At 34.3% G+C, this 72,089-nt stretch overlaps 3 protein-coding genes across 8 annotated transcripts; 1 reads left to right on the forward strand and 2 right to left on the reverse strand.

The window, feature by feature from the left end:
* Positions 1–4,479: 4,479 nt before the first annotated feature.
* On the reverse strand, positions 4,480–11,929 carry LOC109155325 (kinesin-like protein KIN-14I). Its single transcript, XM_019303012.1, has 21 exons — positions 11,661–11,929; positions 11,141–11,307; positions 10,905–11,045; positions 10,563–10,829; positions 10,405–10,476; positions 10,162–10,230; positions 9,893–9,964; positions 9,621–9,692; positions 8,630–8,773; positions 8,420–8,551; positions 8,226–8,307; positions 8,052–8,147; positions 7,779–7,955; positions 7,567–7,673; positions 7,287–7,465; positions 7,039–7,200; positions 6,676–6,929; positions 6,413–6,576; positions 5,951–6,121; positions 5,058–5,554; positions 4,480–4,886 (listed from the first exon to the last, which is right to left on the reverse strand). Exons 1-21 carry the CDS (start codon positions 11,776–11,778, stop codon positions 4,763–4,765), a joined length of 3,267 nt encoding a protein of 1,088 aa, XP_019158557.1. The 5' UTR covers positions 11,779–11,929; the 3' UTR covers positions 4,480–4,762.
* Positions 11,930–54,632: 42,703 nt separating this feature from the next.
* Positions 54,633–60,382, forward strand: LOC109155376 (ABC transporter F family member 4-like). Of its 5 annotated transcripts, none has more exons than XM_019303055.1 (5): positions 54,633–54,790; positions 56,006–56,771; positions 56,901–58,435; positions 58,524–59,390; positions 59,988–60,382. In XM_019303055.1, the coding sequence occupies exons 2-5, from the start codon at positions 56,147–56,149 to the stop codon at positions 60,039–60,041; spliced, it is 3,081 nt and encodes a 1,026-aa protein (XP_019158600.1). In that variant the 5' UTR covers positions 54,633–54,790; positions 56,006–56,146; the 3' UTR covers positions 60,042–60,382. The 5 variants fall into 5 exon arrangements, with proteins under 5 accessions (XP_019158600.1, XP_019158602.1, XP_019158601.1 ...); XM_019303057.1 differs by having other exon boundaries at positions 54,636–54,790; positions 56,006–57,202; positions 57,341–58,435; XM_019303056.1 differs by having other exon boundaries at positions 54,636–54,790; positions 56,006–57,158; positions 57,291–58,435.
* A 420-nt stretch (positions 60,383–60,802) lies between these two features.
* Positions 60,803–64,856, reverse strand: LOC109155378 (protein DEHYDRATION-INDUCED 19 homolog 3-like). 2 transcript variants are annotated; one of them, XM_019303059.1, is made up of 5 exons: positions 64,565–64,854; positions 64,260–64,432; positions 63,722–63,799; positions 63,305–63,561; positions 60,803–61,315 (listed from the first exon to the last, which is right to left on the reverse strand). In XM_019303059.1, exons 1-5 carry the CDS (start codon positions 64,638–64,640, stop codon positions 61,204–61,206), a joined length of 696 nt encoding a protein of 231 aa, XP_019158604.1. In that variant the 5' UTR covers positions 64,641–64,854; the 3' UTR covers positions 60,803–61,203. The 2 variants fall into 2 exon arrangements, with proteins under 2 accessions (XP_019158604.1, XP_019158605.1); XM_019303060.1 differs by lacking the exon at positions 63,722–63,799 and having other exon boundaries at positions 63,305–63,555; positions 64,565–64,856.
* Between the last annotated feature and the right edge of the window lie 7,233 nt (positions 64,857–72,089).

Below are 72,089 nucleotides of genomic sequence, written 5' to 3' on the forward strand. Positions count from 1 at the left end.
ACCAGCTTGCTGACATTTTCACCAAACCGCTCCCGGGAACGCGGTTCGCGGCTCTACGAGACAAGCTCAACGTGGTTCCTCACCAACCTTGTGCTTGAGGGGGTGTGTGAGTGATAGTATTATTATTATTATTATTATTTTGTAACCTATAGCTTGTAATGTGTGGTATTAGAATAAGTCTTTGGTTAGTATAATAGTATCCTATTAGTTATGAGAGTTTAGAGTATACTGAGATATACACTCGTATAATCTTTTACAGTTGTAACTGAATTGAAACTTTGAACTCTCATCGACATCAATATGATTTTTAAAGAAGCTCAACAACCTCGCAGTATTATTAGTCCTCTAGAACAGAGCCAAGCCACCACTAAGCCCCACATTATCAACATAGAAAAGCCCTGCAAAACCCAAACGCACCTTATGTTGTTCAGCATGTATTCTCCCCACCTTCGTCTCCATAAGAAAAATTTGGTAGAGTTTAGATAGGAAGAAAATATAGGATAATCAAGAAAAAAAATAATTTATTGAATTTATGTATAAGGTTTATAAAGTTTAAATAGGGATAAAAACATAATAAAGTTTAAATAGAGAGAAAATATTCAGAGTTGGTAGAAAGAAAATTTTGAAAGCTTGGGGTTGATGGTTGGATTTCAACCATTTATATTTGAGAAGGAAAAGTCTACAAAAGCCTTAAAATTAAAAAGTCTACAAAAGTTCATAACTTTTTGAATACCACATGACTATTAAAGACTTTTTAAAAGTCTTCATCGAATACCACCCGACTTTTAAAAACTCTTTAAAAATCTTGATTGAATATCGCATGTATGACTTTTAAAGTCTCCCTAAAAGTTTGAATTGAATATCTCCAAACTTTTAAAGTTCATAAAAGTATTTAAAAGTCTATAAAAGTTAGGATTGAATATACCTTATTTTGAGTTATAAGACACTTTTACATTGAATTACAAGTAGTTTGGATAAGCATGGGTAGTGATGCATGCTTTCAAAGTGTAATTTCAAGTCTACCTTTTGACCATTGTGATATAATTTATAAGGTTCTATAATAAGCATTGAAATTGAAGAGACGTTGTAACAAAAGTGATTGCAAAATTGACATTAGCAATGGAAAAAAACAAAGGTGGTTGCAGAGAGCCTTTTGAGGATAGAGGAGAGGACAACATAAAAGAAGAAGTAGAGGAAGAGGAATCTGGATATGCTGACATGGCCATGTGTTTTTTGGGACCCACACGGGATTTGCCTACCCGATTGATATGGGTCTGGACCAAGCTGGGAAATTGATACCCCTCTCTTCCAACTTGGTGTTTTGTGGTCCTCGTGGACCCCCTAAATTTGAGGCTGCAAATAATAAAGCTTCATCAAAAAAAAAAAAAAAAAAGTTAAGTCTTTCACATACAAATATATTGTATATTTTATTCCTGAATTGTTATTGTCATTCTTATTTTTATCTTAAAAATGTGTTTAGATTCAAGAAGGTATTAGATTATAATTTTTTTTAAAAAATATATATATTTCTTTGATATTTAGAGAGGAAAACGTTTTTCATTTTTCAATAAAACTTTGTTCTTTGATATGATGAAGTTGTAATTCTATTTCTACCAAACTCCATGAAATTATAATTCATAATTTAGTTAGAGGGAATTGCAATTCCTTTGAACTATGGAATTACAATTCTTAGTGTCCTCCCTAGAAATTGCAATTCCACACTTAGAATTGTAATTTCATATTGAATTACTATAATAATAATAATAATAATAATAATAATAATAATAATAATAATAATAATAATAATAATTACTTCTTGGGAGTGTTGTCTCTATTTTGTATGTAGTGTCTCTTTCATTCATTTGAAGTTGTTAATTTGTTGTAGACAAATAAACATAAAATTTACTACTACCACTAGCTTAGTTATATTTATTTATAAGAATATTTATTAATAAGAGTGAGGATAGGATGCTTGGGGAGGACTCAAGCCTGCACTTAACCACATAATCACAAATTGATTGGATGGGCATACAACAACTTCCCCATCCATTATTTGTCTCTCTTTTTTTCTTTTCTCTTTCCAATTCTCTAGCTGTCTGCTCTCATAAAATTTCAATTATTTTAAGATATTTCCCTACATACCTATGTTTCTTATGAGTAGATACAATCTTAGATTTACTAGTGTTTTTTTTTAGATCTTGTGTCTCCATTATACTCAACCACAATGCAAATTAGCTCAAATGTTGAGTACTAGTTCAACCCATTTGCCTATGAATAAATTGGTACATAATATATCAAAAGTAAAAGGTTGAATTCAAATAATTAGCTAATTGAACTCAATAATAAACTTTTTTTTTCTCCTTTCTAACGCCTTGTTTGGTAATAAACGTACTTAACCTATCAGTCAATTTTAGCTTATTTTACCACTATTAGCTGTTGACTTGGTTAAACAATCAATGACGGTTTGATTAATTAGTTTTTGTAACAGCTTATTGCTCCAAAATGTTATAATTCAAAAAATTGCTCAAAGCAGCTTTTTCAGTCAAGGGATTATTGGATTAGGTGAAGAAATGACACCAAAGGGCAAAGGCTAGTTAAAGGATACTTGGACTCACACTCCAAATTAATTTATTTTAAAATGTACTTTAATATATACTTAGAAGATTAGAAGCACTATTTCAGTGTCGAAACTAAAGTAAAGGTATCAATACCAAATATATATATATATATATATATATATATATATATATATATATATATATATATATATATATATATATATTTCCCAGAAATTCATTTCTTTTTTAGTCCATTAAAAATTGAAATAGTAAGTGTAAGAAATTAAATAAACTGGTATGATATATTCAATCTATGCTGCAGCCATGCAGGTAGAAAAATTCATTAGGGGAGGGGGAAATTATAATATAGCATACAATATATAGGTTGAAGAGGTTGTTCTTCATAAATTATTAAATTATAAGTTATTCATAACATTTTATTTTGCATATTTCTTTTTTAAATCAACATAATTGATTAAGCCCATTGCCTATATGGAAATTATACGATGGACTAGGGTTTACATTGCATTATGGACTTGGGTACAAAATAACTTTAATATGTGTTTGCATTTGACATATTTTGTGTCTACAGTTAACATTATATGTCTGTAGTTAACATGTTATTTGCTTTCAATTTATTTACAAGTACATAAATGGTTAACTGCAGGTACATAATATATCAACTGCAGACACATAATTTTTGGATCAGGATCCACAATGCAAGATAGATCCTGGTCTATGATATAACAATTGAACGGCAAATTATATCATGGACTAGAGTCTACCTTGCATTGTGGACCCTATTCCAAAAATAACTTTCAGATTCTATACCTGCAATTAATACATTTTGTACTTGCAGTTAATAGTTTCTGTACCTGTAAATAAATTAAAGGCACATAACATGATAATTACAAACACATAAAATGATAATTACAGATACAAATTGTTAATTGCATGTACATAATAAGTTAACTGTAGACACATAACATGTTAACTAACATCTTATGTGTCTACAGTTAACATATTCTGTATATGCAGTTAACAATTTATATATCTATAATTATGTGTCTATAATTACCATGTTATGTGTCTTCAATTTGTTTACATGTACAAAAACTATTAACGACAAGTACAAAATTTTTATAACAGGTTCAAAATGCAATATGAACCTTGGTCCATGGTATAATAATTGCGATTGAGCCTATAGGGCCTATGCCCAAGACTATTGAATTTGAAAGGAACAAGGTAGGCCACAAGGAGAGCAAATTTTTCTGTAGACCATGGTCCATACAAACAACACAGCTATGTGAACTATGAATACAAAGTACATTTTTAATATACTAAAAGTATATTATTTGTGTATTGAATATACATTATTTGATAATATACAAAATAATATATACTTTCAATACTTAAATAATGTATTTTCCTTATATACAATGTACATTTTTAATATATTAAAGGTATATTATTTGTGTACTGAATATACATTATTTGATAGTATACAAAATAATGTACTTTCAATACTCAAATAATATACTTTATATACATAAATAATGCATTTTTTATTTATTATCCACCTGTGTAGACCATAATCTATAAAATAATCGCTCAGGAGGGAATGATGTTGAATTCCACACTGAAAAAAAGAACTTTTAGAAACAAAAAATCGCACACTAAATTCCAAACCCCACAAATCCACAAAGAAAAATGAAAATTTTTATAATTCCAAAATATTAAAAATGTTGACTAGGGAAACTTGTAAACACTATTCAAGGGTGTATCTTGAATAAATCTTGCTCCTAGTAGTAGTGACACTTTTTGGTCATTGTAAACATTTACTCAAGTAATTTTGGAGCAATTGTTTTTTGCTCCAAAAATGTTCAAAACCATAGGCAAATAAATAGCTCACCAGTGTACAAATAATCAATGCCAAATCAAATCTCTAGCAAATTGCACGCAATATACAACAGAATTATATGTGCTTCTATTCCATACATTTGCCTTGTTTAGGCCTCAATTCAATATCTTTTTTCCAGCCAAAAACTTGTGTCTGGAAACTGGAAGGTACTGGCACACACTAAAAATGGCTAAAGAATTCACAGTAAACAAGTAAATAACACAAAAAAGTTGACAGAAATTCCCTGTCAAGATCCTTGTCACTCTTTGATGTGTTCATCAGTGATGATAAACGCCCATATTGCTCACTTGCCACTTGGTGTTCTTCTCTTCCCATCTGCACTGGGTGGTGCTTGTCTTCCAGGTTTTAGTGCAGATGAATACACCATCCCAGTAGAGAGTCTCCTCGATGGTTGTGGGATTGAGCTCCTAGATTCAGATAGAATTAGGTATTAGGTAACTGCCATTCGTTTATGAACTGATGTTGTAGTAGAGATTTGTTGAGTATGAATATATCACTTTCACAATTCACAAAATAAAAAAAAATAATAATAAAAAAATAAAAAAAAAAAAGGGAATGGAAGCAATGAAGCATGATACCTAAGTTCTGGACTCTTGATTTGCCTTGGACTGGGTCTTTTTAACTTTGATGCCACTCCATTGGGAATACTAGAGAGTTTTGGAATACTCAATTGGCAAAGGGAATCATGCTCCGAAGAACAGTCACTGGTAGCAGCATCCAAGTCAGAATCATCCACAGGGACAGTATCGTAGTCTTGGCTTTCCTTCTTGAATGGTAAATGTTTTCCAATGTTTTGTTCGGTATATACCTTTGAACTATCAGGAGAATGTTTCTCATATAACATCTCAGGTGACTGTCTAATACGTTCGTCCAATCTGCTAAAAGAATAACCCCTACTGAAACCATTTTTCTTACTAACCATAGCATTGTCACCCCATTCACCTGAAACTGCATCTTTCTCATATCCATTTGATCCAGGACTACTACAATCAGGTTGCCAAGTAGGTGAGTTCATCTGAAAGACATTAGGATCTAAGCTTCGCCTTCTATCATATACTGCAGAGCTTTTCCTAACCTGCATATAACAATTCCAAATCCCAGTTGTTAATTGCAATTTCTGTTTGAAACTATTTTGAAAATATAAGAAATGAACTGATTTTCCTTGTCGAAGGTAATTTAGACACTCCTGAAAGAAAAAATAAAATAAAAATGTACAGAAACGGGAATGGGATTTGAGAGAGAGAGAGAGGGAGAGACATAATAAACATTTTTTTTCAAGAGGGAATAACTAGGAGGCCTGCTGATGAAAAACTCGCACTAGAGTAAAATGAACCATAATCATATTGATGTCCAGTTGCAGGCTAAAAGTTTATATATAGCAAGGAGTGTGTAATTCCCATCTAAGCAAACCAATTGAGAATACTATGAATACATTGGAAAAACCCCAGTGTCTCAAGAAAAGAATATTTACCTCCCTGTTATTACCAACATCCACTGTAAGTTGCCCTTGATCGTAGATTTGCGTGTCCCCTAAACTGGAATGTGAAGGTGAAGACCCATAGGATGGAATTCCCCTTTCTGGACTACTTGATATGGAATTTGCCCCCTCCTTCTTTGCCAAAGCAGCCTTTAGACTAGCAATCTGTGCAGGGAAAGGAAAATATTGCAACTTTCATTCAATGAAAAAAGAGTAAAACTATCCTACTAAAACTCCACTTATGTTCATACATGACTGCGCATGCATTTTTTTTTAATCTTAATTAAGGAAAAATAAATAGAAAAGGCATATGAAGGTCCAAAAGACTCATAATATCTGGATATAAGAACTAGAAGAAAAAGCAGTCCAGTACTTGCAGATTGACAGTAAAATTTAAATTTTAAAACCCCACGCAAATGGATTCTCATTAAAACGATTAAATGACAAGTGTAGAACCTGTTCTTTGAGTTCTTTGACATCTGAGCCATCTTTGTTTGCACGGGCTGCACCAAGCTCAACAGCAGACACACGTTCAGCAAATTTAAGAGTGCTAAGTGTCTCTCCAATAGCATCCGCCTCAGGACTAATGTGAACAAACATTAATGTCTTGGCTTGTCCTCCTAATAACATAAATTCCAAGTTTCAACATCACAAATAGAGGAAATAAGAAAAAAAATTTGAAGTGTTTCCTTTAATCATCATGGATGACCAGATCTTACCAAGAGAATCTTGCAGGAGCTGTGTAAGCTTACTATTCCTGTAGGGAACGTGTGAACTCTTATTTCCAAGGGCAGATATCACGTCTCCTAAAGCAGAGAGAGACTTGTTGATATGCTGAGCCTCCTTTAATCTATCACCAACTGCTTCGGTTTTGTCAGCTCTTTCACTTCCTGCCAGGTCAACCAGATGCAAACAACCACGAAGTATTGTTCCAGATGTCAGATCTCTTCCCTGAACGTGAACTGTGAGGCAACTGGAGAAAATAATCAACCCATATGAAATGACTAAAGAGTAGAAGGGCATAACTCATCAATAAATTGAACAGCCCTTACGAAGAGTGGAAAAGAAGAAAATATAAGCACCTGTGGGAACGGCTACTGCGAGTATTCATGGCTGTTGCACCCACTGCACGGTTCTTCTGCCCAAGATTCATCAAATTAATGACATCAGGTGTTGACGAGACTGGTACAATATTTGCATCGGGTACATTTAAACCCTTCTGGGAATTGTTACGGATTTCTAATGTGTTTAGAAGTTAAGCAAACTTATATGGGCTTGACAAGAAAAAGATTATGATAAGGAAGAGATTTGAAGTAGGTAGAAAGGATATTTTCTGTTGAGACCATCCGTTGCAAGGAGATCTCTGACTTGTTCATTATAAATTTCAATCATCTGAACAGAGACCTCATAAGCCATCATGTTCTTTCTTTGCTCTGAGATAAGAAATAGATCACCTAATGCCCTGTAATTGACACCTTCGGTTTCCTTTGTGAGCTCATCAGGTCCAGACTATACATAAAAAGAATAAAAATTACAAATCTTAACTCAACCATCAAAACAATGTTTGTCATAAAGCAGCACTAGCATCATGTGTGTATAAATATCTTTACCATTGTGTAGGTCTTTCCTGATCCAGTTTGACCATAAGCAAATATACAGACATTGTATCCATCAAGGACAGATCGAATCAGAGGCTGTGTGTCTACAAATACTTCTTCTGCAGGATGTAATAACAAACATGGGGAGAAAAAGGTAGTTTAAGAACAAATTCTGACAAGTTGAGTATCTATGAGGGAAAAATGCAAATAGGGACCTTAGCAACCTTGGGCTGCAGATGAACCAAAACAGCGATTGAAAGTGAATGTTTTCTTTCCCTCTTTTCCATTTTTTGAAGGAGAGATTATTGTAATGCTTCCCTCTTCTACATGATCAACAGTGCTAAAACGACTTGGTTGCCCAGGCAAGAATGGTCGAACCCGGCAATACACCCTGATACTTCCTATTCAAGTTAAATGTTGTAAACATTCCACATCATAGGTATTGTCACCATCTGTGGAGAAAATCAAATTATAACATCTTCACTAAAGGAATTTACCTTTAAGATCTTGCACTAGATTGTACAACTTGCGATTTTCCTCCAAAACTTTCTGGTATCCTGAAGCTGCATGAGCTAAGCTTCGCAGGTGTTTACCTAATATGAAAAAACAAGAACAAAGTTGCTAAGTCCTGGTCATGATCTCAATACACTTGCAATAATGTGTGTATTTACCTAGATTGTCGACTTCCTCATGATATTCAATCTGTAGATTTTGTAACTCTTTTTTTGTAGCATGAAGGTTACATTTCAGATCCTGGACATTTTGAAAATTAGTATATGATTCTGGAATTCTTTTAAAATAAAAATAAAAATAAAAACAAACTGCATGTGTGTGTGCATATAAATTCCATAGTCGAGCAAAATGCCTGTATATTTTGTTGCTGTTGCTTGACCAGTATCTGCTGCTTCTCAGCTTGTCTATCTGATCCACTGTCATTAATTTCTCCATGGTGAAAAGTTTCTTCATCAATTGGTGTGGAGGTTGCTTCATCTTCAATCTTAAAATAACAACAACAACGATGAAATACAATAAACTTTCTAAGATTCATATAAGAAATCATAACAAAATGGTCTACCTTTGTCTCCCTGGGAGGAAGCTCAAGGGGACAAAAAGTTGGAACAGACATATCTTGAGAAGCTGGAACAGACATTTCTTGGGATGCTGGAAGTGATATATCTTGAGAAGCTGGAGCTGACATATCTTGAGAAGCTGTGTCCATCTGTTGTATCATGAAAATTGAAAGCCATTAAGCCTGAAGTTCTTTAGCACTTCTGTACAAGTGTTACTGAGTTGCAAGAGAGGTTAAGAATTTTTTTCTTCTTTGTAAATACCAGATAGATTACAAACATATGTTGGATAGATTAAATAAAATAGTTGAAGAATTTGTGGGAACTCTACTGGCAATAAAAATGGGAACAAAAATAAAGAATTTAACTGAAGGGATTTATTCCTAATTTTGTCCTTTTTGTGTGACATCATGATCCCCTTCCCCCTTTCCCTCCATGTATCCTGTAACCACATTGAGCTCTAACTAATCCAAAGTCAAGCTACTATTGGACCCCCTTTTGGGGGAGGGGGACACTCTCCTAATACTTGTTACTCCATGTATGAGGCTTTAACCCAAGACCTTGCTTAAAGGGATCCAAGTTCTCCCCTTGGATATAGGTCAGTCCTTTTTGGTCCCTGTTTGTTATAATCTTTCACACTTAAACTAGCCACTCATAGTCCCTCAGCTGTTCAAATTCATCCATCCCTTAATTATTAATGCTGCTAATTCCTTAATGGAAGGATTAATAGTCACTAACTTTGCATAGTTGAGGAACTAACATTGGAAGATAAAGTTAATGATAGTTATTCATTCAGTTATACAAAGTTATCCACTATTCCATCCAAATTTAACGGAATCAATAATAAACTAACTCTGACTAACTTGAATAACTAAAGGACCGCAGGTGGCCACTTTTATAGTGAAGGGGTTAATTAATTGAAGAGGATAAAAAGATGGGAACCAAAAAGGGTATATACAATAACTGAAAAGTACTACCAGAGATTAGAAAATGATCTACCTTTATCACTGAGGGAGGAATCTCAACTGGAGAAGAAACGGCAACAGACATATCTTGAGAAGCTGTTTTAATCTGTCATATCATGAAAATGTTGAAAGACATTACACTAGATGACTTTAACATATCCTTCTAAACATTATTGAGTTAAGACTAATTATTTTTTATGTCAGAAATATCTCATAAATAATTGAAGAATTTCAAAGAACTTTACAGACAAAAAAGCTGAATGCAACTTAATGAAAAGTTCTACCAGAGATTACAAAATGATCTACCTTTATATCTATAGGTGAACACCCGACCACAGAAGAAGCTGGAACAGAAATATCTTGAGTAGCTGTATTCATCTGTCATATCACAAAGTGTAGAAAGACACCATTCTAAAAGAACTTTAATGTTTCCTTATAAACATTATTATTGGGAATCGCAAGATTAACTAAGTAGATTGTATGCAGAAAAATCTCATTAAAAAGCTGAAGAATCGATGAGAAACTTTACAGGCAGAAATATTGAAAATGTTGTTTAAATGTCATTTAAACTCTACCTCCTCATTCTGGCTAGATAATCGTTGCTCAAATTCTTCCATAACTTTACTTAACAAATTCCCCACAACCTGTCCAAAAAGCATAGTAAATTGCTTATCAAAGAGTATCTATTATTCATTTGCACTTATTAAAGTATGTTCTATCCAAAAAAGTTATGAGCTGGAAAGAAGCAATCTATAGTCCACAATGTTTCAACTCTCCCTTCCCCATAAGGGAATAGGGATAAGCTTAAGATCACTTACAAGTGGTATATCTTCAGGTTTCTTATCAGAAAGAAGTTTGCTGACAAGCATGTGCAAGGAACCCAATTCCTCCTGCATGTTGGAGTGTTAGATGACTTTGTGGGCAATACTATAATGTATAGTAGAAAATTTATCTTAAAAGAATAAGCCCAACTAACCGTCTCGGTATTATCACACCCAAGGTCACCACTGGCAAGAGCTTTTTCAACTATTGATGCACTACGTGAAAATGAATTCATGAATGGCTCAGAATTCCTCAGAACAAATTGCTTTCCACAGGATGTAGGCTTCACATTCCCACTAAATTTCCAGGAGCCACTTCCACTTGCTTGTAATTTCCAGGAGCCATTTCCACCTGCTTGTTTCCACTCACAATATGATTTTAATGCTAGTACGCAATTCACAACTCTAGATGCTTTCCCTCCCTGATTCAAATTGAAGATTCTTATTACAGATTAAGAATAGTGAAACGTGATAAATAAATTCCAAAAACTACCTACCTGTGCCAAATCAGAAGCTTCAAAAGTTGGGAGCCCCATTTCCTCCACAACCACAAGGAAGTTGCGTATATTTTCAAAGTATTGGTATGCAGAAAGAGCTGCCCCATCAGGGGTAGCAGAATCCGGAGGTGCTTCAACGATCTAAAGAGCAATAGGAATGAACATTAACAATCTCCAAATTGAGATTGCCATGGATATAAAATTTAATTAAACCAAGAAGCACGACAAAACCTTACTTTCTGCACAGAGCCAGGCCGAACTTTATTAAGAACAGTGCAGAGTATAATCCCACTACGCAACCCCAGTCTGAAATATTCTTCTGAAGGCTCAGATGGCAAATCCCTACCCACAACCACTCCAACTGTCTTTCTTAACCACCTAGCCGCTTCATTTCTTCTCAATGCTGCATTATAGCATTCAAATTCATACATCTTATCAAGCAGAATAAACATTGAAGTCATTGAGGTTTGCAATAATCCCACCAAAATAGCAAAACCAGGCACCCCAACACCATCAAACAATGTATATGAAATGATAATACTAACAATTACTACAAAACCTTGGGAATTAATGTCCCTAACCTACAAACTAAACAACTTACTAACATCACTTTATCAGATTCCTTTTATCCCAATAGAATTCAATGTCATAAAAACCTCAAATGAAATGAAACCAGGAGAAATTGAAATGGGGGCGACTATCATTCTATCAACAACGTTGGACAAAATAGAAGTTGATCAAAAGAAGTGATCATACAAGCTTCTTCAGCCTTCCTGGCAGCGTACAAATCAACATTGCTCAAATTCTCCCCGTGATGTTGAATCACCTCCTCCACCACGGAAGCCGCCGATGACTGATTAACCGCCGCCGACATTGCGCGGGAAAATTCACCCAAAAAAAAACCCCGCCAAGAAAAAATTCGAGAAATTCCTTCGAAAACAACAACAACAACAACAAGAACAAAACGGATTTAAATTCGACAATTCATGCGTCAACCTCAAATTTTCCGACTTATAACAACACAAAATGCCTGCATCGGGAAAAAACAACAAAAACGTAAAGCGTTTGTATATGCAGATATGAATGTTTATACAGAGGAAAGTTAGGCTTTCCGAGGAGAACTGAAGGAGGAGAGGGAAAATGGAAGGGGAGAATTATAGGAGGAAGAAGGTGGGGGGGGGGGGGGGGGGGGCGGCCTTGGGGTGGCGGGTTTATTTTTATTTTTTATTTTTTATTTTTCAGTTTTATTAATTTATCGAAAAAATTTCTTTATTTAGGCTTTCTCTTCCGCCATGGCCATGCCCTCCTTTTGCTTCCCTGTCTGAAAAACTGCTTGCCGAAGCTCTTTCCTAGCCGAAAGGTTCGGGTATCTGTTCGTTTTTCATTTCATTTTATTTTTATTTTTTCATTTTTTGGTAAGGAATAAAAAATACTAATAAAGGAAATTTGACAACTCTTATCTGTAAATTATATCGTGAATCAGAGTTTACTTGTATTATTAGTTGTATAATAATAAACTTAATACATAAAAATAATATTGTAGATACATAAAAATTGCCCTAACTGTAATGAATTTATATGTATATATAGCAGTAATTTTTATAAATCAAATTTATGTACTTAAAATAATCACTTTATGTATTTGTAAATTTATTTAAAAATTGAAAAGAAAATATTAATATGAATGTCATTTAAAATATTTCAATTAAAGTTTTTTAGTGATGTATTTTTTATACATTAATTTTAATTGTATAAAAAATGAATAAAAAGAAAAAATTAATGAGGTAAAATTCTTGAACAATGCAAGTCCTAGTCCATGATATAATTAATGACTTTGGTCACTTTATTTTTGACAATATAGTTATTCCGCTCTCTGTTTTTGAGTTTGACCTATTTAAGGTGACAATTTTAATCCACCGACTAATAGAGAAGGTTTATTTCATTATTAGTTTTATTGCATAAAAAGAAAGATTTTTAAGTTCTATTACACATAAAAAGAAAGATTTTTAAGTTCTATTGCACATTAAGAAATATCTTTAAGTGGGTGTAAGCCATTTCTTTAACGTTGAGGACTTACCATCCATTTGGCAAATTTAAGGTTCTATTCATTGAAAAATTAATATCACCATTTTGTAAAAATAAATAAAGATAAAAATATGATAATACCCACAGAGAAAGATTAAAGTAACTATTTTGGGGCTTGTTTAGAAACTCCAAATTATAAATTTTAAAGCTCAAACTATTTTAGGTTGAAAATGAAAATTAGTATTTTTTTTCTCAAATGTGTAATCTTTATACTAGTAAAAATCTTGCTACGTATCTTTATTTTATTGGTAAAATAAAAAATGAATAAAAATTGTGTCTCACATTTTGTATTTACTTAATTAGTTTTTATCATCATTTGATGGAGATACAATAAATATCAAAATAAGACTCTAATTAAAAGAGTTAATTTCAGAATTGGTCCCCTGACTATTGTTATTTATCAATTTTTATCCTTTGATTTTTAATTGGATCATAAGTGGTCCATTAACTATTGATCTGTATCAATTTTTGTCCTCGACTTTCAACAATCGTTATGCTGTGCATCCGTATGTACCATGCATGATGCATACGGATGCCAAAACGACGTCGTTTTATTAAAAAATGCGCGTCTCCCCTTTAAAAAAAATTCAGGTTCGATTTCCAGCAACAATATTATATTGTTCATTCATTCTGGAATTTTAGTTCATAGATTATGGAATTATAGTTCATTGATTATGGAATTATAGTTCATCGATTATGGAATTGTAGTTCATCGATTCTGAAATTTTAGTTTATAGATTATGGAATTTTAGTTCATTCATTCTGGAATTTTTAGTTCATAGATTAGATTATGGAATTATAGTTCATCGATTATAGAATTATAGTTCATCGATTATGGAATTTTAGTTCATATGTTGTTGTTGGGAATCGAACCTGATTTTTTTTTTTTAAGGGGAGACGCGCGTTTTATTAAAACGACGTCGTTTTTGCATCCGTATGCACCATGCATGGTGCATACGGATGCACAGCATAATTTGCCGACTTTCAATTTAAACATAAGTGGTCCCTTGACTATTGATTTTTTTTCCCAAATTTGGTCCTCTAGTTAAATATCATTTTAATAAACATTAAATTTAAGAGTAATAATGTAACGATTTTAGTTCTTCACAATGATAAACTCAATGTATTAAAGTTATGAGCTCAATTTGTGCATCTCAATGTATTAATTTTTACATTATTATTCTTAAATTCAATGTTTATTAAATGGACATTTAACTGAAAGATTAAATTTGAAACAAAATCAATAATCAATAGACCATATATGGTCATATTGAAAGTCCAGGACGAAAGTTGGTAAAGATCAATAGTCAGAACCATTTATGGTCCAACTAAAAGTCAAATGATAAAAATTGATAATTATCAATAGTCAAGTGGTCATTCCTGAAATTAACTCTAATTAAAACTTCTTATTAATTTTCAATTAATTCCAATTAACTATGTAAATGTAATTATATATTTTCTTATGTTATTAATTATAAGGAAAATGCTTATTTTTTCCTCCCTTATTTTCCCTTCCGAGGGATATGTAGCATTCCCCTAAACATAATCATAATATTTTGTCCACAAAAAACAAAATTCATTGCTCCAAAATGTTCTTATATCCAGACGGCCAGACTCAATAAGATGGTGGAGAGGTAAATCACGGTGACTCAATAATATCTTTACAGGGCGTTTGATTGGAGGGATGGAATTATGTGGGAAAAGAACTGTAATTCCATGGGAGTTGAATTATTAGGAATAAAGTGAGAATTTAAATTCCAGTGTTTGGTTGACAGGAATAAAATTACTGGGAATTTCAATTCCAATGTTTGGTATACATGGGAATTGAAAGGGAATAAGTAATATAAAGTCAAAAATGTCCATTATTGTTGTTAGACATTAATTTTAGGTTAAAAAAGGAAGGGGTAATTTTGACTCATCACTATCTTTTTTTTTCCCAGGAATTAAAATACCAGGGGGGACCTGGGATTTTAATTCCATGAAAATGGGGGAATTGCAATTCCCTCCAACCAAACTACGGAATTTAATGGTCTTTGAAATTATGTGGGAATTAAGTGGGAAGAGAATTTAAAATCCCTCCAACCAAACACCCTTTAAGTGAAACTAATGACTAGTGCCTAAAAGATAACAATTGTTTAATAATAACCAAGTAAGCCATCTAATCATAATATCTTATTAATTACGCACAGAATCACTCGAATATACTCTTATTTAGGTGTCCTAATTAGTTCAAATCATAAATCAATTTATCTAATATGCAAGAAAAATGCTATTTTTTCATTGCTATAATTAGTATCTAAATGGTATTGTAACTTGTGTCCTAAAAAAAAAATCTTTATTTTCGTTAGCTACCCATAAATTATATTAGTCAACTTCTTCAAGATTTTTATTTTTATTTTGAAAGGAACTTCTTCAAGAGTTAATAAATAATCTATGTAGCCCCGAGATGAATAATCAAGTGGGTGGAGTATAATTCTTATATCACCATCTCAGTTGAACATGTCGCATAAGGCCTTCCTAGCGCAATTTACTTCTACTATGCAGACCCTCACAAAGTGACAGTGCGCGATTTTCTTCATTATCCAAAAAATGATAATAAAGATGTTGGGCGTTGGCCGAGTTCAGTCCTTACTCGATTTGCGACGTGGCTCTTAAATGATTAATGTTTACCTATTTATCACCAATTGATTTTAAGTAGGATGTGGCAACAGATACCTAAAGAACTTTGTAGTTAAGCGTGCTTGACTTACAACAGTCACATATGATTAATGTCTACCTATTTATCACCAATTGATTTTAAGTAGAATGTGACAACATATAGCTAAAGAACTTTGTAGTTAAGCGTGCTTGACTTACAACAGTCACATGATGGGTGACCCATTGGACCCATTGGGATACAAGGAAGTAAGTAAACATATAGTGCAGAATTCTGTTACATTGTAGTATCTGTTCAAACATATTTTCTTAACCTGTTGAAGCACAAAGAGTCAACAAGGCCTACATTGAGGCTCGGTCTCATGACTCCCATATGGGAGAGTCACTACATGTCATCTGAGCATAAAGTGCTTGCAGTCTATGTAATAATTAAATACAAAAAAAAAAATTGATAAAAATGGGTTGACTAAGTCAAACTACTAAAGTAAGATAAATCCATAAAAAAAATTAGCAAATCCATTATTTTCCAAACCCCCCTTATTTTTTAAAGAATTATGACATAATAATGATTATATGACATATGTAGTTCACATAATATGGATGATGTTCCAAGTGTATGATATGTTGATAATGGTGTGGCGAAGTGTATATATGATATGGTGCTGGCAACTTAGAACAATATGTGATGAGGTGGTTGTAACACTTTTATTTAGAATTTTGGTGTAAGATTAATTAAGCCATTAAGTGTAGTCATTTGTAATGGAAGTAACACTTCCAATTATAATGTATATATAGATGAATGATGGCATATAAGCTTTTAAGTCTTTGAATTGTCCACAAAAAGGCAAAATTTCTCATTCCAACGGTCTCATATCTCGCATGACAAGATGGTAGTCGGAGAGTTAAATCACGGTGACTCAACTCCTATTTAAGTGCGAGGGTCAGTACTTGGTGCCCACGAAGAGTCCACTACATTAAGTGTAACTCTCACACTATGACTGTCAAGTTTCAACCCCGCGTCCTTAGCTTGCCCATAATTTATACTATCACCTGAGTACCAACTGAAATACATGTAGCGCACTACTGGAAATTATGGAATTTCCGACCACATGAAAGTGATCTTAAATCAAGTCAAAAGTCTTGTTCCGACCACTTTTGGTATCCGGAAAAACCTTTGTTGCTATTTCTAACCACTTTTTGCTTTCGACTTGATTTAAGATCACTTTCAGATGGTCGGAAATTCAATAATTTCCAGCAGTGACGGTTAAGTTGAAGTCTGGGTTTCCTCATTGCTTAGGTTATTGAATTTTTTAAACACTATCTATTTGTTTGAGTCAAGTGAAGTTGTGGGAGACAAGCTTATATTCTACTACTCTTTCACAGCATTATTATAGTTCTACATACAACCATTCAATACCCAAGCTAATCATCTATGGTAACAGCTGGTTAGTCTAATGTGTGTTTAACATGTATTATACTACATGTGCTATATATGTTGTATTTGTCTAATAGTGGTGGCATGACAATAAATATCTTACTCTGAGAAATAAGTATAAAATTATTCCTTTTTTTATACATAGGTTTTCAGTTTGAGTCAGATCAATCTTAGCTTCCCACTCCTCGTCCCTATAGACTAGAGTTATTGGAGGATATAAATTGCAAATCGCACAAACAACTTTTTAGTCAGTGCTTCGCCTTATTGTACACACCAGGAGTCAAATTCACACTCTACTTCAAACGTTGAATGTGGAAAAAAATTGGCAAAGTATGAAAATATAAAAGACATGCATATTTGGGTTAAATTGACACTTCAGATTGATTGCATTAAATATGAAGTGATTGATGATAAAATATTTTTTTGCATATTCTCGATAAAATATTAATTTTTGTAAATAACAATTAGGTTAGTTTCTTATATACTTTTTTTTTATTTATTTAAATCAAGACTTATAAAGAGAACAACTTGAAAGTCAACAGTTAAAACAAGTCATCAAAACTTGAGCTAGAACTTGATCCCAGGTAAGAAGTTGCTTCCTTTTGTTGGCAATTTTTGCATCTAAAAAAAGTAAGGGTTGATGACAAAATTAATCAAGTTTAGCATCCCATGCCAAAAAAGCTTAAGCAAAGTTTAGCTTGTAAAGGATGGGTAGCCTAAGTGACAACCCAACCGAGTATTCAAATAATGAACCTTCAAGTATACTAAAAATGAACATTTGTTCATGATCCATATTGTAATGTGAACTATGGTCCGCAGTATAATTTGCAATAATATATAGGACAACAATATGAAATTTATATTTAAAAATATAAATACTTTAAAAATAATTAGATAAATAAACAATACATTTATGTCGTTATACATTTATATAAGTCATTTCATGTGTTATCAACTAATTTATCAAACATTTTTCTATAAATAATTAATAATGCCTACAAGTCAAAACAATTAACATAATTCATTATTAGCTATTAGATATATATATATATATATATATGTGTGTGTGTGTGTGTGTGTGTGTGTGTGTGTGTGTATGTATGTATATGTTAAACTACGAGATGTCTTGAGTATGCCCTAACTAGCTATAAGATATTAAGAGGTACCTTTAAACTCATACTATACTCTTGACTAATCATCCATTCGCCCTGAGTCAGCCCAATTAAGAAGTAAAGTATTGATCATATTTATTTTTACATATGAGAGGAGATTCATTATATTTAAGAATGTTATTTATCGGCTTTAAAAACTTAATTAGAGGGTAAAGAAAAATAAATAAGGATAGAATTGAAAAGAATTTGTAGATGTATATTTATAAGAAAACATACACAATATGTAAATTATCAATGTAATTAATTACACCAACATATTTTTATTCATGTTAAAACCTATACATGTGTGTAGAAAAACTCTACAACACCTTTTACTACAAAATCTCTCTTTCCAAAAAGAGAGAGAGAATTGTGAATGTATTTGGGTCATATAAACAACATAAAGATGTTACAAAAATTTCTTTTATTGTCTTTTTACAATATATAATATATGAGGTCGAGATAAGGTGAGGATATGTTTCCTTGTATGAAATGAGAATAAATTTTGTTTAATTTGTCCATTTCAAAATAGTGACAACTGACGAATGATATCTACACTTAAATAAATAGAAATAAGGTGAAAATTTTGTAAATATGTAAAACTTTCATCGCATCATCTAGGAGAAAAACAACGTAACTTTGGTGAACAACATCATTTAAAAAAAGTTGATCTATAGAAATTTAAATAAATAAAAAAAGAAATGCATCATCAAGGATAAAAAAACATCACTTTGGTGAAAAACAACATCGCTTTGGTAAGAAACAATATCGTTTTGAAAAAATTTGGTGAATTTAAACGAAAAATGGCAGTCACAATTTTGTAGAAATGATTTTTTTTTTTTTTTATGCATCAGTTTGGGCAAAACATGCATTATTTTAAGGAAAACTCATATTATTTCATTCAAGCATGCATTGTTTTGGTCTAAATACACGTAGATACTTCGTGGAGGATATATACATATCTTTTTTTAGATCAGGAGTCTAGTACACATTATTTTGGGCAAATATACAAAATTTATTGAGTTAATACTCAAAATCGTCCTCGACTATAATGGTTTTTTTCAATTTCGTCCTAAACGACTTTGGTGATATAATATCGTCCCAGACTTTTGTGTTTCGCTCAATTTAGTCTCCATTTGTTATTCCGTCAAATTGGTGTTAAATAAAGGGACAATTCAGTAATGTCAATATTGATCTCTCTTTACTTTCAACTTGTGAAGTGCAAACTTCCTCTTTCTTGTACGAATTACACCCATAATTACTCCCCGACCTGCAAATCAAATTTTATATTCGCAGTTTTAAGAATAATTCTGGGAGTAATTCGTAAAAAACAAAAAATTTCGCAGTTCACATGTCTATGAGTAAAGAGATGCCAATATTGAAATTACTGAATTGTCTATTTACTTAACACCAAATAGACAGAATAACAAATGAGGGACTAAATTGAGCAAAAACATAAAAATCTGGGACTAAATTGAGCGAAACACAAAAGTGTGGGACGATATTAGGTCACCAAAGTCGTTTAGGACGAAATTGAGAAAAGCCATTATAGTCGAAGACAATTTTGGGTATTAACTCAAAATTTATTCATAGAAACTTTTGCTTATTTACATAAATATAATGTCACCATCTTTTTCTTTCTTTTTTTTTTTTTTTTTGTTTTTGTTTTTGTTTTTGTTTTTTTGTTTTTGTTTGTTTAATAAATAACTTTGATCTCTGTTAGTTCACTTTTAAAAATAAAAATAGATGAATAAGATTTATTCACATTTGTATAGGAAAAGGATCATGTGATGTGGTTATAGTTGTTATTGTGAGAAATGAGAATAGATCTTGTTCATCAATTAAAAATAAATAAATAAATAAAAGGATCGGAGATCCGAGCATAAAAAAAAATACTAACATTTATGTAATAAGTAAAAGTTTGAATTACTAAATCATGGCATTCAAAAAAAAAGAATTACTAAATCATGTTTATTTAACCGAAACAATGTGTGTAAGTGTGTTAGCCTTCCCAAGTTAAAAATAGATGCATGATAGCCTTCATATAATATCCTTGCATATTTAGGCCAAAAATGATGCATGTTTGAACTAAAATAAGTGTTAGCCTTCCCAAGTTAAAAATAGATGCATGATAGCCTTCATATAATATCCTTGCATATTTAGGCCAAAAATGATGCATGTTTGAACTAAAATAATGCAAATTAACAAATCATGCTTATTTACCCCCCCCCCCCCCCCCCCCCCCCCCAAAAAAAAAAAAGTTTAACAATGTTTATTTCACTAAAGCGATGTTTTTCATCCAAGTGATGTTCTTTTTCTCTAATATAAAATTATATTGTTTTTCTCCCATATCAATGGCAGAGCTAGAATTTTTCTTGAGGAGAGTCAACAAGTATTTTAACAATGAACATATCTATTAATCAAATAGTTTAATTACAAGTCCGCACATACAACTCAGTTGGTTCTTGGGTGATAAATTGTGATCAATGACACAAGATTGAGCCTTGATAGCCCCACATATTTAACTCATAAGAGCATCTACATCAGAGGAGAAATAGGGGAGAATTCACTACTTTTGAGGTTAAAATGCCATGGTGGCAGAGAGAGAATCAAGAGAGGGAAGGGGTGGGGAGCATCTGCAAATGTTGGGATATTACTCTGCCCAAGAAAAATAATTAATGATGAAGGATAAAGAACCAATAGAGAAATGACATGCTTATTTTTTATATATATTTTTTATAAAATCAGTTTTGATTTTTTTTTTCCCTCTCCTCCCACATTATTCTCTTTCCTACTCACTCTTACATTCTCCCCCTAATAACCCCAACTGATAAGGATGCTCTAATACCCATTTATGATCTTTCATATTATATTATATATTCTCCACCTACCAATTTAATATCAATACAATCATAGTACATATCCTTTATATAATAAAGCTATATGGTTTGGGAAATAATTAATGTTACAATTAATGCCACAACATCTTTTATTATATAAAAAAAAAAAGCACAACATTTAAAAAATAAAATAGCTATATATTATATAATCATATAAAAATATACTTTTGAAAAATAAAATAGCTATATATTATATAATCATATAAAAAATGTGTTTAATTATAGTTTAAATTTACACATACAAAATTTGAAATTTGCTTTCCAAATGTAATTATCTTAGTTATTATTCGTATTGTGAAAATTATAACATAGATTAAATACAATTAAGAATAAATCAATGTAATTATGTAAATTCTCTCTATAAGTTTATTTGAATATGCACATAATTAGAGATTATATTAATCATACAAAATTATAATTTTAATTTTAATTTTAATTGTAATTTTGTATTCTATAAAAATAATAAATACTTGACCAATGGAAGCTCAAAAATATTATTATATTAAATAATTTAAAATATTTTAGTTTTTCTACTTTTTATTTATATTTATAATAACATAATTTTTTTCCGTGCATCGCACGGGTGAATTACTAGTTGTTTTTTAACTCCTAACATCACATTTTCTAACACTTAACAATCTAACATCATGTTTTTAATTTTCAAATAACTTAAGTTTGCATTACAATAATGCAATTGAAATTCACATTTTTGAAGCAAGTTAATAGCAAAATTAAAATTCACTATATATTTTGACAAGTAAGCCATAAGAAAAATAAAAATTCATTTCTACAATTTAAGAATCTAATATAAAATATTCTAATATCAAATATAAAAGGAAAAATGGTCAAATAAACTCTTAAACTTTATCTGAAAAGTCAATTAGCTCCTTAAACATTTAAAAAGTGCACTTACACGCTTTAACATGGTATATTGAGACAATGAAGTCCAAAAATCGATAAATAACATGCTATTACATGTCATTAGGATTTCAACATCAATTTTATCCATCTGCAACGACAATCTGGCGACCGGCGACGGCCGAACCATCGCCGATCGCCGTCTACCAGAGAAGGGGCGACCACTTCTCAGATGGAAGGCAACCAATTAGTTGCTTTCCGCCGGGGAAGTCGGCCAACTAGTCGCCTTCCATGATAAAACTTGGCCAACATTCTTATTTAATGTGTCAAATCGACCTCATTTTGCTTGGTAATGTGATGGAGATAAATGCTTTGTTGTTAGCCTGTCACTTCTCTTCTGGCAAATTTTACTGTAGAACATGATCCAAAATGGTGTTGTTTTTTTTTAATGAAAACAAATGGCATCCGTTCCGTCTAATTAATTATGTTTGTATGACGTATTCAGTTTCATTTTATATACACTGTAATTTCATTTCAGCACAACTAAAATATCATTTTGTTTCAACTACAGTTTCATTTGACATTATACACTCAATATAATATGTGAGACCATGTTATTTAATTTCATTTTATACACACTACAATCTTATTACAACACCACTAAAATGTAATTCTAATTCAACTACGGTTTCATTGGAGAATATACACTCAAATATGTGAAATTGTTATTCAGTTTCATTTTATATAAATTGTAATTTCATTACAACACAATTAAAGTATCATTTTGATAAACATACAGTTTCATTTGACAATATACACTCAATATGTAAGACATGTTATTCAGTTTCACTTTATAAATGCATACTGTAGTTTCATTTCAGCACAACTAAAACATCATTTCAATTCAACTATAGTTTCATTTGACAATATAGACTCAATATGTGAGACATGTTATTTAGTTTCATTTTATACATACTGTAGCTTCATTTCAGGCTTTTTTTTTTTTTTTTTTTTTTATAAGGAAAGGGGACACCCTACATATACACACTATTGCCTCAATTGAGGTTCGAACCTTACACCTCCCACTTAGGGGAGCAACTCGATACCAGTGGACTACAAGCCACTTGGTAGCTTCATTTCAGGCTTTCAGCACAACTAAATTAGTATCATTTCAATTCAACTACAGGTTCATTTGATAATATACACTCAATATATGAGATTTATTTTTCAATTTCATTTTAAATACAATGTAGTTTCATTTTATTTTGAGCACATCATTAATACAGAATTTGTTAAAAATAACATCTGATATTTCTTTACTTAAAAAAATAATACCGTTTTTAAACCATGGTTCACCGTATAACAATTGTTGTCTTCCCAAACAGCTTTCAACGGTCAAAATATTCAAAAGTTGGTTGGGTACCGAAGCTGGATATTGAGAGGTTCGGATAATAATTTGTTTCCACATGGGGCGTAATATGGTAGGGGCCCACAAGCGCTCCCGGCGCCGGCTGCCGGCGGGAGATTATTCCCACCACCTTAGTGACCCCACGGCTCCGCTAAAGTCCCGCCAAATACTCCATATATGAAAAAGAGTAAATACCTAAAATGGTCCATCGACTATAGCTAAATTCACAAATTAGTCCTTAATTTTTAATTTCAACCAATTAAGTCCTTAACTTTGCAATTTTAACACGATTTGATCCTCCGTCTATTTGACCGTTTGTTGACTGTGATTTTTGAGGATATATATGTAAAATATCATGGTTCATCGTCGGTTTTTTAAGGTTTCGATTGCATTTTCAGACCGCACTATTACATTTGAATCCACTGCTGAAAGCAATCTACCAAATTCGGTCGCCTTTCTTCATCTTCCCTTTGGATTCAATATAGTTGAGTTCGTACCAGAGCGAAGAAGACGACGTGTTTCCGAAACGGTGCAACGTCATCTTGGAGGCCTCCATGTGCTCCGACGAGAGCTGCAGGTTCTTCTGGAGATCGTCGGTGACGGCGCAGCCGCCGGCGATGATACAGAATCGCGGCGAATGATGCAGAATCGTGAAATTACATATATATCCTCAAAGATCACGGTCAACAAACGATCAAATAGACGGAGGACCAAATTGTGTTAAAATTGCAAAGTTAAGGACTTAATTGGTTAAAATTGAAAGTTGAGGATCAATTTGTGAATTTAGCTATAGTCGATGGACCATTTTCGGTATTTACTCTATGAAAAATTAAATAAATAAAAAAGAAAACTAAAAATAACAGAATTTTGTGAAAATTAAATATATTTTACAGCCTCTTTTAAGTCGAAAGTCAAAACCAGATCCTTTTCTTTAATTTTCAATTTTTTTTTATGGTTTATAAAATGCATATAACTTCTCTAATTGATTTTAAATTAATTTTTAAAAAGGCATTTTATTTCAATACATCTAATATAATACAAGAATAAAGTGTTGATCCATACTTTATCAATAACAAGTTAAAAAGATACTTTTCATACTAAAATCATTACCTAACAATCCCCCTACCATGACAAACATAATATAATACAATAATAAAATTTCTAATCGAGCTTCGTCAATAAAAATAAAAAATAAAAATTCCTTATTACTAAAATTATTGCTTTATTTTATTTTATTTTTAACATGACACTATTATGACAAGAACCGCTATTTGGGATTGCAAGCACAAATGTCATCCACTAAATCTATCACCATCCAATTATCTACCATCATCCAAGTATCATCCATTAGATTTACAAAGGCCACTTCGAAATAACTGAAAGAGTAAGGACATAAGAACATAAAAACCCAAAGAAAAGAATAATAAAAGAGGAACAAAGAAGACGAGGAAGGAACTTCGAGAATATGGTTGAGTGGAATGGACTCATCCATCCTTAATCAACAAAGGTTAAGGGTTCGATCCTTGGCTTTGGGAATGGAGCAACCTTAAATTTTAAGGCTAGCTGTAAGAAAAATGTAATATTTAGGAGTTAAATAGTTTTTTTTTTTTTTCCTTGACTATTGACTCTATTACAAGGTAGTATCTGTTCTATACTTTCTCTAACTAATGTAGTTCAAAGAGTCAATACCCCACCACCGGGGTTTGATCCTGTGACCTTCCCTCAAGGAGAGCCACAGAAATGCCATTTGAGCACAAGGTGCTTAACAAGGTTGAATAGTTAGTTATGAGAAAAAGTGTAATATTAATAAAGGATAAATTGATTTGGTAACTAATGAGAGAAAATATAATACTTATGAGGAAAGTTGATATACTAGTCTTAGATAAATTGATTATATTGTTACTTATAAGTGAAAATGTAATACGTACTTATGATGAAAAATGTGATATTTAGAGATTGTACATTTACTTGGTAAAAGTCAAAATAGGCCCTTGAACTTTGTAGGATATAACAATTGAGCCACTGAACATTTAAACATTGCAATTAAACCATCAAGCTCATTAAAATCGGTCAAATATATCCAATTTATCAGTAACCAACAGCTTACCGGTAAATCTACATTGCTGACCACTTATTGCCATTGATTGCCGCCAAAATCCACTACTGATGACCGGATTGGTTGCCCTCCGAAGAGACGACCAAATCTGGTCGCCATCTTCGGAGAAAGCAACTAGAATCTGGTTGCCTCCTCTCCCGGAGATGGCAACCTGGTCGCCATCTCTAGAGAGACGACCAAATCTGGTTGCCATCTCCAGGAGGAAGGCGACCAGAACCTGGTCGCCATCTCTGGAGTCTGGAGAGGCGACCAAATCTACTCGCCATATCCAGGAGAGAAGGCGACCATATTTGGTTGCATGTCCGGAGATGCATGACCAGAACCTGTTTGCCTTCTCCAGAGATGGCGACTAGATTTGGTCGCCTCTCCGGAGATGGCAATCAATCCGGTCATCGACGGTGGATTTTGAAGGCGATCAACGACAATACAGTGGTCAACGATGTAGATCTATTGGTAACCTGCTGGTTATCGGTAAATCGGATCTATTTGATTGATTTTAATGAGTTTGATGATTTAATTGCACCGTTTAAATGTTCAAGTGTCTAATTGCTTTATCCTATAAAGTTCAAGGACTTATTTGACTTTTTTTTCCCATTTTCTTATAAGAGAAAATATAATACTTATGAGAGAAAAAAATACTTATGAAGAACGCCCATCGTTATATCGTGGACCATGGTTCAATACACAGAATTCATGTGCATAATGCACATAATTCATATTCATAATGCACATAATTTATGTTCATAATACACATACATATAAACACGATATAATGAACATGAATTCTGTGTATTATGAACATGAATTATGTGCATTATATAGCTGAGGACACATAAACACTTAACATAATACACAGAATTCATGTTCATAATGCACAGAATTTGTGTTCATAATGCACATAATTCATATTCATTATATCGTGTTATGTGTATGTGTATTATGAACATGAATTTTGTGCATTATAAACATGAATTATGTATATTATAAAGTCAAATTACGTGTATTGGATCAGGGTCCACAGTGTACTGTGAACTGCTGATTCACGATATAAATTATCGAAGAATACAGCATGTCTCACAAATAAGAATTCATGAGACGGTCTCATAGGAGTTTTTGCTATTATGATATACATTTTGATTTGTTCCTCTTAATTTTTCTTATTAAAGTCAGTACAAACAAAAATATTTTATTGTTATTTTACTTCAAACAGTAAAGTATACAATATATTTTATTATACAATTACATAATGTATGAATATCTTTATTACAATGAATGAGTATGTTCATTGCAACAAATTATAATACGAAATTTACTAGCAAAAAAATTTTAAAAGTTGTGTGTGCATACGCACACTACCTAATTAGATGCATGATTACAACACAACTTTTTAACTAAATATTCTTATCAATTCCTCAATTCAAATTTTATATTAATTGCTAGTTGCTACCAAACATTATCAAATGCCGCCCACATCAAGTTCAGTAATTGCAAGCTAAGTGGTTGCATAAGTTAATCTAGCAATCGTTATGCTATGGACTCGTGTCCAGCATACATTGTGGACACGAAACGGTGCCGTAAGTGGCACCGTTATCTTCTACCATTTTTATTTTATTTTAAATTTTAGACCGCTTTGTTATAAGAGCATGTGTTCATAATTTTATCACTATATGTTATAATAGTAAGTTCATAATGTTAAAGCTCTGTGTTCATAATTTCATAATTGTACATTCATAATTTCATAACTGTATATTCATAATTCCGTAACTGTACATTCATAATTCAATAACTGTAAATTCATAATTTTCGAAACTCTATGTTCACAATTTTAGAGCTCTATGTTCATAATTTTATCACTATATGTTCATAATTGTAAGTTCATAATGTCAGAGCTCTGTGTTCATTATTCCATAACTGTACATTCATAATTCCATAACTGTACATTCATAATTCAATAACTGTACATTCATAATTTTCGAAACTCTATGTTCACAATTTTAGAGTTCTATGTTCATAATTTTATCACTATATGTTCATAATTGTAAGTTCATAATGTCAGAGCTCTGTGTTCATAACTTCATAACTGTACATTCATAATTTCATAACTGTACATTCATAATTTCACAAACGAATAACGCTGTTAACGCCTTAACAGCGAGACAAAATCAAATTATATATAGTTCAGGTGCGGGTATAGCTTCCCGTGTGGTTGTGCGGTTAACTAAAAAAGACGCACCTTAAGAACACAAATCACTCACCTAAAGTTTTAAAATGGCGCACCTTAAGTTTCAACAATTGATGCACCTTAAGCATACAAATCACGCATCTTAAGAAGGAAAACAGCGCACATTAAGAAGGAAAACTACGCATCTAAAGCTTTAGGCCGACGCACCTTAAGTACACAAACCACGCACCTTAATAAGCACACAAACAAAGCACATTAAGAATACAAACTACGCGCACCTAAAGCTTTAGGCCGACGCACCTTAAGTACACAAATCACGCACCTTAAGCATACAAACAAAGCACCTTAAGAACACAAACCACGCACCTAAAGTTTTAAAATGGCGCACCTTAAGTTTCAACCAGTGACGCACCTTAAGCATGCAAATCACGCACCTTAAGAAGGAAAGCAACACACCTTAAGAAGGAAAACCCCGCACCTTTAAGTTTCAATACTGACGTACCTTAACCACATAAATCATGCACCTTAAAAAGGAAAATTACACACCTTAAGAAGAAAAATCACGCACCTAAAGCCACCGCACGCGAACACAAGTGGCCTAATGAGCTTTCTTTTATTAGTCAAATATAGCTACAAAATCATAGACTTGAGTTAAATTAAAGCAAAAATATTACAAATTTCCCGCTGTTCTTTAATGCAACAAGTGGCCTCATTTCGTATTGCCTCAGCCGGTCCCAAACTCCAAATGTCATAGTTTAATTCGATTTAGTTCCCCCTTCCCCCCTTTTATTTAATAATAATAATAATAATAATAATAATAATAATAATAATAATAATAATTAGCAGATGTTTACACTACTTGAAACTATATAGACCTAGGAATCTAGTATTTACTTTAGACACATTAAAGTTAGTACTTTTAGATTTCAAACTCTTTGGAGAATAATAGGTAATCATATTAAAGTGTGTTTAAAAAATAATAAGATAAAGGCGATTAAAATAGTGTAAAAAAAAGTGTCGAAAAAATGTTCAAAAATTCATTACTTTCACCCGACTATTATGCAATCTAAATTACTGAAATGTTAATGCGCATTTAATATTTAATGATGTTTAGGAATTTGTTGGTACCGTATGATACTTGACACACGCTTTGCGTTACGGTTCTCATTTTAGGAGCGTCGTCAAAAGATTAGATGTTCATAGGTCGTGTATGTAAAGAGATGGAAAGAGTTAAAACGGGGGGAGTGAGAACTACCCCGAGTGTCGTACTCAAGGAGTGATAAATTGGAAGTGTTGAGAGAGTGATATGGTGAGGATTATTGGGCTAAGAGATTCTTGGGTCAAGAGGTTGCATTAACAAGTTGAGGTAGTCAAGGAAATAGAGTAAGAAAGAACTAGTAAAAGTAAATCAAAAGAAAGAAAAGAGAATGGGTTAGAATCGTGTGTGCTAATTGCATTATGAGATTAGCTACTCCAAAGGTTGGGTGGTGATTGTGTGTTGTGACTTGTGACTCTAGTCAAGAGAAATGGCGTTGCTAGTGCGTAGCCAATTCGGTCCATACGCCTCCCGTAGGAATTCTCATTTTCTATGGGGCATTTTAACAAACATCTTGCCTACATTTCTTTCCGGACTTGGCCCTCTCGAATCGCAAGGCGGGAAATGCAAGTGGTAATAAGGCTAGAGTGCATCACAATCTCCAGCCAATGCACTCATCCTAGACCTCATGGATAAGGTGCGCATCCTCACACGCAAGTCTATACAAAACTCACTCCCAACAAGACATTCAAGCCACAATATTCAACCACCACAACAATCACAAGTCAAATCAAGCTAAGCATCACAAATACAATCTACACAACAATCCTAATCCCTAGAAATTTAGCCAAGCATTATAAAGACCAAGATCTAGCAAGAATAAAATTGATGATCAAGATATAAACAATAAAGAGCAAAGAGTATATTTCACGCAAAATTCAAGCTAGATCCCTTCAAATGTTGGTAGAAGATGAAGATCCAAGCTACAAGCACTCCAAATCTTCAATCATTCTTGCAAAACATCTAGATTTTGAGTAAAATCCTAGAAAGAGAGAAAATTAAAGCTAACCCTAATCTAACACTACCTAAGAAAACTTCTCTTAGAAAGAGAGAAAATGAAAGCTAACCCTCGACTATTAGATAATAATAGTTAATACCTATTTTGGTCCCTCGACAATTATAAAATGACGTTTTTGACCCTCTCTATAACAGTATATGGATAGAAATTGTAACGGAGGACCAAATTGAGTATGATTTTACAAGTTAGAGGACTAAATTGGGTACTTTTAATAATTTGGGGCTAAATTACGCATTACCTAATAGTCGAGGGATCAAAATAGGTATTAACTCAATAATATAATCTAAAAATATAATAGGTGTGAATGAAAGTTATACCCCTGATTTATGTCCGTTTTTTTCGTTAAGTTTTTTTGTACATTATGCTATCAAGGTTGTACATTAAAATATTTTAGAAAAACATACCCCTACTGTTATAACTTCCGTTATCTTTTCCACTATTGTTACCATGCACATGCATCCACCATATATTTTCTTATCTTCTTCATTAATAATAATATATACACATTAAATATTTGAGTTATATGTTAATTATTACATAAATATAAATATCAAATTTATAAAAATGATTTACATTATTATTATTATTATTATTATTATTATTATTATTATTATTATTATTATTAAGAATCATTTAAATATCTAAAATCTAAATAAATTTAAAAATTTTAATATAATGTATTAATATTGGGCATCTATTTTTTGCGCACCGCGCATAAGTAATACTAGTATAATAAAAAGAGTTAATACCCATTTTGGTCCCTCAACTATTAGGTAATGCGCAATTTAGTTCCAAATATTAAAATTTAAAAGTACCCAATTTAGTCCTCTAACTTGTAAAATATCCCCAATTTGATCCTCTGTTACAATTGCCATCCATCCACTGTTATAGAGAGGGGCAAAAACGTATTTTACCTAAATCGAGGGACCAAAATGAGTATTAACTATTATTATCTAATAGTCGAGGGACCAAAATGGGTATTAACTTTTATTATTATTATTATTATTATTATTGTTATTATTATTGTTATTGTTATTATTATTATTATTATTATTATTATTATTATTATTATTATTATTATTATTATTATTATTATTATTATTACTATTATTACTATTATTACTATTATTATTGGGATAATGTCTCCCGCCACCATATTACTTCCTACAGTATTATTTTAAAAAATAAAATGTAAACTAGTAAAGTCTATCTGTCTGTCATTAAATGTGGTGTGCGTTAATTGACTAAAAAACTAATGAAATCTCAATTTTTTTTCTTTTAATTAAATAAACATATATGATTAGAGTGTACTAATTATTATCCTCTTGAATCTAACTTTAAGCGGAGTAATTATTATTTGCTGCCCAGAGTTGACATAGCCATTACGGCATCATATGATGTATTCTAAGATTTTCCCCATTTTTAATTTGTTTAATGTGGTCTTTGTTCTTGGAAAACGATTGCACAAAACATTCTTTAGGTTGATCTCGATCGATCCACTATTAAGATGTCATCTCTTTTTTTTTCTTTTTTTCTTTTGGCGAGAAAAATTCGCAATCATTATTTTATATGTGCACAAAAATCGAGAGAGTGCTGACAAAAATCGAACTCTATAATGATCTTCAAATAATGCTCCACTCACTTGACCACTCTTTAGTCATTTCGAAACATAATGATATCTTTTGATGATTTGATTTGCAATGAAATTATTGTGCTTTTGGACGGACTTGGATTGTTTGAAAGAAATCTTGTGAAAGTACGTAAGATCCACATGCTTGTCTTGATTAGAGGTGTGCAAACTTCGATAAATATTTGGTTAACCGACCGAACCAACAAAGTTCAGTTAATCGTTTTTAACCAAATTTTTTCGACCCGGTTAATGGTTAAAGGTTTTTTAAAATTTTGGTTAACGGTTAATTCGGTTCGAAATTATCGCTTAACCGAAATTTTATATATATATATATATATATATATATATATATATATATATATATATATATATATATATATAATTCCTATAAATTTGTAATATTATTATGGTATTGTTTTTGTATATTTTCTTATTGATTTATTATTATATGTATTATTTTAATTAGATTTATTATTATATGTATTATTTTTAGGATTTAATCGACCGATTAATCGAAAAAAATTTCTATTTGGTTAATTTAGTAATACAAAGTTTGGCTCGGTTAACGGTTAAAGTTTTAAAAATTTCGGTTAAAACGGTTCGGTTAACCGATTGCACACCCCTAGTTTTGATATACAAAACTAAACTAAGAGCAACCCCATCTATGATTTTTTGTGGGGTCCAATAATATGAGTTGAAGGATAGAGAATATGGAGAGATAGATCATAGTGAATTTTGAACTCCTGAGAGATAGTGATTTTTTGTGGGGCTCATGAGACAAAAAACAAATGAAAGAAAGACCGCATATGCTTTTTTTGTCGTATATTTTAGTTTTTAAAATAATAGGAAGTAATATCGTGGCAGGAGACATTGTATCAATATCAAATATAACAACAACAACAACAACAACAACAACAACAACAACAATAATAATAATAATAATAATAATAATAATAATAATAATAATAATAATAATAATAATAATAATAATAATAAAGTTAATACTCATTTTGGTCCCTCGATTATTAGATAATAATAGTTAATACCCATTTTGGTCCCTCGACTTTAGATAAAAAGACGTTTTTACCCCTCTCTATAACGGTAGATAGATGGTAATTGTAACGGAGGACCAAATTGAGTATGATTTTACAACTTAGAGGACTAAATTGGATACTTTTAATAGTTTGGGACTAAATTGCGCATTATCTAATAGTCGAGGGACCAAAATGGGTATTTAACTCTAATAAAAATGGATCATTGTGGTACTATTTATATTATATTCTAATTAACACTGAATTTCACAGTGGTAGAATAACACTAGGGGTGTGCAAACTTTGGATAATTTTTGGTTAACCGACCGAATCGACAAAGTTTGGTTAACCGTTTTCGAACTTTTTTTTTTTGGTTCGGTTAATGGTTAAAGAATTTTAAAACTTCGGTTAACGGTTAATTCGGTTCGAAAAGTCGGTTAACCGAACGGTTAATCGAAGTTTTTAATATATATATATATATATATATATATATATATATATATATATATATATATATATATATATATATATATATATATATATATATATATATATATAATATAAATATAAATACTAATTTGAAGTTATGGATGTTTGGAGTTTATAATTCATGTTTTTGTATATTTTGTTATGAATTTATTATGATATGTATTTTATTTTAATTGAATTTATTATTTTAGATGTTATTTTTAGAATTTTCAATTTTAGTTTTAAAAAGTTCGGTTAATCGGTTAACCGAAAAAATTTTCGATTCGGTTAACGGTTAAAGAAAAAAAAAACTTCAATTAATTCAATTCGGTTAACCGATTGAACACCCCTAAATAACACTGCTCTGCACACATTCTTTATATACTATGTACAAAAAAATTTAGGGAAAATGGTCAAATAGGCCCTCGAACTTTAGCTTAAAAGTCAATTAGGCCCCTAAACTTTTTAAAGGTGCAGTTACACCCATCAACAATTCATTTAAGTGCAATGAAGCCCAAAAACAAATTAATGACCTGCTATCACAAGTCAGTAGGGTTCAGGCCACCTTCTGGCGAATTTTTTGGCAAAAAAAAAAAAAAGTGACCGGCGAAATTTTCGACAAAAGAAGTGACTGGCGAAATTTTCGAAAAATCTGGGTCGGTTGCTGGTCACATTTTTTTTGTCGGAAAATTTGCCGGAAGGTGGCCTGAACCCTAATGACATGTGATAGCAGGTCATTAACTTGTTTTTGGGCTTCATTGCAATTAAATGAATTGTTGATGGGTGTAATTGCATCTTTAAAAAGTTTAGGGGCCTAATTGACTTTTAAGCTAAAGTTCGAGGACCTATTTGACCCTTTTCCCAAAAATTTATAATTTGATTGAATAATTTATTACTTAAAGGAATACGAGTCAAATAGGCCACTCAACTGCACACAAAAATGCAATTAGGCCATTGAACTAAAAAATAATGCAATTGAACCATTGAACAACACAAAAACATGCAATTTAACCCAAAATGACTTGTTTACTTGTTGTAGCAAGTTACCCATTTTTTAATTAAATTTTAAAAATAATTTTTGATAATTAAAATTAAAATTAAAAAAAAAAAACAGAAACAGTCGGCCGGAGACGAACCTCCGTCTCCAGCCATGGAGACAAAGACCTTCGTCTCCATAGCCGGAGACGACGTCCTTCGTCTCCATGGCCAGGAGACGAAGGTTTCGTCTCTTAGCCATGGAGACGAAGGGGCTATGGAGACGAAGATCTCTTCGTCTCCATAGCCGGAGACGAAGGTCTTTGTCTCCATGGCTGGAGACGGAGGTTCGTCTCCGGCCATGGAGACGAAGCCGGCCGGAGACGATTCGTCTTCGGCCGGTTGTTTCTGTTTTTTTTTTTGTTTTTTAAATTAATTATTTATTAAATATTAAAAATTATTTTTAAAAATTAATTAAAAATGGGTAACTTGCTACAACAGGTAAACAGGTCATTTTGGGCTAAATTGCATGTTTTTGTGTTGTTCAATGGCTCAATTGCATTCTTTTTTAGTTCAATGACCTAATTGCATTTTTGTGTGAAGTTGAGTGGCTTATTTGACCCTTATTCCAAAACTTAAATATGATAACTTTCTTACAAATTATTGACTCAAACCAACAAAAGAACATGATCATCTAAAATCTTTCCTAACCATATTTGTTACATTACAAATTTTTTTTTTTTTTCGGAATACTCCATAATATATAAACTTTACCAAATGGACACATACATCATATGAAATACTGATTTAAATAAACTAAAAGGTTTCATACAAGCTATATTCATAATTTTCCCTAACATATTATTTAACACACTTATATGCCAATTTAATAATCAATCTAACAAGGGTGATGGTAATCTAAATCAGATCAGTCCGCCTTGTGACTCTAGCAGGTAAAGAAGGTCAATAGACAACTTAAATAGAGAGTTAAACTTAAATTTTTTGATTACCAAGTCAATTGTTTGACCAAATAAAAAACTTAAACCTTATGGTTACCAGTGAAACATATAGGCCCTGTTTGGTAACATAATTAGCCTATCATCCAATTTTGGCGTATTTGACCACTATTAGTTGTTTAACTTGGTTAAACAATCAATACAAGTGTTTGATTAATTAGCTTTGTGTAACAGATTATTACTCCAAAACGCTAAAATTCAAAAAGCTTATCAAAGTAGATTTTTCGATTAGCTTTGTGAGAGTCATTTTGCATGTAATCAACTATCAAGTTGTAATTTATCAAACAACTTTCTACAATCAGCTAATATTATCAACTAGTCAAACCCACTAACCCAATCAGCTAACAACTATTTATCAAACACTCCGTATTCTCTAATCTGAACTAATGAGGAAGTTTTTTTTTTTTTTTTTTTTTCTCTCACATGAATTTTAGTGTACCAAATTATGGTACACATTATATTGATTAGATCTGTTGAAACGAACATTATGATGAAAGAAGATTTGGTGTCATGTACTGCCTCCAAATGTCTACATAAGCTAAAGTCTTGCCTGCCCTCCATGGCCAATATCATTCCATTCCTACCCCAACCAGGCCGACAAAGATTTTCCACAAGTACAGTACATATATGGATTTAGTCAAGAACACATTAGTTAATCAAGTACTATATACTTAATTTTAAAGGACAAAGTATGTTTCTGAGTTAGATGTGAGAAAAGACATCTTGAAAAACAACAACAGCTGCATGCCCTATTGCCTTTCTAATCTTGAATTAATAAAGCTTCTTGTAAGAAACCCCCCGGCCTGGCCCCCTTTTCTTCTCTTCCCTTCCAAATGACTTGTCAAATTATTGTGTTCCAAATCTCTTTTAATATATGGTGCACCAAATTTAGCAGTTGATCTTGTCGTCAAAAGAGAGTAAATACGCAATATAAAAGCTTCCTACAAGCTAAGGCTTCTCAATTAAAATGGGTACACTTTGATGGAGAATCAATTTCTTATTCACTGTATTCATTGTTCGATCCATTTTGAGTGAATAATATATTGATTTAAACCTCTTACTTAAAAGAACCCGAAATAACTTTGACACAACCAAAATTAGAAGTAGAACCACTCAAAACTTTACCTTAAAATAACCATTTTACATGCAGATTTGAGCTAATTTTTCAACCATATATATATAATATTATTATGATGAGACGTGACAATTATTATCTTTTTTTAATTTCTTCCAAAGAATGAACCTAACATGTGTTAGGAAAACCTAAGAAGCCTATGGATTATATTCCAACCAAAGAATGCTTAGGCTTCCTAATGGGGTGTTTTTCTTTTCGGGACAAAGGTCCCAATTCAATGAGAGGATAATGAGCATCATTATCCCATGCTTCGCTTTGAACAGTGCCTTTTTCTTCCATTATTTTGAAGGAAAAAAAAAAAATATTAAGAGAGAAAGGAAAAGGCCCATGCATTAACATGGTCCCTAATTGTGTGGGGATAGACAGGAAAAAAAAATGTTGCCAAAAAGTGTAAGATAATACTATTCCAAATGGTGGTCATGAGAACACCCTAACCTCAAATCACTGAACTGGAACAACTCAACACTGGATTATATTTTCAAAGCCTTTTGATCCGGAAAAAAGGAGTGGCTGGTGGTGCCTAGTGATGAGTTGGTTTTCAAAGGAAAGTCTTAGATATATATACACAATTATTTTGTCTTTGATGTCTTTTTTCCAAAGATGAAAAGAGCGAGAGTGATAATAAATTTTTACATTTTTTTGTTGTTGTATTGGTTGATATTTCAAAAATGTCTATGTTCTTTTCATTTTTAGAAAAATAAAATAAAAATAAGACTCACTAAAATCAAAGATAGCGTAAATGCTCACGAAAGTTATAATTTATATTTTCTTTGCTTGGAATATGTAAGTATTGAAGAAATAATAATAGTTAGTCAAAAGAGGAACAAGGAGTCAAGGATGGCTTATAAGATAGAAAGAAGACTCATAGGATTGAACTAATCAAGCTAGTTGTTTGAAAATACTTCATGCTAGTCAAATTAACAGTTGAAAGACACTAATTGTTAATTAAAGTAAATGTTAGAGTATAATAAAGATTGTTCGGAAGCCATTGAGGAGGCGTATGAAGCTAGTTCTAAGGGATGGAGCGTGGTCCTAGGTGAATTTCAAGTATGAGAGATTGCACAAGTTTTGTTTTTGTTTTTTTTTTTCTACGGAGTTTTGGGCCATGTTAATCGTTTTTGTGCGGAGGCTAGGGGGCTGGGGTGTCACTACTGGATAACTTTCTATATGGGGGTGGCTTCAAGCGGGATTCGGGAGAGGTATCCAGGCTGTTAGAGCTCTGTGGATTGTGAGTGCGCCGCCATGGAGGGGGAGGGACAGTGTCCGGAGATGCTACAAGAGGTGTGGGCAGTGGGCATGGTTTGCTAGAAGGTCAGACAGGGGTGGTAGCGATGTCGGGTAGCGGACTGGAGGCAGTGGTTGAGGGAGTCTCGCTAGGTCCAAAGAGGAGGAGGGGTAGGGAGGGGGTTAGCATTAATGGAGACGTGACTATGGGAGAGCTTTCAATGGGTTTGCTTTTGGCAGGTGCTGGAGTCCAAGCTCGCCTGTCCCAATGAGCGTTCTAAGCTAGAACTATCGTGACTTGGGTGATCCATGCACATTTCAAGAGGTGTTGGGCCTAGCGTCTAGCAAGAAACACGACTTTATTTTTCTGTTGGAGACAAAAGTAGGCAGGGGACATGTGGAGAGGTTTTAGGTGAAGTTGGGGTTTGAGGAATTGTTCTATGTGGATAACGTGGCTCTGAGTGGGGGTTTGGCGCTATTTTGGAGGGTTAACAACTTAGAAGTTTGTTGAGTTATAGCCAAAATCACATTGGTCTAATCTTAATGGTGCAAAATGAATAGTCGTGGAGGCTGATGTGTTATTATGGTTTTTCGGAGAGGGGAGGAGGGGAGAGGTTTGGTAGTTGTTGTGGGGCCTGAGAGACCAGTCAACGTTGCTATGAGTGGTGATTGGGGATTTTAATGATCTTGCCTTTAAGGAGGAGAAGAGGGGGCCGCCTACTCCTGGCAAGTCTATTGCAAGGCTTCTCAGATATGCTAGAGTTTTGTGGGCTATCCCACTTGCTGATGTTGTGTTATCTGTTCACGTGGGAAAGGGGGAGGGGTATAGCAGGTTGGGTGAGGAGGTTGGATAGGGTGGTGACGAATAGGGGCTGGTGTGTTACATGAAGGGGCGAGGGACTTTAATTTGGATATGATTCGAACCTCAGACGATCACTCAGCTTGGTTCCTTGACATTTACAAATCAAGCGCTTAGAGTGGGAAGATGAAGTTTAGGTTTGAGAATGGTTAGCTCTTGGATGAGGGTTGTGGTAGGGTGGTGAGGGAAGCGTGGGAAGGACGGGGGGATGAGCTTGCAAGAGAAACTTAGTTGGTGTGGCGCGAGCCTGTAAGGTGTGGGTGATAAATGTCATAAATTTGGGAAGCGCATAACGTAGCTACATATGAAAATGAGGTCGTTGAGGGTTGTAGGAGGGGGGATTTGTTGGGTGATTTTAGCCTCCTGGAGGGTGAGTTGCAACTTCTATAGAGACAGGAAGACATGTACCGGAAACAGAGGGTCATGCAACACTAGCTTCGGGAGGGTGATTCTAATACTAAAATTTTCCATCTCTTGACCTCTAGAATGGGGTCGGGGAGTGGATCGAGGGGGAGGGTTTGAGGTCTTTGGTGGTGGGCTACTTTGAGGGGATTTTTTAGGTTGAGGGTTGTTAAGGTGAAGGTTTTTTTCAGTCTCTACAGCCACGAATTACTAAGGAATGAATGAGGAGCTGGTTAGGCCTTTCACGATTAAAGAGGAGAAGGAAACGGCGTTTGCAATGTACATGGATAAAGCCCCTAGACCGGATGAGATGAACTCGGGGTTTTTCTAGAATTGCTGGAGAGAGAGATGTCACTACGTTTGCCCTGAATTGTCTTGATGTGGGTCATTTCCCCCGTGAGATGAATGATGTTAACGTGGTTTTGGTCTCAAAAATAAAGACCTAGAGTTGGTGTTTGATCTTAGACTTATAGCCAATCGCATGAAGAAGTTGCTCAAGGAAGTGGTTTCTAAGTCATAAAGTGCCTTTATCTCGGACAGGCTTATCACAATTCACAAACAACATTTTGGTAGCAGTAGATGTGGGTTATTTTTTGCATAGGAAGTAGAGTGAGGTGGTGGGCTGGGCTGCTATGAAATTGGACATGGCAAAGGCATATGATAGGATAGAGTGAGGTTTTTTGAAGAGAATGTTGGGGGGTCTAGGGTTTGCAGGAATGTGGGTGGATTTGATAATGACTTGTATGTTTACGGTTACAACAGAATTCATACTCGTAAAGTACAGAATTTGATAACACAAAACATAAAATCACAACACAAGACACATACACATCTTATATATTTACTTATTTTTCAAATCTGATTTAAGTACATAATTTGTGTTCATAGGCACAGAATTTCACAAACAAGACACAGAAATTTCTGCAGAAGACACAATCTGATTTAAGTACATAATTTGTGTTCATAGGCACAGAATTTTACAACACAAGACACAAAAATTCATAACATAATACAATTACTAATTTGTTTCAGGTACAGAATTCGTACTCTTAAGATACAAAACTTCATGACACAAGACAAAAAAACTCACAACATATGACACATATACGTACATGCACTAGGGTCCACAATGCCCTATGAACCATGGTCCATGATATAAGGATTGCTAATGAAGAGACAAATTTGGTAATGATAATTAGATTATTCATTATGTTAATGCTAACTATATATAAAGACAGAAATTTATACAAGGTATCTTTTTAACATTTTATTTTGTGGTCAAAATAAGCCCTATTGTTATAATTTGTGTTCTTCATTCATTAATTAAGTTCATTTCTTTTCACTAAGAGTCTAAGACCTTGTGGTCTAGTGGCACTAAATTGCAATCCTATATAGGAGGTTGTGAGTTTAAATTTTAGTGGAGGCAGTTTTGAATTTTTTGACTTTTTGTGCTTCTTTATACTTTAGTAGGCAGTATTAACTCTTTGTGCTTTAGTAAAATAAAAAAATAATAATGAGTTTCGCAATTATCACATAATTGTATTTTAAAACGTTATCAACCAAACAATGTCAATAATTTTCATTCTCATTCCCTAATCCCTATGTCTAACCCCATGAATATCTTTATGTTTATGGGCACTATTAGCAAGTCTCAAGGGTATTTTTAGAAATTAAAAATTAATGGATGGATGGATATGTTATTGGGCCTTATTGTGAGATTGATTTTGGAATTAGTTAGTTTAGTTATGATAATTAGACTAACATTTGATATAATTTGGTCCATTCAACAACCCAATAAAGTTGGTCAAATTATTTAATTAATTTAATTGATTACCAAAGTCTAATTTAGTTTATTCAAGGCAAATTATTGTCCACACAATTGTGTGGACCATGAATATCAGGTACATTTTAATATATTAAAAGTACATTATTTTTGTAATGAAGGTACATTATTTTTATAGTGAAAGCATATTATATAAAATAATGTACCTTTAGTATATTAAAAATGTACTTTCAAAAAATGTACATTACGTACATAAATAATGTACCCTCAGTATATTAAAAATGAACTTTTTTATTTATGGTTCACACAATTGTATGGACCATTTTCCATGCAATAATTTAATGGGCTAATTAAGATTTCTTGATTACCAAAGTCTTGATGTAAGTAAACTTGGGCTTGGTGATTAGTGAGCTAATTAAGCTTAGAGTATTAATTAGTGATGATGATGTGGATCCAAGAAGGTAATTAGCATTAGAGCATGGCCATCAATGGTTATTTTGGGTTCTTGGAATAGTGTTCAATGACATGGAGGAAAGAAAGTGTATGAGAAAGAAAAATAGGAAGCATTTGCAAATGAAAGATAATTCAAAAAGTGGGACCTACTGAACAAAAAAACTCCCCCCTCACCTTTTTTTTTTTTTTTTTTTGAAGGTCAACCAATGAGTTGTATTCATAGATAAGCTGAAATAGCATCAGGTGGGATAGTATCCCAATACATAGCTATATCATACTGAAAAGCTGTAGAAGCTAAACTATGTGCTAAATAATTCTGCGATCTAGGAATGAAATTAACATGACTATAATTAAAAGTAGATAAATAGTTCATGCATCCATCAATAGCATATCTAATATATGATCGTGACAGCAGTTGTGGTGTGGTTAAGTAACTTTGAAGTGTCTGGCAATCCGTAAATAGCTCTATATTTTGCTCTCCACGTTCGCTTAACCAAGATAGGGCCTCCTTAAATGCATACGCCTCGGCCATTAGTGGGGAAAAATAATGTGGCAAGGGTGCACTGTACGCCGAGATAAACTGACCACCTGGTCCTATTAATACCGCTCCTACCGTTGCTGTATTGTCCGCATGATGATATCCGGCGTCGACATAGCATTTGGGTGTTACTTGTGTTGGAGCGTGGTGCAGCATAGTATGTGGACAGCATGACTCACGGCCAAACCGTGATTTTCTCCTTCGGTTGCCTGGGCAGCAGTCAGTGCTGTAGTGGCACTGGTTGATGCGGGATTTGTCTCCGCCCTCGGCACTTCTTCGTGTACATGACGCCATGCAGCGAAATCGGCCTGGGCCGTGGCTACCAACCGTCTTGGTCGGGGCAAACATGCTTCCCAAACCGCACCATTCCGAGCTCTCCATAAATGGTAAACAATTGCAGCTGTGTAGGCAATACCATCAGAATCTAGAATATTTAACATTGCACTAAACCATTCATAAAAAATATTTGTCACAATATTTGGGGATGGAAGGTTAGATAGTGCCCAAATGGTCTTTGTATAATCACACAAAACCAATGCATGCATAATATCCTCATTTGCAACTCTACACATGGCACACACCGCATCAACCTCTACTCTTTTTATACGAAAGTTGTCGGTAGTAGGAAGGATATCACTTAAAGCTCTCCATAATAAGGTTTTCCACTTTGGTGGGATTTTTTGCTTCCACAATGTGAGCCACTTTGTAAACCCCATATTCTCAACATTCTCATAATTCCCCAACATACATCTGTACCAATTTTTAACCGTGTAGTTGCCTTTGGGGTCCCCATGCCAATACCACATATCATCATAACCTGGGGAGACTGGTATTTTTAGAATCCTGATCACATCATTGGGTTCAAAGATATTAGTAAGCAAATCATGATCCCATGTGCCTGTGTCCTGGTCAATTAAATTGACTACTCTGGCATTACTCAGTTGGGGTGGCATTTCTGCCTGGATCATAGGGTCCTCTTCATCTTGCAACCAAGGATGTCCCCACACCGAGGTAGAATTTCCATTCCCAATTCGTCTTCTTACCCCCACTGCAAATTAAACCCTTCGCAGCCATAATGCTTCGCCAACAGTGGCTTGGGTTGTTCCCAAGAACCGCATCAGTAAAAGTTTGCTTAGGATAATATCTTGCCTTATAAACTTTAGAAACCAGAGAATCTGTATTGGTAAGTAATCTACAAGCTTGTTTTTCCAAAAGTGCCACATTGAAAGCTCTTAGGTCCTTAAAACCCAACCCACCATATTTCTTTGGGATACATAACTTATCCCAGGCTTTCCAATGGATTCTCTTATCAGTCCCTGAGCCCCACCAATATCTATTCATCAGACGCTCAATAGCGGTACAAACAGAAATAGGTAATAAGAAAATACTCATTGAAAAAGTAGGCATAGCCTGAGCCACACTTTTCAACAAGACCTCCTTACCCGCTTGTGACAATAGTTTCTTATTCCAAGATCCTATTCTCTGTCTGATCTTGTCCTCTATATAAGCAAATGCTGCTTTCTTATCTCTTCCAATAAAAGATGGCAATCCAAGGTATTTCCCATAGTTAGGAGCCTGGGTCACCCCCAATACTTGTGCCACATTTTCCCTCTCTTCCTCCGTCGTATTCTTACTATAACATATACTGAACTTATGATAATTAACAGTCTGTCCAGACAGATTTTCATATAGTGATAGGCAACCTTTAATCTCATTTGCCTCCTGCACAGTTGCTTTAAAAAACAATAAGTTGTCATCAGCAAAGAAAAGATGAGAGATAGGTGGGGCACCCCTTGCTACCCTGCATCCATGTATTAAACCCCTATTCTGTGTCTGCTGTAACAACAAAGAGAGGCCTTCAGCACAAATAATAAACAGGTATGGAGATAATGGATCATCCTGTCGTAAGCCCCTAGTTGGTATTAGCGAATCACTACGCGACCCATTCACCAGAAAGTTATAGGATACTATAGTGACACACATCATAATAAGATCAATCCACTTATCATTAAAGCCCAGGGCCACCATCATACCCTTTAGAAAAGGCCATTCCATTTGATCATAGGCTTTCGCCATATCCAGTTTTAAGGCACTCCAACCAACTACTCCACACTGTTTCCTGTTCAAATAATGTCCTACCTCTGAAGCAATCAAGATATTATTCGTTATCAATCTGCCAGGTATAAATGCACTTTGTGACTCAGATATAATACTATCCATTAGGGGTTTCGTCCTTTGAGTAATCATTTTGGCCATAATCCTATAAATTACATTACTCAGTGCAATCGGTCTTAAATCAGAGACCTGCTCAGGGACATCTTTTTTTGGGATCAATACGACATCGGTATTATTCAGACCAGGAGGCAACGAGCATGTATTCAGACAGTTTACAATAAAATGCGAGATATCACCCCCCACAATATCCCAGAAGTTCTGAAAAAAACTCGGGTCCATCCCATCTGGTCCTGGTGCCTTATCAGGATACATTTCAAAGAGATCATCTTTCACCTCACCAACCTCAAAGGGCCGCACTAATAACTCATTTTGTGCCTGACTGACTCGTGGAGTAACATTACTAAAAATCATATCTCCATTCATGGGATTACCAGATGTAAAAATGTGCTCAAAATAATCCAGGACCACACCCGTCATACTATCCCCTTCCACCCATTCACCACGACTATTCATAATTTTAATTAAAGTATTCTTTTTCCTTCGGTTCGAGGCATACCTGTGGTAGAATTTCGTGTTGGCATCAGCATCCTTGAGCCAGTGCTGTTTGGCCATTTGCCTCCAGTATACATCCTCCTGCATCTCCACACTGCATAGGTCCACTTCCAGGCGGTTGTACTCGGCTAGGGAGGCCAGATCGGTACATCCCCTGAGTTGGTCTTGTCTTTTCCGGAGTAGCTCAATCTTTTCCCCAAACTTATGGTAACGGTCTCCCCCCCCATCGGGTTAACCGGTTCCCACAATGTGTAATACAACTTTGCGTGCCCCCACCCCTTCCTTCCTCCCATGACTCGGCAACTATAGCCCTACACCCCTCATCATAGAGCCATGCCATCTCAAAACGAATCTTCGTCCCCCACCTCCCCTGGTCCCATAATGCCGAATTGCCATAAATATAGCGGAATGATTTGATCTCCTTGTCAACAGATTTGTAACCGTGGCCCCATTAACAATATCCCTCCACTGATTAGTAACAAGTACCTTATCGAGTTTCTCCTGAATCCATCCAGGAGTGCCTTTGCCCGTTTGCCATGTGAATTGATAACTACTCATTGGTAGCTGAGCCAAACCACATTGATCAATAGTCTCTCCAAAACCGCGCAAGAGACTATTCGGGTGTGGATTACCTCCTTTTTTCTCATACTGATACAAGAGATCATTAAAGTCGCCAATCACAATCCAGGGTAGCTCAGATTTTGTTGCCAACAATTTTAATAAGTCCCATGATTCAATTCTCCTTGTTCGCTCTGGATAACCATAGTAACAAGTCATCCTCCAATTGGGAAAACCACTTATACTCACCTCCACATCAATATACGTTTTCGAGTAACCCAGTAATCTTGCAGTATTATTCTTTCTCCAAAGTAGCGCTAAACCACCACTACGGCCCGTATTATCAACATAAAAAATGCCTTCGTAACCAATCTTGACACGAACACGTTCAGCATGTATTCGTCCCACCTTCGTTTCCATCAGAAATACAAAATCAGGCTTCTTCCTGGATACCATGTCCACAACTGCACGAACTGCCCGTGGATTGCCCAAGCCACAACAGTTCCAGCTCAGGGTACTCATTGTTGTGGGCGAGTCTGGGAACCAGAGCCCGCCTGTAGCAAGTTTTTTGAACTATCAGTTATGTTAACATCCGTACCAGTCAACGGTTCCCGCCTACTCTCATTCCCACCATCCTGCCTGCGGCGTTTAGCCAATGTCGTTACTCCATCCTCCTCCTCGGTTTGGTGGTGCACCTAATCATTCATGCCCGGACGTTCCTGCGCCCCACCCGTAGTCCCGGCACGGTGTACCGGCGGGTCATCAGACGTAAGTAACCAGGACTCCCCCCTCACCTAAGTTGCGTGAGTCTCACTATTGCGCCCAGAGGGCGCGTTAGGCGCGCCTGACAATTGTTTTTATATTATTATTATTTTTAAAAAAAAAATCAGTTTCTGCATTGTTTTTTTTTTCTCTCCCTCTCACATTCTCTTTCCTAATCACACTTATAAAAACCCCTCAAAAATTATAATGGAGATCAACTATTGTGGATGTTCTTACGTGGCATGATTATATTGTTTTTTTTTATTATTATTATTACTACAATCCAAACTTATATATTATATCTTATCAACATGATTATATTACTAATTCCATTATGTATGCTGGGGCGGAGCCACTATGGGGCTGTGGGCGCAGCTGCCCCTACCCCACCCCGCCCCACCCCACCCCACCCCACCCCACCCCTTCTCTTTATATATTCCTAAATACTTTTTAATTTAACTAGATTAACTCTAAGTATTTTATATTAATTTAAATACAATAATACACAATTGAAACTTTTAGATTATATTAACTAGATAGTTCATAAAAATGAAATTTTCTTTTAAAATATTAAATAGATAGTTCAAATTGGTCATTTCGCTTTTAATTGCACCCAAAGTAGTCTTCTGACTATAGTAAAACACTAACAGGGCGTTTGGTTGAAGGAATTTTAAATTCCCTTCCCACTTAATTCCCACATAATTCCAAAGGCCACAAAATTCCCTTGTTTGGTTGAAAGGAATTGCAATTCCATGGAATTGCAATTCCCCCATTTTCATGGAATTAAAATCCCATGTCCCCCTTGGTATTTTAATTACTGGGATTTTAGGAAGAAAAAAAGATAGTGATGAGTCAAAATTACCCCTCCCTTTTTTAACCTAAAATTAATGTTTGACAACAACAATGGACATTTTGGACTCTATACTACTTATTCACTTTCAATTTCCATGTATACCAAACATTGGAATTGAAATTCCCAGTAATTCTATTCCTATCAACCAAACATTGGAATTTAAATTCCCACTTTATTCCAGTAATTCATCTCCCATGGAATTGCAAATCCTTTCCCACGTAATTCCCCCTCTCCAACCAAACGCCCTGTAAATTGCCAGTTTTACCCCTCATTTAAACACTCATCACTTAACACCAAAGCTAACATATGATCATTTTGACTTAAAATTCAATAGTCAAATAATCACTTTGGGTGCAATTAAAAGTCAAGAAACTAATTTGAGAAAAGATCATAGTCGGATGACCATTTTGAGAATTAACTCTATGTCAAAATTTCGCCAGAACATCATTTTGAATATGTACGACATATCCTTGTTAAAGATCAAGCCATTTGAGAATCGGAAGTCCTTCCTTGAAGATTAAGTTACATATAAGCACTTCATTAAAAAACAACTTACTTGAGTTTGGAAGCCTTTCAACAAAGAATGTCCTATAACATACCTTAGTGGAGAATCAAATGACTTCTCAGCTCGTATTCATGGATTGTACTCATTTACATTTGAATATTTGATACATATAACTTGTCACCAATACTTAGAATTTTTAATATAAATCAAAGTTTTTGTTTACAACAATAATAATAATCATCATCATCATCACAATAAAATGATCATATGAAAATAGTTGCTTCAATAATTAATGAGAATGAATCACATTCGTCCATAGCAAACATACAAGGTTGGTTTTTGGATTTTTGTGGCTCCGTTCTTATAAATAAATGAGGTCCAATCAAAAGTATAAACGCAATTTTTAAAATCAAACCATAAAAATTCTACTAACCTACTATCTCCAAAGTCGAAACAAACAAAACAAAAAAAAAAAAAAATTCCACTGAATGTTTAATTTGAGAATTTGCTTACAAATAATCGATGTAGATAATAATAATAATAATAATAATAATAATAATAATAATAATAATAATAATAATAATAATAATAATAATAATAATAATAATAATAATAATAATAATAATAATAATAATAAAATAAATAAATAAATAAATAAATAAAATAAATATGTGGCAATCCAGTCACTAAAAATTAGAAGTTAATATGTTAAAAATGTTAATTGTTCTTTTTTTTTTTTTTTTTTTTTTTTTTTTTTTGGGTTCAGTGGCTTATTTTGAGGTTATTTGAGTTCAGTGGCTTAATTGTTGTTTCCCAAATAGTTCAGTGTCTTATTTGTACTTTATCCATTTTTTTTAATATAGAGGTGTTTGGGGAAATCATTCTCAAAAACGTTAAGTAAAAATATTGTAAATTGCAATGTTTTCAGTGGTTTGGAAAAAAATTTTGCTTCAAACTGTTGAATAACCAAACACTTTCTTTAGCATTTTGATCTTTGGGTTACATCATATTTACCAATCGTCCAATATCTTTGGGTTATATTATAATTAAAAAATTTAAATTTTTAATACATCTAAATTCCTTAAATTAGGATTTTCTTTATCCATAATAATTTATTCAACAATAATGGTTGAACTAAATGAACACTGAGCAAAACACATAAAGGACGGGTACCGTTGATTCATTCATTGATCTTGTATATATGTGAATTCATTAAATATATTAGAACCCTTTGCAACAAAAATACTTGGTTACTATTTTAAAAAAATTTAGCAACAATTATAATAAATCTCATATATTACATTGTATTTATATACTATGAATTACATATTTAAATAAACAAATTCGACATTAAATTAGAACTTCTCATATATAATTTTGTATTGGTATATTTTTAAATATTTATTTAATTATAAACATGGGGCATTAATTCATTCGCGCAATGCATGTGTAAAACTAGTATATATATATATATATATATATATATATATATATATATATATATATATATATATATATATATATATATATATATATATATATATAAGCGAGTTTAGATAGCAAGTATCCAAAAAATGTTATGCAAACCCGACTTGAGTAATGTATATACTATCTAGCTACCCATCTGTCTAGGATCCAATTATAGGTACCCAAACCCTATATAACTGGAGGAGGTACCCACAAATACATGAATTTTAACTACCTACTATTGCCAATGCACTAATTCATCGATCATGGGTTTTAAAAATTAAAAAAAAAAAAAAAACAAAAACAAAAACAAAAACAAAAACACAAAAAGTGTCCTTTAAAAAATTTTTTCTTCCGTTCTCCACCCGCAGTCATAGGCCCATTAAAATAAAGCTTAGTGGGCTAATGGAATCTTGTCTCTTGGATCAGCCCAGATTTACTCTTGACGGATTGCCAGACCGGCAAATTATTGTGTGGACCATGGTTTACACAGTGCTGTGTGGATCATAACAAAAAATACATTTTTAATATACTAAATATATATTATTTATGTACTGAATGCCTATTCGATGACAGAGAAGAAGCAATTCTAGGAAAGAGAAAAATTGCAGAGAAAGATGCAAATCGCAGAGTCGGCGAACGAAGCAAATTGCAGAGTCGTGCTTCATAGATTGAAATCGCAGAAGAGAAAGGGAAACAATGGTCAATGGCCAGCGAAGGAAGGAAACGCACGCTAACACCGTTAAACTAAAGTTGAGAATTTTTTTTTGAGTTAATACCCAAAATCGTCCTCGAGTATAGTGGTTTTTCTCAATTTCGTCCTAAACGACTTTGGTGACCTAATATCGTCCCTGACTTTTGTGTTTCGCTCAATTTAGTCCCAGACGTTTATGTTTTTGCTCAATTTAGTCCCTCATTTGTTATTCTGTCCATTTGGTGTTAAATAAATAGACAATTCAGTAATTTTAATATTGGCATCTCTTTACTCATAGACATGTGAACTGCGAAATCCCTTTTTTTTTTTACGAATTACTCCCAGAATTACTCCTAAAACTGCGAATATAAAATTTGATTTGCAGGTCCGGGAGTAATTCTGGGTGTAATTCGTACAAGAAAGAGGAATTTCGCACTTCACAAGTTGAAAGTAAAGAGAGATCAATATTGACATTATTGAATTGTCCCTTTATTTAACACCAATTTTACGGAATAACAAATGGAGGACTAAATTGAGCGAAACACAAAAGTTTGGGACGATATTAGGTCACCAAAGTCGTTTAGGACGAAATTGAGAAAAACCACTATACTCGAGGACGATTTTGGATATTAACTCATTTTTTTTTTAAGATCAAACGGTGTAGTTTTGGACCATGATCCATGCAACTTGTGTGGACCATTGTCCATGCAATAACAATTGGAAGCTAAGGGGGTTGGTCCAAGTCTTGTTGGGCTAAAAAGACAAGCATGCATGGTGACCCAAAAAGACACAAAGGAGGAGAGAGAATAAGTTGTCAAGGCAGAATCGACGGGCCCAAGTAAGGGTGGTGAAGGAAGGAGGTTGACCTATGTCTTGTTAGGCTAGGAAGACAAGCATGCTTGGTGGCCCAAAAAGGCACAAAGGAGGAGAGAGAATAAGTTGTCAGCGCAAAATCGACAACAACCGACCAACGGCTGCCAACAGTGATTGAACCTAGGACCTCCAACACGACACACGCGTCTCAACCCACCAGGCCACACCATCTCTTGAGGAGGGGTGTAGTATAGAAGGTATGTACGTACATGGAGGGGGTGGTGATCGACCCCTACTGGATGTCACATGGCCAGCAAGGTTAGCCCATCGGACTCCCCGTGGCGTGGCGTGGCTAGCGGGGCCCAGCATCCCCCGACGCTGCAGCATCGACGAGGGGTGGTAGTAAGGGGTAGAGAGGAGTGGTAAAGAAGGTGGATGAGAAGTTTGAGACATGGGTGAAGACACGAAGCATACATGGAGACATGGAGGATTGATAGGGAAGACTAGCCGATGTTGTACACTTGTCAATAATCCGGAAGGCCATGTATACTATATAAGGCACCCTTCCCTCTCCTTGAAGGATCATCCCTTGGTTCACTAAATCCCCCCCCTCCCCCGGTTCAATGGCTTGAGGTTCTAACCTTTAGCTCATAGATTGCAATAGCATTATTATTTCGATTTCATTATTACGGCTGCTATTTGTACCCTTTTGGGTGATGTAATTTTACATTTATTTTAATTATATAATTTTACGATTATTTTTTTGTTTATTTAGCATTTTTATCACATTCTGCATGTTCATAACTAGTTATTCCGGAAAAAAAATAGTGGTCAAAAGGATAAGTAGTTGGAAACTGAGAGAAGAAAATAAAATTAATATACATAACGATTAATATATTACGGAGTATTATTATAGGAATATTAGTAATTATAAAAACGGAAATCAATATTATACTCGTATTACGATGAAGAAATAAAAAAAAGAAGGAAAAGTAAAGCGGTTACAAAACAACAAAATCATCGCTTTTTATCAATAAAATCGTCATAATATACGTTGCTATGTAAGTTATTATGTATAATAATTGATAGAATTAATTGATCAGAGTCTAAATCAACTCAATAATTGTAGATAATAAATAAGAACAAGGCAATATAGTTAATGAAGAATTTAGGATAAAGATTTTTTTAAAATTTCTTAAATAATTGTCTGTGTATTACAAGAGTTAGTAATAAGTGAACACGATACGTGTTGTTATAAAAAAAAAAAAAAAAAAAAAAAAGACTAATTATATAAACGGAAATTCTGTTTACACCACCTATTTTGCTATTTGCACCACCTATATAATAGGCCAAATAACTTTATAGGTGGTGCAAATAGCAAAGAAAAATCCTATTCACACCACCTATTTTGCTATTTGCACCACCATTAATAAATGTGGTCAAAAAGTAATATTTATTATTATTTTTTTTTAAATCAACATATTAAAAAAAAAAAAAAAAAAAAAAGAAAAAAAAAAAAAAAAAGAAGAAGGAGATCTGTCACCTTCTCCGGTGAGAAGGCAATCTGCCTTCTCACCGGAGAAGGGGCGGCGTTTCATTGTTTTTTTTTTTTTTTAAAAAAAAATTAATGAATTAAATTTTGAATTAATTAATTATTACTTAAATCTAATAAATACAGTTTTACTAAGGTGGTGCAAATAATATTTTGACTACCCATTAGGCTATTTGCATCACCTATGTATTTATTATAAATTACCACCTTTTTATACTTTTAATGTACTTTATACCTCATTTAAGTGGTGCAAATAGCAACACCCTTATATAAACTAATTCTTTTAACCAACCCTCTAAAAATAGGGTGGGTGTCCCTTGAGAGTGGTCTTTGCCCAATTGACCATCCGCCCTATGCTTGGAGGCCGACCTCATGGGTCCTTCGTGCTCCACCTGAGCCTAAGGTCGGTTAGCTAGCTAGCGCACCCGAACCTTACTCTTTGGGTCCTTTCTATCTTGGCATTTCTTCTTGAGCCGACTTGATATATCATGTATCCATCAATACTATTTTGTATAAGTAATTCATTAAGCTACTTCATAATAATAATAATAATAATAATAATAATAATAATATTAACATTAATTTGTTCCAGATAGTATTAGAGTTATAATCATAATAATAAATTAATAATTAATATTAACATTAATTTGGTCCAGATAATCAGATAGTATTACAGTTGATTTATAAATAAAAGTTATACTTTTGGTTCAATCTCATGTTAATTTGACTTTTAGTCTTTTTTTTTTTTTGTTATTATGTTTTTTTTTTTTTTTGGTTAAACCTTTAATTCCAGCTGACTTCTAAATTGACTAAATTTAGTATTTGACTTTAACATTTTACTATTTTAATTTTAGTTAAGTACCAATTTTGGTATAAAATCTAATCCATAAAACACTACACGTCACAAATTTTCAAATATCAAATATCAATTAAATACTCCGTCTGTCCCACTTTGTCTATCATGTTTATTATTTATTGGTCAAACCAACTCTTTATTATTTGTTTATTTTATTTAATAATTTTTAATTATTATTAAATTTAATTTTTGTGTTTAATATTATTTTAATGTAGTTTTTAAATATATAAATTTTATATATTAATATTAAATTTAGTAATATAAAAAATAAATTAAAAATAACTTTAATCAAGCTTCATTAATCGAATCCAACAAACAAAATGCCGGGGAGAGAATATTAAATTTTAATTATGCCAATTGATACATACAAGGCTCAACCGCTCAAGGCTGCGTGGCTCCAGTGTACGGAATATTAGTTAGTTGTTGCCCACTTCTATTATTTATTGAGTAATATTGTTCACCTCTCCAAAATGTTTCCTTCCTAAATTTTATTTTCCATATGTTACTATTTCATTGGATAATAATAGAGTCAATAAATTTATAGACCCCAATAATTATAAGTTAGGATAAGGGAATTTATGAGAAAACAGATTAAAAAGTAAAAATATTTTCCTTATTTATTATTTTATCTCCACTTCCTTTCATAAAAACTTCACAAATCTCTCCTTTCAACATTTTCCTTAAAGCATCATGTGTTGTACAATTTTTTTTGGGTTAATATCTGATTTGGTCCCTCGACTATACACATTTACTTAATTTTATCTCTGACTTTAAAAGTTACCCACTTTGGTCCTTTGACTATAAATTTCGTACCTAATTTGATCTCTCGTTACGAAAATTGTTAAGTGACTATTAAATTCAAGGGCGAAATTGAAATTTCAATAGTTAAGGCACCATTTTACATATTACTTCAATAGTCGAGGGACTAATTTAGGAAGTAACTCTTTTGAGAATTTTTTTTTTATGTCAACATTTTTCCCTTATTAATTTTTAAACTATAGTAATAGAATCACACTATGATCAAGCACTAATTGTCTTTTAACAGTTTTCCTAACAGAGGATTAATTTGGGTACAAAATTATATTCCTAATGTGTAAACCCATTACCCATGAACCAAAATCACTCTTAGTAATATTTTTATTATTTTACTTAATAATATAAACATTAATTAGGAAAAAAAAATCCTAAAATACAAAAACTCAAAATAAAATTATTGTAGTTTTAAAACAAAATATATAACTTATAAATGTATTTTAGAATAACCCCAACAATTTTAGAAACACTTCTAAAATATAAATCTTTTAAAAGTAAAATATTTTCCAATCATTCTTAGGAAATATTTAATAATAGGGAAAATGACACTTTTTCCCCCTGAGTTATATACCTATAGCATTTTCTCCCCCTAAATTATTGAAGTGGCTGTTTTCCCCCCTGAAATGTTAAATGGACATATTTACCCTTAAACTAAATATTTAATTTATTTTTTTTCCAACAAATTATGACCATAATTTGGTTCAAACTAAACAAACACTATAGCAACCAAACCGAAATATTCCAATTACAATTTAGAATCAAAATTCGAAATTTAGAGTTTATTAAAATCGTGAACCGGAACAGACGGTTCATGTTCCGAACTGAAAAAATAAAATACATTTATTGTTGAATTTAGACTATTTTAAAATAAAAAATAAAATTTTAAAATAAAGACAGTTCAAAATCGCGAATCAGATCCGGAATCGCCGGTTCACGGTTCAAGATTCAATTTTTTTGATACATAATTTTAATAAATTGACATTTAAATATTGGGTTCTAGATCTGAATTATAACCGTAAACTATTAATTCGATTGCTTTAGTATTCGGTTCAATTCAAACCAAACCGTGGTCATCCCTACGTATACGCAATAATTTGTTGGAGTAATAAAATAAATAAAATGTTTACTTTAAGGGTATAAATGTCAATTTAATATATTAGGGGGAAAAGGCACCACTTTTAGAATAATTGAGGGGGCTAATGTGCTTACCTAAATAATTGAGGGGGAAAAAGTGCTATAAGTATATAAGTCAGGGGTAAAAAGTGTCATTTTCCCTTAATAATATTTATATATTTTGTTAAGAAATATACAAGCAAGATTATAAGCTATTAAAATAATTTTATGATAATAATTGGAGGATGATGAGACGCAGGCGACCAATTACCGGCCCGGGCCCAATTTGCAGTATTCGAGCCGGCCCATACCCGGAACGAAAAGTCAGAAGTTGCAGTTTAGCTGCCCTTTTGGACAGGACAGAAGGGCAATTTCGGAATTTCACAGTGAGCGCAGCCCACCAAGTTGCGTTCTCTATAAAACTCAACGCCCCCCCTTCACATTTAAGATGCTTCCTAAACGCGTCTATACACACACCTATACATACAACGTTTATATATATATAAAATATAAATATATTTATCATTTCAATCAATATTCAACATATTGATATATATATATATATATTATATATATATTTATTTATATATATATGTATATATACAACCGAGCATATACATACAAAAAGATTCCAAGGCCTTCTCTTTCGGATTTCACCGCATCACCATATACACATATGGATGCATATGCAGACGTATATGTATATCTATAGCTGAGCTGTTAATCTCCTTGCTTGGGGGGTTTTTGTTTCTCAGGTACCTTTCTCTTTCCGGAAGATTAATCTTTTAGATTTTTTTTTTTCCTGTATACTAATTTGCACATGTTGAATTACTGTTATATTTGTAGGATTATGAAATATGTGTTTAAATTGTGAAATTAAGATATGAAATTATGCTGTTAGTTTTTTCTTTTTTTATAATTTTAGTTGGAGTTGTGTTGAAATTATTGATTTTGTACGATGGGGAGTTTAGGGGGACAATTGAAGTTGAGCATCTGCTGAAGTATCTCGATCTAGGGTTTTGTTTGAATTGTAAAAGGTTTTTGTTCTGATATTTGATTCGTTTCCCTTGAACTGATAGTGTGGAGGATTGGATTGGAACTGAACGCCAGATGGTAGTAAAATTGTGATCTAGGGTTTTGTTTTACCCATAAAGGTTTAATTTCTTTAAGGACTTGTATTAATTGTGGTTTCCACCAGGCAAGTAGTTCTTTGAAGTGAAAATTTTAAGATATGCTCAACATTGATCCTAATTTTATGAGCTATTTATTTCAAACATAGCTCCTCAGCCTACATAATTTTGAATTTGATTAGAAATTGCAATTTTTTTAAATAAACTTTATTTGGATAAGTGATTAGAAATGGACAGTTTTGGAATTCTAAAATATATGGCTTCTTTTATTATGCTTAAACTTGAAAAATATTAAAATTTATGAATCTTGGATAAATTGAAGGTTGAACATCGGCTCAAGTTAGTTTTATACTTTTGTGATCTAGGGCTTTGTTTGAATTTTAATACTTATTAAAAGAAGTTTTTGCTCTGACATTTAATAACACTCTAAGTATCCACTCATGTTGTTTTCCTAGCAAAATGATTAATTTGTTACTACTAAACTGAAACTCTTGAGGAATAGATTTATGTCAAATGGCATACCTTAATAAATATTTTTGTATGGGGTTTTGTTTTACCTTTATAGTTATTATATAACTTGGATAAATTGTGACTTCCACTAGCTAACTCATTCAAGTGAAGTTCTTTAGTTCTATATCATATCAAACGTTGATTTATTAATGAGTTTGGTATAATATAAGGTTTTTCAAACCTGCATACTTTTGAATTATTAAGGACATTTTTACAAATGCTTTGACAAGTGACTACAGATAGGCAACTTCAGAATTTTAATATATGTGTTCATGAGAAATCCTTAAACTTGAAATATATTAACTTTCATGAATCTTGGATATGCATTAGGGAACATCTGTGAGAAGAAAAATGCTTCTTGTTGTCCAGGTTGATTGATTTTATGCCGTTCAGTGAGTCAAGATAAATGGGTTATGTTATGGTTTGATCCCAGTCGAGCCCTGGTTTCTGCTTTAGTGGGTGTATGTGCAGATGGCAAGAGAAAGCAATTTTGGGCGCAAGCCTTACGGTAGGAGGAAGGTCCGATCTGAGTGCAAGGGTTCTGATGAATCTGATGAAGATTACATGGTTGATGAAAATGAATGTGATGAGTCAGAGGATGAATACTCTTCCTTTGCTGGGGATGAATCTGAGGAGATTCTAGGTGAATGTGAATATGAGGAAGAGGATGATGAGGAAGAGCTGGAGAGGAAGAAGGTTAAGAAGGTTGCTAGACAAAGAGAACCACAGAGAAAGAAAAACAGAGCTGTAAAACCAAGAAAAAGGAAAAGAGTTTCGTACAGGGAAGATGATGATGAAGATTATGACGATGATGATAATGATGAGGACTTCAAACCAGATGAAGTTTATGGTGTAGATGATGATGACGTTGAGTTGCCCGTAACAAAAGGAAACAAGAAGTTGGGCAGGGCACGGTTGCATAAGGACATTTCCAAAGGGGAAGAAGATGATGAAGAAGATGAGCTACCCATGGCGAAAGGGAATAAGAAGTGGGGCAAGCCACAGTTGCGCAAGAGCATTGCCAAAGGGGAAGAAGAAGAAGAAGATGATGATGATGTTGAATTCACACTAGATGAAGTTTATGGTGCAGATGAAGATGAAGATGAGTTGCCCATGACAAAGAGGAACAAGAAGGTGGGGAAGTCACGGTTGCACAAGGGCATTGCCAAAGGGGAAGAAGAAGATGATGATGTTGAATTCACACTAGATGAAGTTGATGGTGCAGATGAAGATGAGTTGCCCATGACAAAGAGGAACAAGAAGGTGGGGAAGTCACGGTTGCACAAGGGCATTGCCAAAGGGGAAGAAGAAGAAGAAGATGATGTTGAATTCACACTAGATGAAGTTGATGGTGCAGATGAAGATGAGTTGCCCATGACAAAGAGGAACAAGAAGGTGGGTAAGTCACGGTTGCACAAGGGCATTGCCAAAGGGGAAGAAGAAGAAGAAGATGATGTTGAATTCACACTAGATGAAGTTGATGGTGCAGATGAAGATGAGTTGCCCATGACAAAGAGGAACAAGAAGGTGGGAAAGTCACGGTTGCACAAGGGCACTGCCAAAGGGGAAGAAGAAGAAGATGATGATGATGAATTCACACTAGATGAAGTTGATGGTGCAGATGAAGATGAAGATGAGTTTCCCAAGACAAAGAGGAATAAGAGGGTGGGAAAGTCACAGTTGCACAAGGGCATTGCCAAAGGGGAAGATGATGACGACGACGATGATGAAGAATTCACACCAGATGAAGTTGATTGTGCAGATGATGAAGAAGATGAGTTTCCCATGACAAAAAGGAACAAGAAGCTGGGAAAGACACAGTTGCACAATGGCATTTCCAAAGGGGAAGAAGATGATGATGTTGGATTCGCATCAGATGAGGTAGATGAGGTTGATGGTGTAGATGAAGAAGATGAGTTGCCTATGGAAATGGGGTATGGGAAGTTGGGCAAGTCACGGTTGAGAAAGGGCATTGCAAAAGGGGAAGAATATGATGATGATGATAATGATGATGATTATGAATTTACACCAGATGAGGTTGATGACTTGGAGGATGAAGAAGATGAGTTGCCCAAGATGAAAGGAGGTAGGAAGTTGCACAAGGGCATTGCTAAAGGTGAACAGAGTAAGACAACCTCTAAAGTCTCAAAGAAGATCAAAAGGGGGAAATCTAGAAATAAATGTGGAGTAAAGAAGAAAGAGAGAGTCGATGAAAAGGGGAAGATAAATGACATGAGCTCACTGGAAGCAAAGAATAAGATCATTGTAGAAGGGAGAAGAAACAAAAGGCTTATTGTACATTCTGATTCAGATTCTGTGAGTTCTGGGCCATTGGACTATGAATACACTATTTCTGAAGAAGAGAGAGAACAAGTCAGAGAAGCCACTGAATTTTGTGGAGGCTTGACTGGTAGCTGGAGGTGTCCAGCGATCTCAAAGAATTTAATGGAAAAAGAAACTCCACGGTTACAAAAGAAGCGTTCAAAAAGAAAAGATAAGGAGAAGGTAGAAGAATGGAAGACTGAAGCAGGAAAGCAGGTTTGTGGAATTTGTTTGTCTGAAGAAGGTAAAAGGAGAGTCCGAGGAACATTGAATTGTTGCAGCCACTACTTCTGCTTTGCTTGCATCATGGAGTGGTCGAAAGTTGAATCCCGTTGCCCCCTCTGCAAGCAAAGATTTGTTACAATCAGTAAGCCTGCAAAATCAAACGCTGGCTTTGATTTGAGGACTGTGGTTATTCAAGTCCCTGAACGCGATCAGGTAGTCTATTCAGTGTTTTAAAAAAAATAAAATTGTTGAGGTTTCTTGTTTCATTTCCTTATGTTTTTTGTCATGTGGTTATGTGTAGGTCTATCAACCATCTGAAGAGGAGCTTAGAGGGTATCTTGATCCATATGAAAATGTAATTTGTACTGAATGTCAACAAGGTGGAGATGATGCTCTTATGCTACTGTGTGATCTCTGTGATTCGCCTGCTCATACTTATTGTGTTGGTCTTGGGCATGAAGTACCAGAAGGTAATTGGTACTGTGAAGGCTGTAGGCCTACTGCTCTTGAGACCCAACAAAACTTGAATCTTACACCTGAGAATAGAACAAGCAACAACTTCTCTGTTGGATCATCCCCTGTGACCAATGTGAGGGAGACTTTTGATTTAAATGAGATGTATGTACCGGAGGCACCATTAACACAAGAAGCTTGCCATGTTCCGTCGCCCAGAATTGGTCAGGCTGCTTTATCGGCTTCTGGTTCTGTGGCATCCACTGTTTCTGACAGGAGAAGGATACAGCGTCAAATACACCAAATTCTTATTAATAATGGTAGAATGAGACAGATAGATAATAGAACTACTGGGGCAATGACTAGTGTGACAGGGAATTATCTTTTTGGCTCTCAAATTGGTCAAATTAGGGAGTTAGCACCTCAACCTGTAGTAGCAGCATTAGAGAGGGCACCCCGTACTTTTCTTCATGGAAGAAGGTTACAGGAGAATATGAATGCTTTTGCTACAACATCCAGCCATTTGAATGAGCAATCAATTCAAAACCAACCCTCTACATCAGTTCAGAGCTCATTTAGTGGATTATTCCAAGGTGAATTTGGAGCGGTTAACTCAGATATCGGCTCAGGTCTGGTTCATCAGCAACTCCATCCCTGCAGTAGCAGACCTAACATTGTGCCTGATGCTAGCACATCTCCTTATCAGTTTAGAGAGGTGAGCTCCTTTAACATAGAAAAGCATCAGCAGATTAAGTCATTTGTTTAAAGTGATTAAAAAAGCTTGTCCAGGGATTAGGGTTTAGGAATTAGGTGTATTTGGTTTAAAGTTTCCTTCTACAGCTTGCAATAAATAATTCATAGAAATAGATGTCATGTTAAAAATGCAAACTACATGTCACAAAAAGGAGAACAAGTAGTAACAAAATGTGAAAAATTGGCAACCATTTTATTTTATTATGTAATAAGAAAAATCATATTATAATGCTTACCCCAAAGTGGAAAAAAGACCTATCACAATATAATGCCCATGTTGAAGATGAACTGGTGTATTTTTTATAGAACAAGGATTGTCATAAGAAGATAATATGCTGATATATGAGTGCATTTTAAGGGGCCTTAAGCTAAGTGTTCTAATTAGTCTCTCAAAATTATTCTGTATAACTAAATTCCTATTGTTTGTGAAACATTTATTTATTTAGCTATTATTATTATTATTATTATTATTATTTTACATTTACTCGACTTGGTAGCGGTGCCAAAGTGCATCAAGATTTGGTTGCATAAATACTAATCATACCCTGCTTCTTTATAGGCTACAGTACCTTCAAGGACATGGCATGGAGGTTACAATCACCATTTTAGCTAAAGCCAAGTGAATTGCAGATATCCTCAGAATCTCGGAAATTTGTGGACAGGACAGTGAAGTATCTTATATCATACATGAGGTCATTGCATGCCTTATTTCAAATTATTTTTTTAACGGGGTACAGTGAACAACATTGTGTCCTTGTTGATGGAATAGCGATCAGGGGAAGAGTGTTGTGTCGTTATTGATGGAATGAATAGCAAGCAATCAATCCGATCTGAGAATGGCATTGCTCACATTTGACTCTGTTGCAAACAACCATTTTCTTAGTGTAGTATTTTCTTTCCATATTTTTTCCCCCTACAATGCCCGCCATAATTGATTGATTGTCAATTATGTTCTCCTGTTGTTTATTGCATTGCCTTCAACTTTCATTCATGGATGGATATTGGATGAGGATGGACATGAGAAGCCTCTGTGTAATTTAATTAATGATTTTACAGTTTGATTGATAGATAGTTTGTTAATATAGACAGACAAGCCAGCAGCCTCTTTACAATTTATTCATTTACTTACCAGTGGGGTTTGTTATATTATAAAACCATGCCAAATAATAAAAAGATTGTCACTTGTTGTACACACCACCCCCCACCTAGAGCAGTCAAAATGGGTTTAGCTTACCAAGCTAGCCTGTCTCGCCCCACCAAAAAGGCGGGACAAACTTTTTGAATTTTATGGCCCGTATTTTGACAGGCGTGGGTGGGTCTCACCCCGTCAGCCCGTTTCGACAGCTATACACCCATCTTTCCAAGTCAGGTTTGTATAAAAATAGTAGAAGTATTATTCCCCTCCATCTGTGTATTCTTCATTCAATCAGCAGCAATCATGAGCCATGAAAAGAAAGGAAAGTGCTAGAGAGAGAGCATAAAGCATGGAACTGATATGAAAAGTAGGTATATATCAGTTGGGCAGGCCACCTAACAGAACAGCTAAATTCTTCTACAGGTGCATAACTTACAATTATCACCAACTCTTCTTATTCTGTTGTGGATTGAATGATTCCTTCCCCATATTATATTGATTTTGGCATAAATCCCCTTCCTTAACTTAACACAAAGAGAGAAGCCATCTGGGCAGTATGATGTGTAAACTTGGGAATGAATCCTCCTCCACATGCATCATCTTCAGCATCCACTCCTTCCACACTTGATAAGCTAGCTAGCTAGCTGCTGTCATCAACAATGGTGGACAACAATAGCCCTTGAACAAACTCGCTCCGCTTCGCCTTCTCCTCTTTGTCCTTGGTTGACAAGAGAGGTTGTTGCCCAACTTTTCTGTATAATTAGTAAAACAAAAATATTAAATTATTGATTGATTACGAAGCAACAGGGAGAGATGAGCAAGACTGCCAACCAATTGCTCAAGGAATTTTTTTTTTTAATTTTTTGGCTGACGAGAGAAACCCCACAACCCTTTTGGGTGTTGGTAAGTCACGCCTCACGACCCTAGCCAGCAAAGAACCACAAGGAAGTAAAACCAACCTAAGTTACCTATAGCTGACTGGCTCAAACCAAGTGGACAAGGATTCGAACTCGTGACCTTGTGGTTACAAGTGTGGATCTCTTGCCATCTTGGCTGGGGTTACCCCTCAAGGAAATATTTACTACTAGATTAACCTTTGCATGAATTGAGGAAAGTATAATTAGATGCAATCTAATTTAGTACCCTACCAGCCTAGCTCAGGAGGCAACCCACTAGTTATGCCAGAAGGCAAAGATAAAGAAACATCAAAGAGGATATGAGATGCAGTTCCAGAAGAAGGGGGTCTCTTGAATTAAAGCCACCTTTAGAAACATGCATAGTAGCATTCCCAAATTATGTCATAGTAAGTAGATAAAGGGAGTAAACCATGGGTTGAAGCCCTAGAGGACCGACCATTGTGCTGCACATTCCAGAATAAAATAGAAACTGACTCCTCTATTTAAAAAAGAAAAAAAGATAAGCTCGACAAGGGGCCGGTCAAGAATTTCCGTGAGCTAGAGTGGTTTATTCACCTTAGGTGTGGGTTCTTATAAGCTTATTTGCAGTATTCCCTTTTATTGTTTACATATGTTTTAAAGCATGAAGAAAGCGTTGCTAGCAATGAGAAGTGAATATGAACTTGGTTTTGGTGGGTTATGATTAAGATAAACGGAGGGATCTCATTCTCATAGTTAATTGGTATTGAGTGTCCTAAAGCCTCAAGAATAAAGAATATGGCCTTGTTTGGTAACATAGTTAGCTTATTAGCCAATTTTTGCTTATTTGACCACTATTAGTTGTTTCACTTGATTAAACAATCAATAAAGCGTTTGATTAATTAGCTTTTTGTAATATTTTATTGTTCCATAATGCTAAAATTCAAAAAGCTGCTCAAAGCAACTTTTTCAATAAGCTTTTTAAGAAAATCATTTTGCATGTAATCAACTATCAACTAACAACTAATTTACCAAACATCTGCCTAAAGTCAACTAATGCTATCAACTAGTCAAACCCACTAACCCAATCAGCTAACAGCTATTTACCAAACACCCCCTATATCTGTGTTGAATCAAATATATGAGAGATAAGACTAAGCACTATATCACAAAATCACTTCCCGGTAATAATTTATCCTTGACATAGGTTCTACTTTCATTTGACAAAGGAAAAGGGAAGTGCAATGGCATTGAAGTCACAAGATATCTAAAATTCCTCAAAATTTTAAAATGCTGCAATATCTTTTAATATAGAAGCAAAGGGAAGCATCATCGAATATATATATATTTTATCCAATGCTTAATAACCAGAGATGTCAATTGTAGAAAACAACTTTCTGATAGATGTGATGACATAAGATTTACAAACATAGAAACCCATTCTCAATTTCATCTTACAACAAAAGTAGTGTGTCTCAAGGCAACAACTCCCATAGTTGCAGTTAATAATGATAAATGTTCATTTGAAGTGAACTTCTTTGGCCTAAGAAATTTCTATTGCATCACATTAGAACACATTTTACAGAACAGTTCTAAGCAGAGTCAAATTTATTTCCAAAAACATGCACCAATGCGATAAACGCCTAAAATCTTCGTAGTGTTTTAACTTTTAATCAGTTAAAGACTGAAAATAGAATGAAAGACAATCCAAACTAGTGAAAAGTTGAAGTGATATGGTCACATTTCTGTTCATCAGCCAAAAAACATATCAGAATAAAGACCACAAAACAGATATTCAAGAATTCCAATAATGGAAATTGAAAGATATAATCGGCAAAAGAAATTTTAAATTTATAAAGCGCATACCTTTCTGAAACACATTTTGATGTGCTCTCCTTGGCCAAGACTGTTTCAAGAATAGAGTGCGCCTGAGCACTCCCAAAATCATCAGCCATTGGTAAAATAAACGATGACAACAATGGGTCTGGTGCAGAACTACTCGAGGAAACTGTACGGGAAGACCCTCCTAGGAAAGGCTGCAAATTTCCTTCTCGCAATTCCCTCCTTAACAATGAAAGCGTTGAGTGAGAACTACCCTTACGTGATTTCTTCTTGCGCTGCATGTAAGTTCAAGTCAAGGAACTCAATTCACGGTGACTACTGTACAAAGAGTTCTAGATCTTCAGCACATAACCTCTATGTCCTACAGGCGTTTCAAGTTAAGTTCAAGAAAAACTATAAGAAAATAGGAATAACTTTTAGTGCAAACTAAATAAAGGATATTTTGAAAATATTCCCATGTTGCAATGTTATGTGTGAAACCATATCAACCCCCACTCTCATCGCACAAACTGGACACACCTGTACAGAAAAGTTATTTGTAAGCATGATGCTTCAAAAAGGTATCCTTTCGCCTCTAAACCTCTGCTTGATAATATAACTACAAGAAATTCAGAGGGAGCGAAGGATAAGGAAAAATCCATATATTCTTACTCTCCAGTTTACATCTTAAAAATAGAGTAAGAAGAATATGCATATTTACACCATTTTAGGCAAGAAATTCATCACATCTTTTCTCGGGACCTAAAGGATATCTATCTATTTAAAGTATTAAAAGAAAAACTTTACATAAGGATTCATAGCTGAATAAATATAAACAACCACTAAAACTTCCAGAAACAAACCACAAATCTCAACAACGTAATCAAGACTAAAACTTTACATATTGACATTACCATAAGTTTCCAAATTCATAATATTTCCCACACACACACACAGACAAAAAAGATGATTATGAATTGAACAGAAGGTGAATATATACCCCATTCTTGGCCTCGAGAGGATGCTCATCATCAATATGGAAACATAATCCGACAATATCAAAATACTCGGAACAAAACGGGCATGGAAATTCCTCTCTGATATCATCGTCAACCATGTCAATTTCCTCGAAACCCATCAACATTTCCGCATCAAAACCTTCCCATTTCATCCCTACCACAGTAACTCCGACACATAAATGATACAATCGCACCAAAATCCAATCTTTACCATTCAACAACAAATAAATAAACAAAAAATAAATACCCAGATGAAAATTTTGTCAGCAAGGGCACAGAAATTTACCAGATCGAGGCTGAAACGCGGAGTGATAACGTCTGGAGGCAGAAGATAGACGAGCCGACCAAGAATCAGCATCCATGGCTACTGATTAATTAATCAGTGATCAACAAAAATCGAACAGGCCAATAGGATTACAGAAACAGAGGCTCGATTGAAGAGTGGTGGTGAGGGAGAAGGCAGTGGTGGTGAAGATGGCGAAAAAACAAAAAAATATGGCGAGAGAGAGCAGAAGAGGCCTTCCTGACTCCTCTACGGTTTTTTTTGATTATTTTCTTTTTTCTTTTTTTCCAGTCTGAAGAGGCCAATCGGATTACAGAATAAGGATTTCTTTTTATTTTTGATTTTCAAACTTTTTTCAATGCCTCAAAAATTAGAAATATTCTCTTCTCCCAAAATCCCCAATTCCAAAGACTCCCCACATCCCGATCTGATAAAATATTTAAAAAAATGTAAATTACGGTGACTCAATGGCTCGACAGACAGAATCAAATGTCGGTACACACAAAGAATCTGTCCACTTTAAGTATAATCCCAAAGTTCAAACCTGATCTCTTCTTTTAAATACTGTATACGGGATGAGAACTGATTATATTGTATTTACTGAACTTAATTACAATGAGATCAGATGATGTGAATATATAGAATAGAGAGTCACAGTGTGACAATGATAAGAAGTAGAGAGTCACAGTGTGACAATGATAAGAAGTTCTAAACAGACTCATATACATAGAGTCCTAATACTTCCCCTCAAGCACAGTGTATACTAGTAACTTGTAGCTTGTCCCTTAAGGATGAAAATCTAGGTTCAGGCAGAGCTTTGGTGAAGATATCAGCAAGTTGATCTTTTGTGGAGATGAAGTTGGCTTGGATATCGCCCGAAGCTACTCGATCACGAACAAAATGATAATCAATCTCCACATGCTTGGTGCGCGCATGAAAGATTGGATTGGCACTCATATATGTAGCTCCTAGATTATCACACCATAAATTTGGAATGGAAATACCCGGAATCTGTATCTCACGCAGTAATGACATAATCCATAGAACCTCAGCACAAACATCTGCAAGAGCTTTGTATTCAACCTCAGTGGATGACCTGGCAACAGTTCTCTGTTTTTTGCAAACCCATGATATAAGATTACTCCCCAAGAAAACAGCAAAACCACTCGTGGATTTTTGATCGTCAGGACAACCAGCCCAATCAGAATCAGAGAAAGCATGAATGTCTCTAGATGAACACCGTCGTATGCGTAAACCATGATCGACTGTTCCCTTAACATACCTGAGTACCCGTTTGAGCTGCTCCCAGTGTGATATGGTAGGAGCTTGCATATGCTGGCATAACAGATTAACTGCAAAGGATAGGTCAGGTCGTGTAACAGTGAGATATTGAAGTGCTCAAGCTAGACTCCTGTACTGTGTGGGATCATCATATAGATCTGAATTGAAGGGGACAGTTTTCGAGACAGAGATAGGTGTAGAAAGGGGTTTGCATTCAGACATTCCAGCCCGTTTTAAAATATCATTCATATACCGTTGTTGAGATAAAATAATCCCATTGTCACACTTAACTGTTTCAATACCCAGAAAGAAATTTGGTTCACCAAGATCTCTGATTTTGAATGTAGCAGACAGTTTGGACAAGAGCTGAAACATAATACCCTGATCACTTCCCATTACAAGAATGTCATCCACGTACACCAATAGATAAACCAAAACAGAGTCTTTAGAGTAATAGAACAGAGAGACATCTGTCTTGGATGCTTGAAAACCAACCGATAGTAAGAACGTATGTAGTCGATTAAACCAAGCTCTGGGAGCTTGTTTTAACCCATACAGAGATCTTTTTAACAAACAAACATGATTCGGGAAGTTAGCATCAATATAACCAGGGGGTTGCTTCATATAAACTGTTTCAGCCAGATTACCATTCAGAAAAGCATTATGAACATCTAGCTGTTTGATAGACCACCCAGATGATAAAGCTAGAGGTAGAAGGAGTCTTACAGTCGTAGGCTTTACCACTGGACTAAAAGTGTCGAAAAAGTCCTGACCTGGAACCTGATTAAAACCTTTCGCAACCGGCCTGGCTTTATGCCTTTCAATAGCACCATCAGCCTTTCTCTTCGTACGAAACACCCATTTACAGCCAATAATATTCATACCTGCAGTGGGTGGAACTAGAGACCATGTGTGGTTATGCAGGAGAGCATTGAATTCTTGGTCAATGGCTTCACGCCACTCAGGATATTTGACAGCTTGAGAGTGACATGTGGGTTCCGTGGGATGCACATGAGCTGCTAGAGCAAAAAGATGAGCATCTGCGTTGCTGCGAGTGGCCATAGAGTGAGTACGGACATTGGGCCTGATGGACCGCCCACGTGGACGGCCTCGCCGGCGAGCAACAGGCTCCATAGGATCACCCGACGAGGCAGCCTGTCCGGGATCCACAGCTGGTTCAAATGAAGCAGGTAGTGGCGGTTCTGGCGGCTCATCATTGGACACGACAGGAATAGGTGTGCTGTGACTGAGAACAGATTCCGCCCAAGGTCCAGAAAACGGAATAGATAGATCCTGCAAAGAAGTTTTAGTAGCAAAGGGGAAAACTTCTTCATCAAATCTGACATGCCTGCATGTGTAAATCTTATTAGTATGTAAGTCCATGCATCTGTACCCCCTAAATGACTCAGGATAACCTAGGAAGACACATGGAGAAGACCTGTATGACATCTTATGACGATTATATGGTCAAAGATGAGTGTAGCATAAACACCCAAAGACACGAAGAAAAAGATAGGAAGGAGGGGATTTATGTAACAGGAGATGAGGACTGGAGTTATTTAATACAGAAGATGGCATTCTGTTAATTAAATAAACAGCAGTCTCAAAGGCAAAATCCCAAAATTTCAAAGGAACAGAGGCATGAGCTAGAAGAGCCAGACCAGTTTCAACAATGTGACGATGTTTTCGTTCAACACAACCATTCTGTTCATGTGTATAGGCACAGGATTGTCTATGTTGAATTCCTAATTGAACAAACGAAGAATGCAACTTTTTGTACTCAGCACCTAAATCAGACTGAATGGCCTTTATTTTGCAATTAAAGGACCGTTCAACAAGAGTACGAAATTTATCAAAGATGCCATAGAGATCAGACTTTAATTTCATAGGGAAGAACCATGTATAACGGGAATAGTCATCCACAAAGATCACAAAGTAACGGAAGCCAGATGTAGATAAAGTGGGCACAGGACCCCAAATGTCTGTGTAAATAAGATCTAGTACATGAGAACTAGAGGAAGCAACACGAGGGATGGGAAAACGGGCAAATTTGCCTAATTGACACGCATTGCATAAAGAATTAGTACAACGAATATTATCACGAGATCCACTAACTAAACAAGATCGAAGTATATGGCTAAGAACACGGTTATGAGGATGACCCAGACGATTGTGCCAAGTGGAAGCCGAGGCACGAGCGGAAAGAAACGCTGACGGAAACGAACTAGGTAATGGAAGTGTGTATAGTCCCCCAGAACTATTGCCCCGAAGAAGTATTTCCTTGGTATTGATATCCTTCACAACAAAAAAAGAGGGGTGAAACTCAAAAAAGACTTTATTATCGGATGCAAACTTCTGAACAGATAATAAAGAATTAGACAAACGTGGAACGTGAAGTATATCAGACAATGTGAATGATCTAGAAGGGGTATTAAAAGAAGCATGACCAACATGACTAATAAATAAACCCATACCGTCACCGACACGCAAGGTGTCATTGCCAACATATTCTTCTGAGGTGGTCAAAGCAGAAATGTCCGGAGTAACATGATTAGTTGCCCCTGTATCCGGGATCCATGTCTGAGGAGTACCAACATTTGAATTATCTTGATATGTTAGATTGGCCTGAGGTGGGGAATCATACCGGTTATAGCATACATGAGCCTCGTGACCAGTCCGCCTACATATCTGGCACTGAACCTGATTGCCACCACTGTTGCGTCCGCGACCGCGGCCACCTTGCTGTTTACCGCCACCACCACGATTGGACCCGCCGTTGCCACCGCCTGCTCGTTGACCGCCGCCACGGTTCTGACCTCCGCGACCTGATCGGCCGCCACCGCGCTGAACAGCAAGAGCCGCCGGAGCACCGCCGTAATCACGGCTGGCGATAAATTCATGGGCGCCGAGGAAGTCCGCCAACTCCTGGAGCGTGACCGGCTGCCCACGGACGGCAAGAGACGCGGTGAGGGCACGGAATTCCGGTCTCAAGCTGCGAAAAACAAAGAGATTCTGATCGTCGAGGGAGACGACGCGACCGGCGAGGGTGAGCTCTTCAACAATCACCTGAGCTCGCCCGATGTAATCCGCAACCGACGAATCACCCTGGTCCAGTCCCTGCAACTGGCCGAGAAGGTTTAACGCGCGGGCGCGGGAGGAAGACGACAACGTCTGAACAATGGCCTCCCAAAGGGCACGACTCGTGCGACGTCCGACGGCGATTGGCATGACCTCGTCAGAGAGGGAGGAGACAAGCATGGACAACAATGCTTGATCTTGACGCATCCAAACAGCATAGGCGGGGTTCGGCCGTGGCATAGCGTCGGCGGTATCGGCGTCGGCAGGAAGAAGAACAGCCGGTGAGGGTTTCGTACCATCAACAAACCCCATTAGGTCATGCCCGTGAAGAAACGGGACGACTTGCGTACGCCAGAACAAATAATTCTTGTAGGTTAACTTCGTACTGATGAAGTGATGTGCGGTGGATAGCGACACAATTGACGACGAACTTGACGACATAGCAGCATCAAACATGGTCCGTTCGGAGGAATTAACAGATCCGTCAGCCATAGGGACGAGAGACAAAGAAAAAAAAACCCTAGCTTACTGATACCAGATGAGAACTGATTATATTGTATTTACTGAACTTAATTACAATGAGATCAGATGATGTGAATATATAGAATAGAGAGTCACAGTGTGACAATGATAAGAAGTAGAGAGTCACAGTGTGACAAGGATAAGAAGTTCTAAACAGACTCATATACATAGAGTCCTAATATACTGAACCACGGGTAAATTTGAAATATTCTGTGCTAGCTAAAATGTAGTGCACTAAATACCTTATTTCATCACAGCAAAGTTAGTAAAATATAATGTGACATAAAACCAATATATATTCGTAAAAATGAAACAATGACATATTTATATGTTATGATAATTATAATGAAACATTTTAAAGTTAATAATATAGCACTAAAATTTGAATCAACTTATTATAATATAATAAAAGAATCGTCGAAATTTATAAAAGGCTACTACATATATATGCTTTTAATTTTTGTAGGAATAACCTACTTTAAGAAATAAAAGATCAGTTTCATATGTTCAATGCATGTGGTATGTTTTAATGATTTTGCATTGTAAAAAAAAAATAAAAAAAAAAACAGCAATTATTTTGTTAGATTAGGTTTTTTTTTTTAAATTTTTTATTTTTATTTTTTATTTTTAACATAGATAGAATTGCAATAATATTTTAAAGATATGTACTAATTTAAGAAATATTAGAGTGTGTGATTTTTTTTTTAATTAATCATGCATGAAACCTTTAGTTTTATAGTGGAGAGGATGTAGCATTAATGACAAGAAATACATGAATATTTATGGTATGATAATGACTATTTAAAAAAAAAAAAAAGTAAGAAACTGATTTTAAGGTTCCTTATTTGTAATTTTTCATACTCAATTTTGAATGCTATGCATATATCATGGTTGATTAATTGACCAAAGTTCATATTAAATTTTATTATAATTAAGGAATTAATTCTATGTACTAACTAATCAAAATTAATGTATCAAAATACAATAATTATTCATTAACATAATTGTCTGATATAATTGTCTTACTTATACTTTCCTTTTGAAAAATCATACAAATTTATAATTCTATGCATATATATTTTAACTAAGATATAATATTATTATAATTAGGGCTCGTTTGGTTCGCGGAAAATATTTTAAGGGAAGTGGAATTGAAATTCCATGGAAAAACAATTACTAGGAAGATGAATTTCATTGTTTGGTTGGGGGACCAAAATTTACTGGGAATACTAATTCTATTGTTTGGTTAGATTTGGAATTGTAAGGAATAATGAGTATAAAGACCTATATGCCCCTACAAATTAATAAAAGTAATATAATTAAAAAAGAAAGCAAGGGTATAATAGGCAATCTATTCACTTTTTCTTCCCATCTTCCATGGAAAACAAAATCCTAATAAATTCCATGAACCAAACACTAGAAAACAACATTTTCCTTCACTTTAAGGAAAATGTTTTCCTTTGGAAAACATTTTCCATGAACCAAACATCCCCTTAAGGAATAAATTTTGTGCACTAACTAGTCGAAATTAATGTATCAAAATAATAATAATTTTTTTTATTATTATAATTAAGGAATTAATTCTATGTAATAACTTGTCGAAATTAATGTACCAAAATAATAATTATTTATTAACATAATTGCCTAATATGATTTTCTTACTTACAAATTTGTAATTCTACACACACACATAATTGCATTAAGCCCACAAGCATTAGTGTTTAATTACAACTTTTTTAAAGTTCAAGGGTCAAATTATTTTATCCATATAAAATTAAAGAGTCTATTTGACTCGCATGAGAGAACATGTGCGCATGAGAGAACTAAGAACCAATCAGAGCCATCTATCTGAAAAGATCTAATGCATCATAAGCAATTTTAAAAAAATAAGGTGACACAATGTAAATTAAAGTACACCTAAGCAACAATATTAAGTGCACCTAACATTATCATTAGTTACACCGAATTTGAAAGATAATTACTCACACTCTATAGTGTAAAAGGTTGCACTTATAGTGATATTACTTGCACCTTTTATTTGCACACTTGTACATGTTACTTGCACTTCAAACACATGTAATTAACTTGCACTCCAAAGTTTGAGTTATTTACAAAAATATGATGATTTTTTTTTAATTATTTATGATATGTTGATATTTCCAGACGGACGACTTCGATGAGTTCCTAGTTATCTCCAGGATAACGATCGTTGGGCACTTAAAAGGAGACCATGAGATTTATTATAGAGCATCGCCTTATTAAAGGAATAATAATTATGAAGTGGCGGGGCGCTTAATGAGGATGGCGCGTAGTTACTAGGCTCGTAGTTATTATAGGCTTACTGAGTATAGGAGTTGGTGTATTCATTAGTATAAAGATTAGATACCTATGACAAGTAGATGACATGCTCACAATCTTGTACTAGACATACTCGGTAATATTGGTAACATTATTACTGTTAACTGATGCTTTTAATGAGAGACTGAGATAAACTTTCAAGTGTTAAACACTTACCATTCTTTAGAAACTAAAAAATGACAGGATCAGGATCAAGCAGTTCCCATGGCTCTCACAACCTGAACCGCGATGGCAATGCAAACATGAATGCCTTGCCAGCAAACTTGCACGACCTCCGTGACTAGCTCAA

The sequence above is a fragment of the Ipomoea nil genome, unplaced genomic scaffold (genome assembly GCF_001879475.1).
Source record: "Ipomoea nil cultivar Tokyo-kokei standard unplaced genomic scaffold, Asagao_1.1 scaffold2701, whole genome shotgun sequence".
Lineage (NCBI taxonomy): Eukaryota > Viridiplantae > Streptophyta > Magnoliopsida > Solanales > Convolvulaceae > Ipomoea > Ipomoea nil.

Excerpts from the sequence above, each read along its gene's own strand:
- LOC109155325 (XM_019303012.1), bottom strand. The coding sequence starts at position 11,778 with ATGTCGGCGGCGGTTAATCAGTCATCGGCGGCTTCCGTGGTGGAGGAG. Across the intron at positions 7,674-7,778 it reads TGGTTCATCTGCAGCCCAAG|AAGAAGTATTTGTAGACACA; the intron begins GTTGCTAAGGTC and ends TACATCCTGCAG. Across the intron at positions 4,887-5,057 it reads ATCAAGAGTCCAGAACTTAG|GAGCTCAATCCCACAACCAT; the intron begins GTATCATGCTTC and ends ATCTGAATCTAG.
- LOC109155378 (XM_019303059.1), bottom strand. The coding sequence starts at position 64,640 with ATGGATGCTGATTCTTGGTCGGCTCGTCTATCTTCTGCCTCCAGACGT. Across the intron at positions 64,433-64,564 it reads CGCGTTTCAGCCTCGATCTG|GGATGAAATGGGAAGGTTTT; the intron begins GTAAATTTCTGT and ends TTACTGTGGTAG. Across the intron at positions 61,316-63,304 it reads TCAAAATGTGTTTCAGAAAG|AAAAGTTGGGCAACAACCTC; the intron begins GTATGCGCTTTA and ends CTAATTATACAG.
- LOC109155376 (XM_019303053.1), top strand. The coding sequence starts at position 56,147 with ATGGCAAGAGAAAGCAATTTTGGGCGCAAGCCTTACGGTAGGAGGAAG. Across the intron at positions 58,436-58,523 it reads AAGTCCCTGAACGCGATCAG|GTCTATCAACCATCTGAAGA; the intron begins GTAGTCTATTCA and ends GGTTATGTGTAG. Across the intron at positions 59,391-59,987 it reads CTCCTTATCAGTTTAGAGAG|GCTACAGTACCTTCAAGGAC; the intron begins GTGAGCTCCTTT and ends GCTTCTTTATAG.